Here is a 71,719-nt window from a genome sequence, read left to right as displayed (position 1 = left end):
CAAACAAAAAGCAAGCGGACAAAAAGGGGCAAATAGAGAAAGAGAGGGAGGATAGAGAGAGAGAGGGCAAATAAAACGGCAAGGGTGAAGTGGGGGAGAGGAAAACGAGAGGCAAATGGCAAATAATGTAATGCGGGAGATAAGGGTATGTGATGGGTACTTGGTATGTTGACTTTTGCGTAGACCTCCCCGGCAACAGCGCCAGAAATCCTTCTTGCTACCTCTTTTAGCACTGCGTTGGTTTTCCTCGAAGAGGAAGGGATGATGCAGCAAAGTAGCATAAGTATTTCCCTCAGTTTTTGAGAACCAAGGTATCAATCCAGTAGGAGGCTATGCGCGAGTCCCTCGTACCTGCACAAAACAAATGAATCCTCGCAACCAATGCAAATAGGGGTTGTCAATCCCTATAGGGCCACTTACGAGAGTGAGATCTGATAGATATGATAAAGATAATATTTTTGGTATTTTTATGATAAAGATGCAAAGTAAAATAAAGGCAAAGTAAATAACTAAGTAGTAGGAGATTGATATGATAAAGATAAACCCAGGGGCCATAGGTTTCACTAGTGGCTTCTCTCGAGAGCATAAGTATTCTATGGTGGGTGAACAAATTACTGTTGAGCAATTGACAGAATTGAGCATAGTTATGAGAATATCTAGGTATGATCATGTATATAGGCATCACGTACGAGACAAGTAGACCGACTCCTGCCTGCATCTACTACTATTACTCCACTCATCGACCGCTATCCAGCATGCATCTAGAGTATTAAGTTAAAAACAGAGTAACGCCTTAAGCAAGATGACATGATGTAGAGGGATAGACTCATGCAATATGAAGAAAACCCCATCGTGTTATCCTCGATGACAACAATACAATATGTGCCTTGCTGCCCTTACTATCACCAGGAAAGGACACCGCAAGATTGAACCCAGAGCTAAGCACTTCTCCCATTGCAAGAAAGATCAATCTAGTAGGCCAAACCAAACTGATAATTCGAAGAGACTTGCAAAGATAACCAATCATACATAAAAGAATTCAGAGAAGATTCAAATATTATTCATAGATAGACTTGATCATAAACCCACAATTCATCGGTCTCAACAAACACACCACAAAAAGAAGATTACATCGAATAGATCTCCACAAGAGAGGGGGGAGAACATTGTATTGAGATCCAAAAAGAGATAAGAAGCCATCTAGCTACTAACTATGGACCCGTAGGTCTGAAGTAAACTACTCACACTTCATCGGAGAGGCTATGGTGTTGATGTAGAAGCCCTCCGTGATCGATGCCCCCTCCGGCGGAGCTCCGGAACAGGCCCCAAGATGGGATCTCGTGGATACAGAAAGTTACAGCGGTGGAATTAGGGTTTTGGCTCATGTTCTGATCGTTTGGGGGTACGTGGATATATATAGGAGGAAGAAGTACGTCGGTGGAGCAACAGGGGGCCCACGAGGGTGGAGGACGTGCCTGGGGGGGCAGGCGCGCCCCCCTACCTCGTGCCCCCCAGGCGCGCCCCCCTACCTCGTGGCCTCCTGTTAATTGGCTTGACGTAGGGTCCAAGTCTCCTGAGTTGTATTCACTGAGAAAATCACGTTCCCGAAGGTTTCATTCCGTTTGGACTCCGTTTGATATTCCTTTTCTTCGAAACCCTAAAACAGGCAAAAAACAGCAATTCTGGGTTGGGCCTCCGGTTAATAGGTTAGTCCCAAAAATAATATAAAAGTGGATAATAAAGCCCAATAATGTTCAAAACAGTAGATAATATAGCATGGAGCAATCAAAAATTATAGATACGTTGGAGACGTATCAGGTGCCCCCCTCCACCATAATCCACCTCGGTCATATTGTTGCAGTGCTTAGGCGAAGCCCTGTTCCGGTAGCTTCATCATCATCGTCATCACGCCGGCATGCTAACAAAACTCTCCCTTGACACTCAGCTGGATCTAGACTTCGTGGGATGTCACCGAGCTGAACGTGTGCAGATCGCAGAGGTGTCATACCTTCGGTGCTAGCATCGGTCGGATCGTGAATACGTACGACTACATCAACCGTGTTGACATAACGCTTCCGCTTACGGTCTACGAGGGTACGTAGACAACACTCTTCCCCGCTCGTTGCTATGCATTACCTAGATGGATCTTGCGTGTGCGTAGGAATTTTTTTGAAATTACTGCGTTCCCCAACACATGTTTCATATATATTGTGAAGTACTCAAGAGTTTGTGAGGTCTCAATGATTTCCTACTTCATGAGGATGTACCCCTTCGTGTGGCTTCTTGATGCACTCCACGGTACAATAGGTATCTTGTCCTTGGTAGGCCTCTTTGGTGGGCAACATAGCTAGGATCCTTGTGATCCTAGAATCATTTGGTTCAAAGCTAGCCTCCATCAATGTCGAGTAGGATAGCGCCAACTATTCAAACCACGGGGAAAACAAGCCAAGCCATTTGCGTTTGCATTCCGTAAACTTAACTCTTACTTTCTGGCAAGTTACCTTATTCTTCCACAATGCTCTTTCTAGCTTTGTTGTTAAAGTGCTCTAGGACCAACATAGAAGCTTGTTGCTTAAAACAACCAACTTTTAAAATAAGTGTGGTTTTATTTGTATATGACTATTCACCCTGCTTCCAATCCTTAAATATTCGATCCTAACAACCTTAAACCATGTCAAAGCCACACATGGAGATGGCCAGTGTAACCAAATCCACGTAGGGACAACTAGACTTGTCAAATCGAGTAACAGGTGGTGAGCACGGTCGGATGTGTGGTGGGCGGTGGGAAGAGGGTGTTGCCACCACAATAGCGACAGAAAGAGGAGGGTAGAAGGAGTGGGTTAGAGCTCAAAGAGTATACTTATATGGATGGACTTGGTGGGACTTTTGGGTGTGGTATTATTACAGCTGGTTGGAATGTCAGAACTGCTTAAGAATTGTTGGAAATATGCCCTAGAGGCAATAATAAAATGGTTATTATTATATTTCCTTGTTCATGACAATTGTCTATTGTTCATGCTATAATTGTATTAACCGGAAACCGTAATACATGTGTGAATACATAGATCACAACATGTCCCTAGTGAGCCTCTAGTTGACTAGCTCGTTGATCAATAGATGGTTGCGGTTTCCTGATCATGGACATTGGATGTCGTTGATAACGGGATCACATCATTAGGAGAATGATGTGATGGACAAGACCCAATCCTAAGAATAGCACAAGATCGTGTAGTTCGTTTGCTAGAGCTTCTCTAATGTCAAGTATCATTTCCTTAGACCATGAGATTGTGCAACTCCCGGATACCGTAGGAATGCTTTGGGTGTATCAAACGTCACAACGTAACTGGGTTACTATAAAGGTGCACTATAGGTATCTCCGAAAGTGTCTGTTGGGTTGGCATGAATTGAGACTGGGATTTGTCACTCTGTATGATGGAGAGGTATCTCTGGGCCCACTCGGTAATGCATCATCATAATGAGCTCAATGTAACTAAAGGAGTTAGCCACGGGATCATGTGTTACGGAACGAGTAAAGAGACTTGCCGGTAACGAGATTGAACGAGGTATGGGGATAGCGACGATCGAATCTTGGGCAAGTAACATACCGATGGACAAAGGGAATTGTATACGGGATTGATTGAATCCCCGACATCGTGGTTCATCCGATGAGATCATCGTGGAACATGTGGTAGCCAATATGGGTATCCAGATCCCGCTATTGGTTATTGGCCGGAGAGGTGTCTCGGTCATGTCTGCATGGTTCCCTAACCCGTAGGGTCTACACACTTAAGGTTCGGTGACGCTAGAGTTGTAATGGGAAATTGTATGTGGTTACCTAAAGTTGTTCGGAGTCCCAGATGAGATCCCGGACGTCACGAGGAGTTCCGGAATGGTCCGAAGGTGAAGATTTATATATGGGAAGTCCAGTTTCAGTCGCCACAAAGTTTCGGGGGTTATCGGTATTGTACCGGGACCACCGAAAGGTGTCCGGGGGTCCACCGGGTAGGGCCACCTGCCCCATAGGGCTTAGTGGGCTGGTGCCCCCCCCCCAAGGGCCCAAGGCGCCTAGGGTTGGAAACCCTAGGGGGTGCGGGCGCCTCCCACCTGCTTGGGGGCAAGTCTCCCCCCTTGGTCGTCCCCCCCCTCTAGATGCATCTAAGGGGACCGGGCCCCTCTCCCCTTCCCCCTATATATAGTGAGGGGGTGGGAGGGCAGCCGCACCCTTCCCCTGGCGCAGCCCTCCCCCCTCCAACTCCTCCTCCTCCGTAGTGCTTAGCGAAGCTCTGCCGGAGAACCACGAGCTCCACCACCACGTCGACGTGCTGCCGGAGTTCTCCATCAACTTCTCCTCTCCCCCTGCTGGATCAAGAAGGAGGAGACGTCCCTGGGCTATACGTCTGTTGAACGCGGAGGCGTCATCCGTTCGGCGCTTGGATTGGATCTTCCCCGATTTGAATCGCCGCGAGTACGACTCCATCAACCGCGTTCTTGTAACGCTTACGCTTAGCGATCTTCAAGGGTATAAAGATGCACTCCCTCTCTCTCGTTGCTACCATCTCCTAGATTGATCTTGGTGACACGTAGGAAATTTTTTGAATTATCACTACGTTCCCCAACAGGAATGACTATGGTCGGTTGCCACAAAGCAACCGACTATAGAAAACTTATCCTAGTTGGTTTGAAATTTTGACCGGCTCAATGAATTCTCTGAGGCGGTTTTGATTTTTCAACCGACTACAATAATTTATTGTTGGATCAGGTTATTTCAATATAGTTCCCTAAACTTGTCGCTGGTGGACATTACTTATATACTCCCTCCGTTTTTATTTACTCCACATATTAGCTTTAGTCAAAGTCAAAGTTTATAGACAAAGATATTAACATATACAATAACAAATCAATACCATTAGCTTCATTATTGAATACACTTCACATCATACAGATTTGCTATTGTATATGTTCATATTTTTTCTATAAACTTAGTCAAACTTTATGAAGTTTGACTTCAATCATACCTAATATGCAGAGTAAATAAAAATGGAGGGAGTACTATTTTTCCTTCATGAATCATCTCTGTGGCCCGACTTACAAGCTAGGATTTGCACTTCTGAGGTATTGGCACATGTGGAGGCAACCACCTTGTTGCTCGGTTTTTGAAAGACAAGGGACCATATGATGAGATTATAAATAATCATCTTGAGAGTGAGGGAGTGGCGCTGGTGTTCATTGCGAAAACCTTCGCGTTGCTAGCATCCCAAAATTTCCAAAGAAAATGAATAGAATCAAATGGTATACTAGGTCATATAGATGAGGGACTGAGATAAGTCCTAGAGAGTGTCGAGATAGATATCCCTGGAGAATGTCTATTAATTTCCAAATACCTGCGGAGAGTAGACAATGGAGGAAGATGTGGTCACGGTCTTCCACATGGTGATCACAAGGCATGCAAATATTTTTGGGAGCAATGTAACTTTGTTAGGGACTCTGCTGCCCGAGACTAGCCTATCAATGGGGTTTCATCTTCTTTGTGGAGGATGATTTTGTATGTGCTCTTAGTGGGCAACGATAAGCCACGGATGAAGAACCAATCAGAGAATAAGAAATACTACAACAAAGACATCAATGCAAACAACTCTGCATAAGAAACTACGATATAAAGGGGTCAAATAGGGAAAGCAAATTTAAAAGTGTTAAATAAGGAATTCTTTCTATAAGTTTTATCATTTGAGTTGAAAGCTATATAATGGTGGTGTTGGGCGTGATATATGTTCAATTATTTTTTTAACGTTAAGTTGCCTGTGTATGTATTTGGTTCAGATGTTTGTTTTACTGCAAGTATTATACCAGCATTGCTGGTTTTACTTGCGGAGATGCATTTCAGGCTTCACTAGGAAATGTTCTCTAGGCTTTGGCCATCCAGAATCACAATCCGACCTTAGCTCAGTTGGTAGAGCGGAGGACTGTAGTATGTGCAGATAAATCCTTAGGTCACTGGTTCGAATCCGGTAGGTCGGATATTTCTTTTTTTATTCGTTACAACTCCTTTTTTTTTACACAAAGAGATGTTACTTAATGGAGAGGGGATCCCGCCGAGGCATTGAGAATCTACATGGGTGATAAACACAAAGTTAAAGAAGATAGACTTCAGAATCACCAGTCCTGTGAAATCACACCCTTTGGCTGCAATAGGCACTTATCTGGTTCCCGTACAATATAGATATGATCTCCCACATTGTGTTCTCCATATGTATCCCGGTTCTGGTGCCATGTCCACAAGGCATATGTGGAATTCACAACCTGTATGATCTCTTGTGTGAAAAACATACACGTAACACATTCCCTTCCAGGTCACACACATCGGGCGAGGAGGAGGAGAAGGTGAAGTGATTTAATTGCATCTAAAATGCCGTGCCCGAAACTGCTTCCCCTGAATGCCCTCCATTCCGGCTGTCGTTCCCAGCAAAATCTCCCCTTGGCAGGACCAGGACCAGAAGTGAAGTTCAGATGGCAGACTCCACCAAATTCAGGGTGGTTGTCACCTGGCGAGGGACACTTTCCAAGGTCATCTGCATGATCAGTGCCAATTTTCTCAATGCTACCGCCGTCCCCGATCGTAATGTAAACCGGCCCTCACGGATCCAACATGCAGTTGAACACCTGATTCATCCTTTCCTATGCGCGTACCTTGAGCAATCAAATGTAGAATCTGACCTCTCAGACTACACGTCCCGTTGCAAGTTGCTTTTGGTCTGCATCGCTGCCCCGTGCAGAATTTTGGATGATGGGAGATCTTGATCTGGCTTTTGCTCAATCTTTATGCTTTTCCATGTATGTGTATAATGCCCAAAGTTGGGCTAAATCTTCCTGGTGCAGATTGTAGGTGGTGGGGGGCTAAAAGCAAGGTGATTCATTATCCTCGGTGTATTTTGACCTGCCAATGGTGCTCCATCTGGTGATGATGTCAAGAAAAGGTGGGAACTGTGTTTTTTAGCTAATAATTTACATCCTCAGGTTTACATGGAGCTATTTCCCTTGAAACTTCAGAATTCTGTATACACCATTTTTATTTCCCTGTAGATTCTTCGATGCTGGAGAAAAGGACATGCCTGATTACTTATATACAGCTCAGTATCGGATGAGGGGGATACTCACGTGTCATTAGGTCAGGGACTTGTGTCTAAACTATTGACAGAGAATTCATCAAGTTATGAACTGCACTTTGATTTGTTGGCAAACATGTGTCTCTTGGATTCAGGCCACATAAAGCTAGATGCAGGCCACAGCAGATCAAGATAGAAGGTGCACCTTCTATCTTGATCTGCTTGGCAGCTTATTATTTCTATCTTGATCTGCTTGGCAGCTTATTATTTGCAGAGGCATTCCCCTGCATAGTTTGTCCTTGGTCTGAAAGAACAATTCCTGATGATATATATGGACAATATATACTGTCGCTGCCATTATCCGTTTACCATCAAATAACTCTTCACTACATTTTGTTTTGGTTCCATTTCAGAATCCCTAAACCATATAGATTGCAGAGCAAAGGTAGACGATGGACATCTTCACTGATCACCCGGCTGATTACCACATTTCTCCTGTTTTCTACAGGTGATGACTTCAAATTATTCAAGGGGAGCACGGCGTACAAGGATGTCAGGTTTCTGCACTTGCATCCATAGAAATTTGGGTGTTGGTAAATTCTGTTTTGGATGGTTTTTGAAGGGGAACTTTTGTTTTTATCGAGACAATACCAAGAGACTAACAAGAGTACAGTAAATTACTAGATCATCCATAGTTCCATACCCTAGAACCTTCTGTCGTAACTTTCCTGGGGCTCTGAAAATAATTCCTCTGAAACTGAATCATTCAGTCGTACCTTCAGTTTAGTAAATAATGGCTTGGAAACTGGGATCTCTCATCTTGGTTATCTTTACCTACTGCATTGCAAAACCAGAAGCTCAAGCTAGGCTAGGCTCACAGAACGATGATGATGATGATGATTACTTAGCTAAAAGCCTAAAATCTGGAACTCTCTACCCACTTGCGCTAGTTGACAGCAAGAATAATGAACAGCAAGCACTATGCCGGCTTGCGTCGTGAATGCCGAATCAAGTTCCATCTGAATATAATTCCATTGTGTTTGCCTTGTGAAATCGATGCAGATGTGGGCATCGAAGTTCGATCCGGTCGCAGACAGATGTGTCGAGCTGCATTTCCTTGTCGACCCCGTCCGTGGGCAACCAACTGATGTAGATTCTGGACCTTGTGCTCTGAAGTCTGAACCTGAACCCGGACTGTTTGGTTCTGTAGATTTTTGAGCTGCTCCAAGGAAGGGATGCATGCTTGGCCCGTGACTGCTATCTTTTTGTGGGTGTGTGTGTAGTCAATGTTCTTCGCCTGTCCACTGCTGGGGTTATCTTCTGCTCTGTGTCAAAATTTGGCCCATTGAGGCAGTCTAAGTATCTAGCTCGCCGACTGACTTTTCTTTTCTTTTTCTGATGAGCCAAAGTTTGCAAGGTGTCTCTTCTCGTTCAGTACGAATGGATGTGTACAGTATTATAAGAGAAATGGAGGTGTGTGTGATGGGAAGCAGACTGATAGTGCTACTAATTAGTGTTAGAATACAACTTGTATTAGGATTATGACTCCTACTCGGTTTGTAATAAGGCTAGGTCAGGTGCGGCTTAGCTCTTATATATACTTCTTGTACCGGCACAATATTGCATCAACAATTATTCAATACAATTCCACATGGTATCAGACTTTCGATCCTAAGGTATGGCTAACCCGCCACCGCTGCCGTCGCCCGGCTACTTCGAGCGGCGTGCCGCCATCGTCGCCGCCAAGGTCACCACGGCCTCCTCCGCCTGTACCTCTACTCGAGCTCTACCTCCACTAATACCCCCTTCCATCTCTTTCACCGACACAATTTCCGATATTAGACCATACATCCCCGTAACCGTAGACCTCGCTGCTCACAACTACTACCATTGGCATCACCTCTTCGACGTCCACCTTGGACGATGCAATCTCCGCTCTCACGTTGCCGACAACTCTCTTCCTCAATTTCATGATCCGCAATGGGTCAAGGATGATCTCGCCATTATTCAATGGATCTACATGCGAGGCTCCACAGAGATCTTTAATCTCGTCCACTGTAACGGTGCCTCCGCCGCCGATCTATGGGCGGCCCTTCGTCAGCTCTTCCAGGACAACGTCGACGCTCACGCCAACAATCTCCACACCGAGCTTCGGAATACGGTGCAAGGTGATTCACCAGTCGGCATCTACTGCCAACGCCTCAAGGCGATCGCGGATGAACTCCGCGAACTTGGTGATTCGATCGATGATCGCCATCTCATCAACGTCCTCCTCGTCGGCCTCAGCGAGCGGTTCGAGAAGTAGGCCTCCTTCATCCCTATGATGCGTCTGCGTCCCTCCTTCACCGAGGTTCGCTTGATGCTTCAATGGGCCGATCGTGCCCTAACTATGAAGGACTCCCATCCTCAGGTCTTCACTGCTTCTCCTCGACTGCCTGCGTCGATGCCGCCACCACCATCTCCACCAACAACACCTCCTCAACCATCCGGCTTGCGTCCAAGTCCCAACTACCGGGGCAAAAACCCTAGGCCGTCGCAGTTTCGCACGGCGCCCGCTCTTGCTCCACCCCGGCTCCACCAACTGCACCACCACCGCCCCCGGTTTCATCAACTGCACCACCACCGCCGCCCGGAAGGCGCCCATCTCCTGATCCATGGACAGGGCTAGTCCAGGCGTGGCCTATGCCCTGGTCCGCCCCTATGCCATATGGTGCCCCGTCTGCCTATACCGGTGGCTAGCAGCCCGGTGCTTGCCCTCACACTGGCGCGCCAGTCCTCGTGCCTCGACAGCCGACGGCCGCGTACCACGTTGCTCCCTCCTACGCGCCACCGATCTACAACACCAGTCCTTATGCATCCTATGGCGCTCCATCGTCCCCCTACATGCAGCAGTACAATGATGGTGTCTCTCTCTTTACGCTGATGCCGACCCTATTGCCGACGCCACCACACCCGCAAACTCCCATGACTACACCGGCCTCTACTTCGACTCCGAGCTGGGACCAAGCTGCTTTTCTACAAGCCATGAACAACTTTGCTGCACAAGGGAACTCAGGTACAAATTGGATTTTCGATTCTGGTGCTTCTCGTCATATGTCTGCATCGAGCAATTTGCTTTCTTCTTGCACACCTTCGTCTTTTCCCTCTATTACTCTCGGTGATGGATCTTCTATTCCTATTTACTGTGTCGGTCAGGCTCAAATCCAATCCCCAATTAAGCCTTTGCTTCTTCGTGATGTTCTTGTAGCTCCTGCTCTTATTAAAAAAAATCTGATTTCTGTTCGCCAAATCACCACCGATAATCATGTTTCTGTTGAGTTTGACCCCTTTGGTTTGTCTGTGAAGGACTACCCGACCAAAGCCGAGATCGCTCGATTCAATAGCTCTGGTGATTTATATTCTATCCATGGTGCTCCGGTCGCTGGTCCTCCAACATCTATGGTGGCCTCGGTTGATCTGTGGCACCAACGTCTCGGCCATCCCAATAAAAATATGTTATCCATACTTCTTAGTGAATTTTCAATACCTTGTAATAGAGACTCTTATAATTCTTCTATGTGTCAGTCATGTCAATTGGGCAAACGTGTTCGCCTTCCCTTTAGTTCCTCTCAATCCTCTAGTACTTTTCCTTTTAAATTACTTCATTGTGATCTCTGGACATCACCCATAGAAAGTGTATCTGGTTTTAAGTATTATCTCATGATCCTTGATGATTTTACTCATTATGTTTGGACTTTTTCTTTACACAACAAATCCGACGTTCATAATATATTCCTTAACTTTCAGCACTATGTCTCGATCCACTTTTTCCTTCCTAAAAGATTCATCCAATGTGATAATGGTCGTGAATTTGACAACTTTAAAAATCAAAATTTCTTTCTGCAATATGGAATTCTCTTGCGCTTCTCCTGTCCTTATACCTTCCCTCAAAACGGCAAAGCCGAGCATTCTCTTCGTACTCGTAATGACATCATTCGCACTCTGCTTGTTCAATCTTCTATGCCTCCGAAGTTCTGGGCTGAGGCCCTCCACACGGCCACATATTTACTCAATATTCGTCCATCCAAAGTTAACCCACAAATTACTCCTTACTTCTCTTTATTTCTCTCTCATCCAAATTACTCCGATGTTCGCGTCTTTGGTTGTCTTTGTTTCCCAAACTCCTACTCCACTTCTCCTAACAAACTTTCCCCGCGCTCTACCCCGTGTGTCCATCTAGGTTTTTCTGACGAGCACAAGGGTTATCGTTGTCTAGATCTTGTTAGTGGTCGTGTTCATGTGTCTCATCATGTAACATTCGCTGAAAACATTTTTCCCTTTTCCGGGCGTCAACAGTTAGATCCCAACTCACCCACGCCGTCCACTAGTCCCTCTCATCGCAATCATCTTCCCTTCTTTCACCCGCCGACCTATCCAGCGAAACCAGCTGAATCCTCTACCACGGTAGCGGATCCTACCGCGACCACTTCTGTCATCACCTCTGTTTCGGCAGAGGAAAACCCATTACACTCTGTCGCGGCAGACCTCTTGCCGCCGCAGTCTTCACCGCCATCTCTCGCGTCCGCTTCCTCCGTTGCGCCGGACGCGTCCACCACATCTTCCTCCACCCCTCCTGCTCATGCTATTCCCGTTCCAACTCCAATTAACGATCATACCATGTGCACACGTGCCAAGTCCGGGTTTCGTTTACGTGCAAAATATCGTCTCAATCTTCATGCATCTCTATCTCCTTCCTCTCTACCCAAATCTTACAAATCAGCTCTCCTAGATCCTAATTGGGCCGCAGCTATGAAAGATGAATATGATGCCCTTCTGCAGAATAACACGTGGCAGTTAGTTCCTCGGCCTTCCAATACAAATATCATTTCGGGCAGATGGGTTTTTCGCCACAAATTTAATTCTAATGGGAGTCTTGCATGTTATAAGGCTCGATGGGTATGCCTGTGGATACTCTCAGCAACACGGCATCGATTATGATGAGACTTTCTCCCCAGTTGTCAAGCCCAGCACTATTTGCACTGTCCTTAGCATCGTCGTCTCTTCTTCCTGGCCAATTCATCAACTAGATGTCAAAAATGCTTTTCTTCATGGCTCTCTTCAAGAAACAGTCTATTGTCAACAACCTCTTGGCTTTGAACATTCCTCCTATCCTAATCATGTTTGTCTTCTTCAAAAATCTCTTTATGGTCTTAAACAAGCACCACATGTCTGGTTCCAACGCTTTTCTACTTATGCTCAAACCATCGGTTTTACCCCTTCCCGTTTTGACACTTCACTCGTCACCTTTCATCACAACAACAACATTGCTTACCTTCTGATAACCCACAAGTATAGGGGATCGCAACAGTTTTCGAGGGTAGAGTATTCAACCCAAATTTATTGATTCGGCACAAGGGGAGCCAAAGAATACTCTCAAGTATTAGCAGTTGAGTTGTCAATTCAACCACACCTGGAAACTTAATATCTGCAGCAAAGTATTTAGTAGCAAAGTAATATGATAGTAGTGGTAAAGGTAGCAAAAGGTAACAGTAGCAAAAGTAATGTTTTGGTATTTTGTAGTGATGATAGCAATAGCAACGGAAAAGTAAATAAGCGAAGAACAATATATGGAAAGCTCGTAGGCAATGGATCGGTGATGGAGAATTATGCCGGATGCGGTTCATCATGTAACAGTCATAACCTAGGGTGACACAGAACTAGCTCCAATTCATTGATATAATGTAGGCGTGTATTCCGAATATAGTCATACGTGCTTATGGAAAAGAACTTGCATGACATCTTTTGTCCTACCCTCCCGTGGCAGCGGGGTCCTTATGAAAACTAAGGGATATTAAGGCCTCCTTTAAATAGAGTACCAGAACAAAGCACTAACACATAGTGAATACATGAACTCCTCAAACTACGGTCATCACCGGTAAGTATCATGATTATTGTCACTTCGGGGTTAACGGATCATAACACATAATAGGTGACTATAGACTTGCAAGATAGGATCAAGAACACTCATATATTGATGAAAACATAATAGGTTCAGATCTGAAATCATGGCACTCGGGCCCTAGTGACAAGAATTAAGCATAGCAAAGTCATAGCAACATCAATCTCAGAACATAGTGGATACTAGGGATCAAACCCTAACAAAACTAACTCGATTACATGATAGATCTCATCCAACCCATCACCGTCCAGCAAGCCTACGATGGAATTACTCATGCACGGCGGTGATCATCATGAAATTGGTGATGGAGGATGGTTGATGATCACGATGAAGACGGATTCCCCTCTCCGAAACCCCGAACGGACTCCAGATCAGCCCTCCCGAGAGGTTTTAGGGCTTGACGGCGGCTCCGTATCGTAAAACGCGATGAATTCTTCTCTCTGATTTTTTTCTCCTCGAAACACAATATATGGAGTTGGAGTTGGAGTCGGAGAGGCATCAGGGGTCCCACGAGGTAGGGGGCGCGCCCCCCACCCTCGTGGACAGGTGGTAGGCCCCCTGGCCTTCATCTTTTGCACGTATTTTTCATATTTTCCAAAAAGTTGCTCTGTGAAGTTTTAGGTCATTCCAAGAACGTTTGTCTCTGCACATAAATAACACCATGGTAATTCTGCTGAAAACAGCGTCAGTCCGGGTTAGTTCCATTCAAATCATGCAAGTTAGAGTCCAAAACAAGGGCAAAAGTGTTTGGAAAAGTAGATACGACGGAGACGTATCAACTCCCCCAAGATTAAACCTTTGCTTGTCCTCAAGCAATTCAGTTGATAAACTGAAAGTGATAAAGAAAAACTTTTACAAACTCTGTTTGCTCTTGTTGTGGTAAATATGTAAAGCCAGCATTCAAGTTTTCAGCAAAGATTATAACTAACCACATACGCAATAACGCTTAGGTCTTAAGTTTACTCATATCAATGGCATAATCAACTAGCGAGCAATAATAATAAATCTCGGATGACAACACTTCCTCAAAACAATCATAATATGGTATAACAAGATGGTATCTCGCTAGCCCTTTCTGAGACTGCAAAACATAAATGCGGAGCACCTTTAAAGACCAAGGACTGACTAGACATTGTAATTCATGGTAAAAGAGATCCAGTCAAGTCATACTCAATGTAAACTAATAGTAATGAATGCAAATGACAGCGGTGCTCTCCAACTGGTGCTTTTTAATAAGAGGATGATGACTCAACATAAAAGTAAATAGATAGGCCCTTCGCAGAGGGAAGCAGGGATTTGTAGAGGTGCCAGAGCTCGGTTTTGAAACAGAGGTGAATAATATTTTGAGCGGTATACTTTCATTGCCAACATAACAACCAAGAGATGGCGATATCTTCCATGCTACACACATTATAGGCGGTTCCCAAACAGAATGGTAAAGTTTATACTCCCCCTTCCACCAACAAGCATCAATCCATGGCTTGCTCAAAACAACGAGTGCCTCCAACTAACAAGAGTCCCAGGGGGAGTTTTGTTTGCAATTATTTTGATTTAGTTTACATAAAGCATGGGACTGGGCATCCCGGTGACCAGCCATTTATCTCGTGAGTGAGGAGCGGAGTCCACTCCTATTGAGAATAACCCGCCTAACATGGAAGATACAGACAGCCCTAGTTGATACATGAGCTATTCGAGCATACAAAACAGGATATTTATTTGAAGGTTTAGAGTTTGGCACATACAAATTTACTTGGAACGGCAGGTAGATACCGTATATAGGTAGGTATAGTGGACTCATATGGAATAACTTTGGGGTTTAAGGGATTGGATGCACAAGCAGTATTCCCGCTTAGTACAGGTGAAGGCTAGCAAAAGACTGGGAAGCGACTAGCTAGAGAGTGACAACAGTCATGAACATGCATTAAAATTAATCAACATCGAATGCAAGCATGAGTAGGATATAATCCACCATGAACATAAATATCGTGAAGGCTATGTTGATTTTGTTTCAACTACATGCGTGAACATGTGCCAAGTCAAGTCACTTCAATCATTCAGAGGAGGATACCACCCTATCATACCACATCACAATCATTTTAATAGCATGTTGGCACGCAAGGTAAACCATTATAAGCTCCTAGCTAATCAAGCATGGCACAAGAAACTATGATCTCTAGTTGTCATTGCAAACATGTTTATTCATAATAGGCTGAATCAGGAACGATGAACTAATCATATTTACAAAAACAAAAGAGGTCGAGTTCATACCAGCTTTTCTCATCTCAGTCAGTCCATCATATATCATCATAATTGCCTTTCACTTGCATGACCGAACGATGTGAATAATAATAGTGCACGTGCATTGGACTAAGCTGGAATCTGCAAGCATTCAATAAACAGGAGAAGACAAGGCAATATGGGCTCTTTTGTCAGATCAACAAGTATGCATACAAGAGCCACTTCAACAATTTAATTATGGTCTTCTCCTATCGACCCCCAAAGAAAAGAAAAAAGAAACAAAACTATTTACACGGGAGAGCTCCCAACAAGCAAAAGAAGAACAGGAAATATTTTTGGGTTTTCTTTTTTTTAATTACTACTACAACCATGGAAGTAAACTAATTAAAAGCTACAACTAATTTTTTGGTTTTTCTTAAGGTTTATTAAACACACAAGAAGAAAGCATAAAAAGGAAATTAAACTAGCATGGATGATACAATGAAAAAATATGAGCACCGACATCTAGCAATGAGTGTGTGAACATAAATGTAATGTCGATGGAAAACATGTACTCCCTCAAGCTTAGGCTTTTGGTCTAAGTTGGTCTATGGCCACGGCTGGCCTGGCGGATATCCATAATAAAAGTTGGGGTCGTACTGAGAAGAAGAAGAGGAAGACTCCGATTGCCACTGGCTGATGCTACCTCTTGAGCTTGCGTTGGATTTCCCCGAAGAGGAAGGGATGAGCAGCAGAGTAGCGTAACTATTTCCCTCAGTTTTTGAGAACCAAGGTATCAATCCAGTAGGAGGCCACGCTCAAGTCCCTCGTACCTGCACAAAACGATAGCTACTCGCAACCAACGCGATTAGGGGTTGTCAATCCCTTCACGGTCACTTACGAGAGTGAGATCTGATAGATATAATATTTTTGGTATAGAGATGCCAAGTAAAAAGTAAAGGCAAAGTAAAAAAGCAAAGCAAGATTAAAGTGATGGAGATTGATATGATGAGAATAGACCCGAGGGCCATAGGTTTCACTAGTGGCTTCTCTCAAGAGCATAAGTATTCTACGATGGGTGAACAAATTACTGTTGAGCAATTGACAGAATTGAGCATAGTTATGAGAATATCTAGGCATGATCATGTATATAGGCATCACGTCCGTGACAAGTAGACCGAAACGATTCTGCATCTACTACTATTACTCCACTCATCGACCGCTATCCAGCATGCATCTAGAGTATTAAGTTAAAAACAGAGTAACGCCTTAAGCAAGATGACATGATGTAGAGAGATAAATTCATGCAATATGAAATAAACCCCATCTTGTTATCCTTGATGGAAACGATACAATACGTGCCTTGCTGCCCTTACTATCACCAGGAAAGGACACCGCAAGATCGAACCCAAAGCTAAGAACTTCTCCCATGGCAAGAACTACCAATCTAGTTGGCCAAACCAAACGGATAATTCGAAGAGACTTGCAAAGATAACCAATCATACATAAAAGAATTCAGAGAAGATTCAAATATTATTCATAGATAGACTTGATCATAAACCCACAATTCATCGGTCTCAACAAACACACCACAAAAAGAAGATTACATCGAATAGATCTCCACAAGAGAGGGGGAGAACTTTGTATTGAGATCCAAAAAGAGAGAAGAAGCCATCTAGCTACTAACTATGGACCCGAAGGTCTGAGGTAAACTACTCACACTTCATCGGAGAGGCTATGATGATGTAGAAGCCCTCCGTGATGACGGCCCTCTCCGGCGGAGCTCCGGAACAGGCCCCAAGATGGGATCTCGTGGATACAAAATGTTGCGGTGGTGGAATTAGGTTTTTGGCTCCCCTCTGATCGTTTGGGGGTACGTGGGTATATATAGGAGGAAGGAGTACGTCGGTGGAGCACCGAGGGGCCCACGAGGCAGCGGGGCGTGCCCTAGGGGGGGCGCGCCCCCCACCCTCGTGACCGCCTCTCTGATGCCTTAGCGTAGGGTCCAAGTCTCCTAGATCACGTTCGGTGAGAAAATCATGTTCCCGAAGGTTTCATTCCGTTTGGACTTCGTTTGATATTCCGTTTCTTCGAAACACTGAAATAGGCAGAAAAACAGCAATTCTGGGCTGGGCCTCTGGTTAATAGGTTAGTCCCAAAAATAATATAAAAGTGGAAAATAAAGCCCAATATAGTCCAAAACAGTCGATAATATAGCATGGAGCAATCAAAAATTATAGATACGTTGGAGACGTATCAGCTGACAATCATCTCCGGATCCCACTGGTAATTAAATTGTCGTGAAGGATCAACTTGTGGTTCCGGCTCTGGCTCCATGGCTGGTGCAGGGTTCCGGTAGGCGTGAATAGCGTTCAACGGAACAAGGTACTGGCCTGCAGATAAATCAAACAAAGAAGGAGCAGTCAGGGTAATAGTCTCAGGATGATGTTTATTAAAGAACAATTGGTATTTAAGCTCTCCTTCCCTATTCTTAACAATAAAATCATGTGCCACCATAATTTTATAATCTGGATAAACACGAGGTAGCACTTTTTCTTCCTTCTCATAATGCCTAATAGGTATGTTAAAATGTGCAGCTAGGCGTGAAGCATAGATGCCTCCAAAGACGGGGCCCTTGGTACGGTTCAGACTTAGCCGTTTGGCAATAATGCCGCCCATACTAACAGAGTTATCACCGTATAAACCGTGGAGCAAAATAATAATATCAGGGATACTAAGATTTTCACAGTTTCCGCGACCAATTAAACAACGACTAGCAAATAATGCAAAATAACATAAAACAGGAAAATGTATGCTGGTGATTCGTGCATCGGAAACCTTCCATGTTTCCCCTACAGTGATAGTATCAATAAACCCGTCCACATCATCGCGATGTGGTTCTTCTGTCTTGCCCTCAAAAGGGACTAAACAAACCCGACAAAAATCATAAAGTGACATATCCTTATGATCATCATATAAATAAAACTCCACCGTAGGTGGTGAGCTCCTAGAATGGAAATGAAAGTTTTGCACAAAGATATTTGTGAGTAAGAGATACTGATCGCATTGGTCGTGGAGGAAAGCAGTGAGGCCTGCATTCTTAGCCAATTCATGAAAATCTTCATAAATCCCGGCTGCCCTCAAGAAATCATGGGAAGGCCATTCACATGCCCGAACCTCCGCGGTGCGAGGCAGATTATACTTAGGCTTTGGTGCCTTTTCCTTCGAGCTTTGGCTTGATGAGCCCCTCAAAAATATCTTCATCATTTTCTGAAAAATTCTGAAATTTTTAGTAACTTCAAAATAAAAGTAAACCAAACTCAATAATATTGATAGCAACTACTCCTACAAGTGCCTAGAGCCTATATCATGCATCAAAACTACTTTTGACCAAATAAATTTGACATGCAAGCTCAAGAACAGGGTCACCTAAGCAGCAAAAATTTACAATGAATAAAGCACTAGAACAAAAACTAATTGGACCAACGGAGGAGTCACATACCAAGGAACAATCTCCCCAAGCAGTTTTGTGAGAGGTGCTTTGAGCAAGGAGATCAAAAATGGCAGCAAAACGAGCTTGGACTCGGGTTTGAGTTGGTTATTCGTGTTTGGGGAAGGAAGAAGAAGTGTGTGGGTGCAGGAATAAGTGGAGGAGGGCCACCGTGGGCCCACGAGGCAGGGGGACGCACCCAGGGGGATAGGGCGCGCCCTCCACCCTCGTGGGCAGGTGGTTGACCCCCTGCTGTGTTCTCAGTGCCAAATATTCTCAAATATTCTGGAAAAATTCATATTTAAATTTCAGGGCATTTGGAGAACTTTTATTTTCGGGGTATTTTTATATTGCACGGATAATCAGATAACAGTCAGAAAAATATTTAATTTTATTTTAACTAATATAAATAACAGAAAGTAAAAGTGGGGTACAGAAGGTTGTGCCTTCTAGTTTCATCCATCTCATGATCATCAAAAGGAATCCACTAACAAGGTTGATCAAGTCTTGTTAACGAACTCATTCCGAATAACATGGAACCGGAGAAATTTCGAATAACACTATGTTACCTCAACGGGGATATGCACATCCCCAATAATAAGAATATCATATTTCTTCTTGACAGTAGGAAGAGCAAATTCAAAACCTCCAAATATAATCGATGGAATTTTTCCAATAGAGTTGATACTATGAACTTGAGGTTGTTTCCTCGGAAAGTGTACCGTGTGCTCATTACCATTAACATGAAAAGTGGCATTGCCTTTAGTGCAATCAATAATAGCCCCTGCAGTATTCAAAAAGGGTCTTCCAAGAATAATAGACATACTATCATCCTCGGAAATATCAAGAATTACAAAGTCCGTTAAAATAGTAACGTTTGCAACTACAACAGGCACATCCTCACAAATACCGACAGGTATAGCAGTTGATTTATCAGCCATTTGCAAAGATATTTCAGTATGTGTCAACTTATTCAAATCAAGTCTACGATATAAAGAGAGAGGCATAACACTAACACTAGCTCCAAGATCACATAAAGCAGTTTTAACATAGTTTCTTTTAATGGAGCATGGTATAGTGGGTACTCCTGGATCTCCAAGTTTCTTTGGTATTCCACCCTTAAAAGTATAATTAGCAAGCATGGTGGAAATTTCAGCTTCAGGTATCTTTCTTTTATTTGTAACAATTTCTTTCATATACTTAGCATAAGGATTCATTTTGAGCATATCAGTTAATCGCATACGCAAAAAGATAGGTCTAATCATTTCAGCAAAGTGCTCAAAATCCTCATCATCCTTTTTCTTGGATGGTTTGGGAGGAAAAGGCATGGGTTTCTGAACCCATGGTTCTCTTTCTTTACCATGTTTCCTAGCAACAAAGTCTTTCTTATTATAACATTGATTCTTTGATTGTGGGTTATCAAGATCAACAGCAGGTTCAATTTATATATCAATATCATTACTAGGTTGAGCATCATCATGAACATTATTATTAGTTTCAGGTTCATTACCAGATTGTGTTTCAGCATCAGAAATAGAAATATCATTTGGATTCTCAGGTGTTCCAGTAATAGGATCACTAGAAGCATGCAAAGTCCTATCATTTTTCTTTTTCTTCTTTTTAGAAGGACTAGGTGCATCTATATTATTTCTCTGAGAATCTTGCTCAATTCTCTTAGGGTGGCCTTCAGGATACAAAGGTTCCTGAGTCATTTTACCACCTCTAGTCATAACTCTAATAGCGTTATCATTATCCTTACTATTCAATTCATTGAGCAAATCATTTTGAGCTGTAAGTACTTGTTCTACTTGAGTGGTAACCATAGAAGCATGTTTACTAATAAGTTTAAGTTCACCTTTGACATTAGCCATATAATCACCCAAGTGTTCAAGAATATTTGAATTATATTTCAATTGTCTACCAAAATAAGCGTTAAAGTCTTCTTGCTTAGCCATAAATTTATCAAACTCATCTAAGCATGGGCTAGCAAATTTAGTAAATGGGATTACAACTTTATCATATCTATAGAGAGAATTTACCTTTACTACCTGTGTCGGATTATCAAGATCACGAGTTTCTTCAATAGGTAAAGGATTAAGATCATATGTTTCTTCAACAGGCGGTAAATTAAGACCATGTATTTCTTCAATAGGAGGTAAATTCTTAACATCTTCATCTTTAATACCTTTTCCTTTCATAGATTTCTTTGCCTCTTGCATATCTTCAGGACTGAGAAATAGAATACCCCTTTTCTTCGGAGTTGGTTTAGGAATAGGCTCAGGAATTGGCTCCGGAGGTGTCCAATTATTTTCATTTGTCAACATATTATTCAGTAGAATTTCAGCTTCATCCGGTGTTCTTTCCCTGAAAACAGAACCAGCACAACTATCCAGGTAATCTCTGGAAGCATCAGTTAGTCCATTATAAAAGATATCAAGTATTTCATTTTTCTTAAGAGGATGATCAGGCAAAGCATGAAGTAATTGGAGAAACCTCCCCCAAGCTTGTAGGAGACTCTCTTCTTCAATTTGCACAAAATTATATATATATCCCTTAAAGCAGCTTGTTTCTTATGAGCAGGGAAATATTTAGCAGAGAAGTAATAAATCATATCCTGGGGACTACGCACACAACCAGGATCAAGAGAATTAAACCATATCTTAGCATCACCCTTTAATGAGAACGGAAATATTTTAAGGATATAAAAGTAATGAGTTCTCTCATCTTTAGTGAACAGGGTGGCTATATCATTCAGTTTAGTAAGATGTGCCACAACAGTTTCAGATTCATAACCATGAAAAGGATCAGATTCAACCAAAGTAATTATATCAGGATCAACAGAGAATTCATAATCCTTATCAGCAATACAGATAGGTGAAGTAGCAAAAGCAGGGTCAGGTTTCATTCTAGCATTTAGAGATTGCTTATTCCATTTAGCTAATAGCCTCTTTAGTTCGTTTCTATCTTTGCAAGCTAAAATAGCTAAAGAAGCTTCTTGATCAAAAACATAACCCTCAGGAATAACAAGTGATTCTTCATCATCACTTTCATCAGTATTATCAGATTCAATATTTTCAATCTCTCTAGCCCTAGCAACTTGTTCATCGAGAAATTTACCAAGTGGCACAGTAGTATCAAGCATAGAAGTAGTTTCATCATAAGTATCATGCATAGCAGAAGTAGCATCATCAATAACATGCGACATATCAGAACGGATAGCATAAGCAGGTATAGGTGTCGCAAGCTTACTCAAAACAGAAGGTGAATCAAGTGCAGAGCTAGATGGCAGTTCCTTACCTCCCCTTGTAGTTGAGGGATAAATCTTGGTTCTTGGATCTTTCAAGTTCTTCATAATGATAAGCAGATATAAATCCCAAGTGACTCAAAGAATAGAGCTATGCTCCCCGACAACGGCGCCGGAAAATGGTCTTGATAACCCACAAGTATAGGGGATCGCAAAAGTTTTCGAGGGTAGAGTATTCAACCCAAATTTATTGATTCGACACAAGGGGAGCCAAAGAATACTCTCAAGTATTAGCAGTTGAGTTGTCAATTCAACCACACCTGGAAACTTAATATCTGCAGCAAAGTATTTAGTAGCAAAGTAATATGATAGTAGTGGTAAAGGTAGCAAAAGGTAACCATAGTAAAAGTAATGTTTTTGGTATTTTGTAGTGATGATAGCAATAGCAGTGGAAAAGTAAATAAGCGAAGGACAATATATGGAAAGCTCGTAGGCAATGGATCGGTGATGGAGAATTATGCCAGATGCGGTTCATCATGTAACAGTCATAACCTAGGGTGACACATAACTAGCTCCAGTTCATTGATATAATGTAGGCATGTATTCCGAATATAGTCATATGTTCTTATGGAAAAGAACTTGCATGACATCTTTTGTCCTACCCTCCCGTGGCAGCGGGGTCCTTACGGAAACTAAGGGATATTAAGGCCTCCTTTTAATAGAGTACCGGAACAAAGCATTAACACATAGTGAATACATGAACTCCTCAAACTACGGTCATCACCGGTAAGTATCCCGATTATTGTCACTTCGGGGTTAACGGATCATAACACATAATAGGTGACTATAGACTTGCAAGATAGGATCAAGAACACTCATATATTGATGAAAGCATAATAGGTTCAGATTTGAAATCATGGCACTCGGGCCCTAGTGACAAGCATTAAGCATAGCAAAGTCATAGCAACATCAATCTCAGAACATAATGGATACTAGGGATCAAACCCTAACAAAACTAACTCGATTACATGATAGATCTCATCCAACCCATCACCGTCCAGCAAGCCTACGATGGAATTACTCACGCACGGCGGTGAGCATCATGAAATTGGTGATGGAGGATGGTTGATGATGACGATGGCGACGAATTCCCCTCTTCGGAGCCCCGAACGGACTCCAGATCAGCCCTCCGGAGGTTTTAGGGCTTGGCGGCGGCTCCATATCATAAAACGTGATGAATTCTTCTCTCTGATTTTTTTCTCCCCGAAACACAATATATGGAGTTGGAGTTGGAGTCGGAGAGGCATCACGGGGCCCACGTGGTAAGGGGCGCGCCCTAGGGGGGCAGGCGCTCCCCCCATCCTCGTGGACAGGTGGTGGGCCCATGGCCTTCATCTTTTGCAGGTATTTTTCATATTTTCCAAAAAGTTGCTCCGTGAAGTTTCAGGTCATTCCGAGAACGTTTGTTTCTGCACATAAATAACACCATGGTAATTCTGCTGAAAACAGCGTCAGTCTGGGTTAGTTCCATTCAAATCATGCAAGTTAGAGTCCAAAACAAGGGCAAAAGTGTTTGGAAAAGTAGATACCACGGAGACATATCACCTTCTTTTATATGTTGATGATATTATCCTCACCGCTTCCTCACAACAATTTTTAGATCATATTATCTCTCTTCTTCGCCACGAATTCTCTATGACAGATTTAGGTCTTTTTCACCACTTCTTAGGTATTGTTGTTATCCGTGAACCCTCTGGTCTTTTCTTGTCTCAACGTCAGTACACTCTGGATCTTCTTTCTCGTGCTGGTATGCTTGATTGTCAAACTTCCCGTACCCCGGTTATACAGGTTCCAAACTATCTGCCGACGATGATCCTTTCTCTGATCCTTCTCTTTATCGTAGTCTTGCCGGTGCACTTCAGTATCTCACTCTCACTCGTCCTAAAATTTCTTTTGTTGTCCAACAAGCTTGTTTATACATGGATGATCCTCGTATTCCACACTACAATCATGTCAAACGTATTCTTCGGTATCTCAAAGGCACACTAGACTTAGGTCTTCATATCAACAAATCCTCTCCCACCTCCTTGACAGCTTACTCTGATGCAGACTGGGTTGGTTGTCCAGATACTATAGGTCCACATCCGGATTTTGTGTTTTTCTTGGTAACAATTTGGTTTCTTGGTCTTCAAAAAGGCAGGTTACGGTCTCCCGCTCATCTGCTGAAGCTGAGTACCATGTTGTGGCTCATGCGGTTGCTGATACGGTTTGGTTGCGCCAGTTGCTGTCGGAGCTGCACCGTCCTATTGAGCAAGCTACCATTGTTTACTGTGATAATATTTCAGCTGTCTACATGTCAAGGAATCCGGTTCAACACCGTCGCACCAATCATATTGAGATCGACATTCGTTTTGTTCGAGAGAAGATGGCTCTCGGTCAAGTTCGCATTCTCCACGTGCCTACTTCTGCTCAGTTTGCTGAAATCTTTACTAAAGGCCTGGCGACTACTCCGTTTCAAGACATTCATTCCAGTCTCAACGTCGTCGAGCCTACCATTGACACTTCGGGGGAATGTTAGAATACAACTTGTATTAGGATTATGACACCTACTCGGTTATTAATAAGGCTAGGTCAGGTGCGGCTTAGCTCTTATATATACTTCTTGTACCGGCATAATATTGCATCAACAATTATTCAATACAATTCTACAATTAGGGTGAGATTATACATTGTTACAAGTTGTTTAGTTGATACAGTGTGTGTGGCATGTCGACCGGGGACGGCAACCATTGACGATGGTCCTGAAGAAATCTTCACAAACTCCACCACGGCGCCGATTACCCTACACTCGCCACCCAAGAGGAAAAACGGAAGATAAACCTAACAAACTCCTCTCGCACCTGAGGTGGGACTTATTATGCCCGATGATGTCGTTGGCACTAAGGCACCACTATCTACGACGACAAAGGAGAGGATCGGGTTCCTAAAGAGAGGGGATCAACAACATCACTAGGAGGAGAGGAGTCGCCACCCACATGGCATTGCTCGCACATGGGAGAAGGGGGTGAGGGGGGGCAAATGGGCTGGACATGTCACAATAATAGTTGGCCAAACAGGTCGGCCATGCCTGGGAATCAAGGCGAGGCACGCGTGCCAGCCCGGCATGGCCCGCTTATATACGGGCATGGCGCGTCGTGCCAAGCTTGACCCTTTTAAGGGTGGGCCATGCCGGCCCATTGGCCAGGTCGGGTCAAAATGAATCAAGGGTAAATCAGTCAACTTGAGGTGGCAAGAGAGATAGAATAGGAAGATATGGTAAGAGAAACTCTAGCAGATCCACTAAAACCGTTCATCTACTATAATAATTGTCGATATAAGGGACCAGGACGATTTTTTGCCCCACGCCGATCCGCTCTATTCGGCCGTCCGCTAATTCTTTCTACAGGATCCTGTAAATTCCGGCCCACGTCCGCCATATCTATAGCCCCCCCTCTTTTTGCTAGTTCCTCTCACTACTAGGAAAAGGGCTATAGATGAAATGGATACTAATGGCGCACCTGACATGTGGTGCGCCACTACAATATAGCAGTGGCGCAATAATGGCGCACCAGATACACGGTGCACCACTAGTAACAATTTTTTTTTCATTTTTCCAAACATACTAATGGCGCATCATGTAGACAGTTTAACTAGTAATGGCGCACTGTCCACAGGTGCGCCATTACTAAGTTTTCCCCCTAGCTAATGGCGCACCGTCAGGGGGTGCGCCATTAGTAATCTTCCCCCTAGCTAATTCGCCCGATCCCTTCGTCCCTCCCTCCACTTCCCCCCTCGCTCCACACCCGGCCGCTCCGACGACCCCCGCGCCCCGCCTCGTCGTATCGGGCCTCGCTGCCCCACCCACTGCGCCGCCGCCCGGTCTCCTTCGCCCGTCCATCGCCTTCGGCCTCGTGCCCCACCCGCCGCCGCCCCACCCGCCGCCGCCCCCACCAGACCGCCGCCGCCCCCAAATCTCTCTATCGCTCCCCGCCGCCGCCTTCCTCCTCCCCCACCCCCCAATCCAGCCACGCCGCCGACGACTCTGCCCGCCGCTGGCTCCCCGCACTATCTCCTCCTCCACCGACAACCCCGAGTTCAAGGCCGTGCCCACCATCTCCTCTGCCTCCGGACGCCGCCCCCTCCCCCGTCGTGCAGAGCATCCAGGCGAGACGCCGACGCCCCCCTCTTCACCGCCCTCCTTGACGACGCCCCCCTCTTCAACGTCGGCCGCTGCCAACCTGCCTCTGCCTTGTCACGGGACGGTGAGCTCCTCTACTATGCAAATTTGTCAACTGAAGCACTTGAATGATGTTAGCTTAGCATTTGATGATAAATGTGATGTTCTTTCTGTCAGTGTGAAACTCGATGGATAGGGTGTAAGATTTAATCAGTATGTCTAGTCTATTAGGCAGGGGGTGCAAATTTGCAAGCTCAGGAGTTTGAAAAATGAGCCTAATTGGTCAGTGGCATAGCTTAAAAGTTATCTGCCTTGGCTCAAATGAAGGTTGTTCGATATCTTGAAATAAGCAAACATGCCTTGTGTCAAACCATATTTTAAATCTGCAAGCTTGATTTTTCTTCTATCTGTTGTTTTCTCATGCTTTGGCTTGTAAAACTAAATTGGGACTTAGGGCCAGAGTAGATAGAAGGTGCAATCTTGGCCATTTTTTCACATGCTTCCATTTAGACTCTTGAGAGCTAGAGATATTTTATCAATATTTTCCTTTACCACACCAACATATGTATGAAATGAACTCTTATGTTTTCAGAACATTGAGACTAAGCTTAACTAATTCTGGTTGGTCATTTTTTTATATGATGATGAGGAGGAGTATCTTATTTGGCATGACTAGTAATTAACTGGTAGTAACTGATAGTGTGATACCCATCATGCAGACATGCTTTAGGCAGGCTTGGTAGATTTGTCAAGGCAGGCTTGATATGCATGCATGCATTCTTTGCTTGTTTATATTCATTCTTGTAAACTGAACATGCTCATCTATCTAACTATCTATCTACCTGCTTTAGTATGTATGTATGCATTGTATTTTTATTTCCTTTGGAAAGTAAAGTTAATGTGAAAGGAAGAGAGAAAAAGAAAGGGAGGAAGACAGATGCTTCAGTCAGTCTAAGCCCAGCTTAATTTGAGTGACAATCACCTGCCTGGCTGGCTGGCATGATCATTTTTTACATAAAACAATTTTCAGCAAAGGTCATGTCTCCGACCATCGTGCCGTGATGATTTTGCAGGTACCCCGAGAGGCCCTTGAGTTTGCTGGAATGTCGATTAACTTCCGTTCCGGCAAATTCGGGTACTCCATATGTCCTATTTTCAGCAAAGGTCCTGCTGAAATTTTTCGTGAATTTTAGCATGACTTTGCTAAAAATAGGACATATGGGGTACTTGCGACTAATGCATGGGCTTGGGTATCTTAGTACTTAATTAAGTAGGATCAACTGCCTCTTGTGTTATACATATAGAAGTGTGATATCAACTCATAGTTATTACTAATGTCAAGAGATGATGTAGTTTTGAATTATGAACATAGGAAATGTCATCATCGGACGAGGAAAGTCTCCCGGGGGAGTGCGGCTGGTGCCACGACGATCGAGGTCTGTGCGACAGGCCTCACCTGGACGATGATCGGCGCTTCAGCATTAAGCTCAAGGAGACCTTCGAAGTTGAAACGGTACACAACGACGGCAATTGTTTTTTTCATAATTAAGCATGACTTCAACTATTTCAACGTGTAATTTTCATCTTTTACAATTCGATTATAGCTTATCCCATGCCATGCAAGACGCTATGTCTTGGAGAGGATGGATTTTGAAGACCATGAAATTTCTGAAACAAAGAAAATTCACCTAAGGACTCATCACGATGTGGACTTTGAAGTAAATCTGTATAATTCTGAGAGCGTAACCCATTTTGGTTGCAAAAATTGGGAAGCATTTTGCAAGATGTATGGTTTTGATGAGGGTATGCTTATCACCATGGATCTTGGTAATCCTGACATCGACCAAGACAATATGGACATTTGGGTCCTTGTTGATACGCCTCTAGTTCTACCGCTATGTGAGTTTCTCAAACATAGTTATTAGCTAATTTATATTGTTTATTTCAAAATAGTTGACAGCTTATTTCCATTGACAGCTTATTTTTATTGTTCAAAGAATGTGTGGGAGATGGTAGACAAAACCCACTACACCGATGGCTCCGAATTAACAACTTACAAGGAGAAAAATCATCTGGTCGGATTTTGTACTGACATTGAGAATTACAATATCCACAATCAAACTCCTCAACATTATGGTCAATACGATGCCACTAGTGCATGTGTTCAACTACGGTAACTACCATGGAGATATCCTGGTAAGATATTTACTATTACGACATCCGTGCATCTTTTGCATACTTCTAAAACTAGTACATCATTGCTAACTATGAAGTTATTGCTATGTTTTTCAACAGATAATCCCAGAGAATTGTGTGCCTCATTTGATGTATCAGAAAGGTAGTCTTAATGTTTTGAACATACAGCCAGGTCATCCTACGAATCTCAACTGTCCATACGAGATTTCTAAAAGAAGTGGAGACATGAAAATCAAAGGATGGAAAAAATGTATGGACAGTCGTAAGGAGGTTCTTGGAAGCAAAAGGAAGCGAAGCGCAAGAATTGGAGACATGATGTTCTCCATTCTCCATAATGGAGAGTCAGAGTCTATATTGTTTTATGCTATTTTACCTTAAATAGGGTATTTAGGTCCTGCCTAATACTGATGATCATGTGCTAAGAACAATTAAGTAGGGTTGGTTCGATGACTATCAAGATGATGATCGTATGACTTGTTATTAATAACGAGTAGAAGTTGTATGATGATGATTAGTAGGACTTGTTACGATTAGTATTACTTCCGACAAACTCGCTACTCGCGGTCTCGAGACTTGTAGCGTTCTATCTTTGTTTGGTCTTTTGAATTCGGAGACTAATATGATAAATTGTATTCGGAGACTAATCTTTTATTGTATTCGATGAATCTGCTCTTGCTGTGGGGTGTTGTCTATATTCTGTCCAATAATATATTTTGTAACCTGTGCAAAATTCAGAAAAGTAAAAAAAACCTAATATTCATACTAATGGCGCATCACCTGTAACACCCTCGATGCGACTATATCTCCCACGTGTCGAGGCACGACTTAGAGGCATAATCGCATTGAAGGCATATGTCGCAAGTCAGGCAATCTTCACAACATCCCATGTAATATAGCTAATAAAAGGGGAGATAACATAGTTGGCTTACACTCGCCACGTCAATCAAGTACATAAATAACATTACATCATTCAAACACTCATGGCCCGACTACGGCGCCAAAATAAAAGATAACCCAACATGCGACACGGTCCCGATCACCCCCAACAGGGCACCACTACTGATCATCAGGAAAAGAAACATAGTATCGTTGAGAGTCTTCGTCGAACTCCCACTTGAGCTCGAGCGCGTCACCTGGAGCGGAATCATCAGGCCCTGCATCTGGTTTGGAAGTAATCTGTGAGCCACAGGGACTTAGCAATCTCGCACCCTCATGATCAAGACTATTTAATCTTAATAGGTATGGCAAGGTAAAAAATATGTGGAACTGCGGCAAGCGACTAGCATATATGGTGGCTATCCTGTTCGCAAAAGAGAGCGAGAAGAGAAGGCAAAGCGCGAACGCATAACTAAAGAGGGCAAACCTGCGGCAAGCATTACTCCAACACCGTGTCCACTTCCCGGACTCCGCCGAGAAGAGGCCATCACGGTAACTCACGCTGTTGATTCATTTTAATTAAGTTAAGGTTCAAGTTATCTACAACCGGACATTAACAAATTCCCATCTGCCCATAACCGCGGGCACGGCTTTCGAAAGTTCAAATCCCTGCAGGGGAGTCCCAACTTAGCCCATGACAAGCTCTCACGGTCAACGAAGGAATAGACCTCCTCCCGAGACGTTCCGATCAGACTTGGTATCTCGGTTCTTCAAGACACTTCGACAGGTTAAAACAAGACCAGCAACACCGCCTGAATGTGCCGAAAAATCCTGATAGGAGCTGCACATATCTCGTTCTCAGGGCACACTCAGATTAGACATCCTACGAGTAAAACCAACCCTCAAGTTGCCCCGAGGTGGCCCCGCAGTCTACTCGGTTCGAACCAACACTCAGAGGAGCACTGGCCCGGGGGGTTAAAATAAGATGACCCTCGGGCTCCGGAAACCCAAGGGAAAAAGAGGCTAGGTGGCAAATGGTAAAACCAAGGTTGGGCATTGCTGGAAAAGCTTTAATCAAGGCGAACTATCAAGGGGTTCCCATTATAACCCAACCGCGTAAGGAACGCAAAATCCGGGAACATAACACCGACATGACGGAAACTAGGGCGGCAAGAGTGGAACAAAACACTAGGCGAGAGGCCGAGCCTTCCACCCTTTACCAAGTATATAGATGCATTAAGATAACATGGCAATATAATGATATCCCAACAAGTAAATAGATGTTCCAACAAGGAACTGCCTCCAATCTTCACCTGCAACTAGCAACGCTATAAGAGGGGCTGAGCAAAGCGGTAACATAGGCAATCAACGGTTTGCTAGGACATGGTGGGTTAGAGGTTTGACATGGCAATTTGGGAGGCTTGAAAGCAAGTGGTAGGCATCGTAGCATGGCATAGCAAAAGAGCGAGCAATCTAGCATAGCAAAGATAGTAGTGATTTCGAGGGTATGATCATCTTGCCTGCAAAGTTGTCAGAGTTGACTGGATCCTCGAAAGCAAACTCAATGGGCTCCTCGTTAGCGAACTCGTCTCCCGGATCTACCCAAACAAGACAAACAAGCAAACGGAACACAATCAACCACGTGCAAAGCTCAAACAATATGATGCAATGATGGTATGCTATGCGGGATGCGATGTGGGATGCATATGCAAGATTTGACAAGGGAGGCATGAACCTGGCCCCAACTTGGAAATCCAAGTGTGCCTCTGGAAAGATGATATGAAATCGCTTGAAAACGATATAAAGAACGCCGGAATCGGAGTTACGGTTTGGAAATGGCAAGCGATTCAATTATGACACCGGTCTGCGATTTACAGCAAGTAGCCATCTAAATGCAACGAGATGAACATGCTACAGCACTCAAACATGACAACAAAATACATGGCAAGAATGCATTTAAGATGCTTAACAAAAGTCTAGCACTGAGCTACGGCCAATTCATCCATTAACAGGTTCAAACAAGCATGGCAAAAATGCATATGGTAAACAGATTTCAGACTTGGTGAAATTAACACTTGTCTGGAATCTCAGATCAGATAGCACTCTACGGAGCAACAAAACTATATGCTACAGGACCTGAACATGGCAAAGTAAAGCATGGCATGGAGCTACTCAAAAAGCTTAACAAAAGTCCCTTAGTGACCTTGAGCCAAAAGGGATCAGAAAACACATTTGCAAGCATGTGAACAAGGCAAAAACATAATCAGATCTCAGACTTAGTGAAAACTGAAACATACTGAAACAGATATCAAGTAGGCATGTTTACGAGCTCGATGCACTCACTACGGAGCAAGTCATGACAAGCTAAGCATACATCCATCAAGAATACATAAAATGCAAGCTATACATGGAAAGAACAATAGCATAGCATGCACGGATCAACTACAACATCATCGGCAAAATCGCTAACAAGTAGACAATCTGCCCAGATTCACGAAGTAGCGAAAGTAGAGCTCGATTGACTCAAGCTAGGGTGCTCCATAATTGCAAACAAAGGCATGGATGGATAGAGCACTACAAGATTAACAAAACATCCTTACTGATCATCCTCAAAAGAGGCACGGATCACTAGGAAACAACATGGACATATGGCCATATGAGATAAACAGCTCAAGGACTTAGTGGAAATGCTAAGTCCCTGAAATCAGCATTACCAAGTGCCTCACTTTGCAAGCTTGTGCTAGTCACCACACACATCACAAAAATACATGGGTTGCACCTCTGGAAAGATGGCAAAACCCTTAACAAAACATATGTAGAGCTCATAGGCATATCATGCACACAGTAATCATGGCAAAAATGACAAATATCTAAATGAAGTAGCAGATCTGACAATTAACTCAAGTAGCACTCTTCTAACAGCATTTCGGGCATCAAGATGAACTCAAATGAAAATGATGCAATGAAATGAAATGATGTACTCTCTGAGACGAACATTTTGATATGCTATATGCGCGAAACGGAGCTACGGATGCAAAGTTATAGCACGATGAACAGGAGCATATGAACTAGGGTTTCGGGCAAAAAGTCAACCCTCGAGATTTTAGATCTCAGATCTGGCACGCTCTACGAGGTTCGTCGGCCGAAGCTTCGAGGTCGCAGGAGGGTCGCCGGACTTGGAGAGGAGACCGGAGCCGGGGCCGGCGAGCTCCGGGCGGCGCGTTGCCGGCGGGGCCGGGTCGGAGGGCGGAGCGGCGCCCCGGGCGGCGGACGCGGCGGTCGCCGGCGAGGCAGGAGCAGGGTGGCGGGGCCGGCGCCGGCGAGGAGGAGGCGGGCGGTGCGGCGAGGGAGAGGGCTCGGGCGGCCTCAGGCGAGCGGCGGCGGAGGCGATGGGCTCGCGGGGGCCGGTCTCGGGCCCGAGCGGGCCGGCGGCGGGAAGAGATGGCGGCGACACGTGGCGGGCGCTGAGTGGCGGCGGTTGCCGGCGGACGTTGTCCGGCGCGGGCCGGACACGTCCGGTGCGGCGGATCTGGGGATTTTTTTAGGGTTTCGGGGAGGGGATCCGAGATTTGGAATGGGGGGTCTTTAAATAGAGGTGGAGGGAGCTAGGAGAGTCCAAATGAAGTGCGGTTTTCGGCCACGCGATCGTGATCGAACGCTCTAGATGATGGAGAAGGTTTTGGTGGGTTTTGGGCCAAATTGGAGGGGTGTTGGGCTGCAACACACACGAGGCCTTTTCGGTCCCTCGGTTAACCGTTGGAGTATCAAACGAAGTCCAAATGGTACGGAACTTGACAGGCGGTCTATCGGTAGTAAACCAAGGCCGCTTGGCAAGTCTCGGTCCAATCCGGAAATGTTTAATCCCCACACACGAAAGAAAGGTAGAAATGACCACCGGAGGAGAACGAAGCGCCGGAATGCAAAACGGACAACGGGGAAAATGCTCGAATGCATGAGATGAACACGTATGCAAATGCAATGCACATGATGACATGATATGAGATGCATGACAACGACAACAACACACGGAGACAAAAACCCGAACCCGAGAAAATAAAATAACTTAAAGCCGGAAACGGCAAGAGTTGGAGTACATATTGGGTAAAACATATCTGGGGTGTTACATCACCCCACAGTGAGCCATTAGTATGCCAGATACTAATGGCGCATGGCGTGGTACTAGTGGCGCACCAGTAGTGCGCCATTAGTAGGCAAAACTGGTGCGCCACTAGTAGGCCTTTTCCTAGTAGTGTCTATCTCACCCCCTCGTTGTCGCGAAGGAAACTTTCTCCCCTTCCATTCCCGCTTCCACTCCCCGCCGCTGCTGATCTCGCCGACCCCTCGCCGTCTCGCCACTCCACACCACCAATCGCCGCTATGGGATACCCACAGCCACCGGGACCCAACGGTGCCGCTCTGGCCTTCCGCGCCTCCCGCGGTCATGCATGCCGCCGCTGTGCCAACACCTTCCGTCGTCGGCTTCAAGCGAAAGCAGCAGGGGGATCGCTCGTGCAAGGAGGCATGCCCGCCGCCGCGCCGACTTCTTCCAATGTCGTTATGCTCCCTCCCTTCGCAGTCGCTGGCTCGAGGAAGAGCGCCTCCTCCGGCCCCTCCGGTGCACGGGCGAAGTCGCAATCAAAGGGCCCTAGGTAGAAGGCGGCTACTGTTCGAGGCTGGACTCCTCCTCCACCCCTCCTGCCGGCCATGTCCTCCCCGATCTTGTCCACCCCATCGCCCACACGTACAATGTGTTTGATGAAATGTCCGAGAGGTAAAATAATTCCTTTGCTCTAGTGATCTTCGATTAGATTTTGCATCATTTCCTTATGTTTCGGCCATTGATTTTCATAGCCAAAACATTCACTTAACATATGCCGAAATTTTGGAGGAGAATGCGGTGGACTTGAGTGCTCCGCCTGACGAATTTGATTCGGCGAATCATGCAGAGGTCGAAACCGAGGTGGAACAAGGGAATAGCGGTGGTGATGAAGTATAGGAGCTCGAGGAGATTGGGTTCGATGCTAGCCAAGACAAAATAGGGAAAAGGACCGACAACTACACAATGGTAGAGGATGTTTGTTTGATTCAACCATGGGAGAGTGTGCCACTTGACGCGGTGACCGACAAAGATCAAAGCACAATGAAGTATTGGCAACAGATCGAGGAAGATGGAGCTTAAAACTCTTATGGCTAGTCGTGGTGGTTTCAGCAATATTGGTGAGGTGTTGGAGGTGGTGGTGGCTTCTGCAATGGAGATGGGGGGGAGGGGGTTGTTTTTGCTTTCGGCAATGGTGGGGGGGGAGGTGGTGTTGGCTTCAGCAATGGTGATTGTGGGGTTGGAGGTGGTGTTGGCTTCGACATTGGTGGCGGTGGTGGTTAGGTTTTTGGAGGTAGTGAAGCTTTCGACAATTGATGTGGAGGTGGAGGTGGTGAAGCTTTTGGCAATGGTGGTGGTGGTCCTTCGACAAATGAAGTTCATGTTGTTGCTTCGGCCAGTGAAGATGATGGTGCTCATTCTTTAGTCAATGTGGATGATGATGATGATCGAGTTGCTATGGCTGGTGATGGTGATGATGATCTTCACAACAATAATGATGTTGCTTGATTTGTGCATTCTTCGTGCCACAATATTTTTTTTACGGGCCGAGAAAAATATAGCGCATTTGTTCCAGCCCTCCAAAAAAATCCGAAAACGTGCCCCTCAAAAAAAAAAACAATCTGAAAACGTTAAAATGGACGCAAACATACGGGCCGGCGGCGGCGGCTGGATATAGAGAGCCGAATCAGTCAAAGAGGTTTCTTCCCCACCCTTCCGCTTCGTTCCACCCCCAAACCCCAACACTCCCCCACTCCACGCACCAGTAACCCTCTGTCGCTCCTGCCGCCATGGACGGATGACGAGCTTGCTTGTCTCAGAGAGAAACCCAAATCCCCTCCTCGCCCGTACCACACCGTCGGATTCCCCACTCCGCGAGCTCCCCGTCGACCCCAGTCTCGTCCACACGCATTGATCTGCTCTGCTCTCGCTCCAGGGTCACTGCCACCACACGAAAGCGAGGGGGGAAAAGACCATCCGTCGTCTCCATGAGCGGCGGCGGTCCGGGGGCGGCGCCGCTTGAGTTCCCCTCCGCGGAGTGGCGCCGCGTCTACGACCGGCTCATGGGGTTGCTGCCGCAGGTCGAGGAGCTGGCCGCCGACCGCGCGCGCCTGGAGGAAATCAACAGGCTGTCGGAAGCCCGCGAGAAGAGCCTCCGTGCCCGCCTCCTCCAGGTGATTCGCTGGACCGCGGGTTCCCTCTAGGGTTTCTGTCAATTTGGGGGTTTCGTAAATAATCATGGCTTGTTCTCGCCTGATGCTGGCTCCTGTGCTTGCGATTGAAGGCGGAGGCCAGCAGGGAGAGGTGGAAGGCGGCCTACGCGGAGCTGCCTCCAGGCGCTAATCCCAAGCTCGCCGGTAATCTCTCCTCTTCATGTTTCCACCACAAAAAGTTGCTTGTTTTGAATGATTTGGGTGGGAAAATGAGCATCATTTCCCCCTTTTGGCTCGACCCCTTTGGGTCAGGGAGTTATCTATGTAGCTTTATGATGTGCTCAATAGCTATTTGGTTGTCCATTAGGAGATTATAACTTATAGAACAAAGCGCCCAGTTCTGGCGAATTATGCTGCCACTGATATCATTCCTTTTGTGTTCAATGTAGAACTTCAAAAGAGGGACTTGGTGGATTCCGAAGCCTGTGAAGCTCTCTCTGACCCCGATAACTCTCGACGCAAGGTACTTGCTGAAACATCAGTCCACATCTGAAAAGCAATCTGTCCAGCTTGTGTATGTCATGATTTTCTTAATCATTGATCTCTATCCATGTATTTTTTGTTAATTAATAATGCATGATACAACCTAAAGAAGGTTCCTGGAAACAAAAACTATTAATTAGGGGTTCGGTTCGATTTCCATGATATCTGATGTCTATATAGGATAATCCTCTTCTGGGGAGTGCTAATAGACCAGGGTCTGTTTTGTAGCAGGTGACTAGTGAGGATACTAATGAGATGGATCTTGAACAGTGCACGGTGAGTCTCTCTTTCAATCTCCTTTTCTCACGTACTGCTCCATCTTTGCCTGATCCATCCCAGATTCAGCATGTGTGATGCTTATCTCCTTGAGATCTAGATGATTTTGCTGGTTCATTTGCTGTAAACAATTTTGCAGTGTCATCTTCTCTAGAAATCGAGTGGATTGAAGTGTTCATATTCCTTATAAGATAGCTGTTTCTTTCACTTTTGTCATCCGAGTGGATCCAATATTGCTGACAGACTCCCTGATGAATTAACCTTGCACGAGAACTGTGGTCGTGATCAGCCTTATATGATCATATAGCAACTTGAAGGTCTTCCTGCTCCTGTTCAGCACTTAACAAGTTAACATTGCCCCATACTTGTTTCTGGCCAGTCAATCATTTAATTTACAAATTGTGACATTTTGCTGGCCAAAGATATAAAGGTCAATATCCTGAATCATATACAGCTGTTGGTCTGGTCTCAGTCTCTAGTAGGGTCTACCTGCATATAACATGTGATCTTGAATGTATTTGTCTGGTAGTAGTTTTTTTGTATTTACAATCCATGGATTAAGTTGAAGGGTAATGCATCATATATGGGGTTGATCTCATAAGACTTGTCAGATCTTATGACTGGTTAGATGGAGAATATCAAACTTGCTCTCGTTTGATTTATATTTAATAGAAGGAAAAGGACTAATCTGTAGGATTCTCGAGTATTATCTATACCAATATAAAAAGACCCAAAGGGGCAGATCCAACTGATCTCGGCCATCAAACTAAGTCGATCCAACGACCTAGACTGCTTCAATGGCGAGCGTTCAACGTGTTTAACGTGCAATTAATATCATACCAAATATTACACTAATCACAGAATTAACACACAAATAATATCATACCAAATATCCGCGTGCAATTAGTATATTGCCTAAATATTAACGTGCGTTGCACGTGTGCATTTACTAGTGTATTATAGTATCACAATATCTGTCAACTTTGTGTAAGATACTTGATTTTCTCAAAACATTGTTGCACATCTATGAATGACTGACAACATAGCCCAAAACAGTCGTGATGTTTATATTTATCAATAATTTGCTAGTCCTTCTGATCTTAGCAAGATGTATTACCCCGTGCAACACCAACTATCATCATCGTGGAACTTGATGGTTTGTTGCGGTTGATGTGCAGATTTCTGTTTTTAGTTCTACTATCTGTTGGAATTGCTACTATTCTTTTCATTTACAGTTTGGTGTCTTTAATGAAAGCCTTGTGTCTAAGATGCTAATGTTTTGTGCGCTTGTTCAACAGATGCAGATCTTTGTCAAAATAAACTGTTCAAATTTTCGCAAAACAAGAAAGATCCACTGTTTAAAGACTATCACTCTTGAGGTCATGGGATCAGATACGATCTATGATGTCAAGGATAAGATTCGAGACAAGGAGGGCATCCCTGAAGGCCAGCAGAGACTCATGTTTGGCAGTGAGCTGCTGATGGACAGCGGCACCCTGGAGTACTACAACATCGAGGAAGAGTCCACGCTCACCCTTGACCTTGTCCCCCGAGGGATGCATATCTTTGTCAAGACACTGGCTAACAAGATCATGACTATTGAGGTTGGGGGAGAAGATAGCATATATATTGTGAAGGCAAAGGTTTACGATGAAACCGGCATTTGCCCAGGCAGACAGCGTCTCATCTTTGCTGGGAACGAGCTGGAGGATGGCTGCACCTTGGCTGACTACAACGTGCAAAATGAATCTACACTTCATATTGTGTTCCGCTTGGCGTGTCAGAGAGATGGGATGCACATTTTTGTCAAGACACTGACTGGCAAGATCATGGCTATTGATGTTGAGGGAGAAGATAGTCTATACAGTGTGAAGGCAAAGATTTTTGATGAAACCGGCATTCCCCCAGGCAGACAGCGGCTCATCTTTGCTGGGAAGCAGCTGGAGGATGGGCGCACCTTGGCTGACTACAATGTGCACAACGAATGTACCATTCATCTTGTGGTGTTTCACGGCCTCACGTGTCAGAGAAGTGGGATGCACATGCACATCATTATCAGGGGACTGACTGACAAGATCATGACTGCTGTGGCTGAGGGAGAAGATACCATATATAGTGTGAAGGTAAAGGTTTCCGCTGAAACCGGCGTTCCCCCAGACAGACAGACTCTCATCTTTGCTGGGAATGTGCTGGAGGATGGCCGCACCTTGGCTGACTACGACGTGCAACATGCATCTACCCTTCATGTTGTGTTGCGCGGCGTCACGAGGCAGAGAGGTGGGATGCGCATATTTGTCAGGACGGTGAACGGGAAGGAGGTCATTGATCGTGCGTTTAAGCCCAGACAGACCATCGACGATATCAAAGCGTGGATCTACTCTGAGTTGTGCATTCTCCCGGACCATCAGCAGCTCTCTGACCAGGGCGGCGCCCCCCTGGCTGAAGAGATCTCTTGTTCGTGCACCCTTGTTCTGCAGATCCGTCCTCCTGGTGGTCAATGAGATGGATGTAAATCAGTCCTTGGCTGGTGGTGGTGTTAGTGAGAAGTCAGACTCGGTAGAGGTTGAGTTTGAAGTGCTAATTTAGCATGCGTGGGGTCATTTTGGTACAATGCAGGGTGTAAAATGAATGGACAGTTGTAGTTTCTGGGCTGGTAACAAGACTCACTCGCAACCCTGTGTACGTAGGTGGGGTTTCTGTGAAGGTGTAAGCACTTGATGTCACCGTGAAGCTTATGGTGTCGTTAGCCTAACATGTTACTATGTTGAGTTTGGTATTAAGGAGAGAAGGATATATGTTCCCTTGATGCCCAGAAATTAACTGTTGATGAGCATTGTGCTGCTCTGTTTTGCCTAAATTTTCTTTTTGTTTCTTTTCAGAATCCCTAAACCATATACTAGATGCAGAGCAAAGATAGACAATGGAGATCTTCACCAATCACCAGGGCTGATCACTACAACTTTTGCTTGTCTCCTGCATCAAATTACTCAAGGAGAGCACATCGCACAAATTTTGGATGTAAGACTTCTGAGCTTGCACCCGTATAAATTTCGGAGTCGGTAAATTCTGCCTTCAATGGGGAATAAGAGGTATCAGCCAAAGTAACTAATTGCTCTGAAACCGGCTTCGTTTTTGTGTAACTGAAGCTCATTAAACTGCTAGGTCATTCATACACACCTAGGCCTAGAGCCTGTGGTGGTTACTTTCCTTTCCTGGTACTCTGAAAACAATTGGTCTGAAATTTGATCATTCGGTCGTACCTTGAGTTCAGTTAATAATAGCTCCGGAAGCTGGGATCTTTCATCTTAGTTACCTTTACACCTAGTGCATTTCAAACCAGAAACTCCAGGCAGGCTCACGGGATGATGATGATTCCTTGACTGAAATCAGGAGACGCCGAATTCAACGACCTTGAAACTGAAACTCTACCCATCGCTGCTGTAGCTGGCAGCAAGAACACAATGTAGAGCAAGCAATATGCTCGACTTTGTCGCGATTGTCCAACCAAGTTCCATATTAGTAAGATTTCGTTGTGTTTGCCTTGTGAAACTGATGCAGATGTCAGCATCAAGTTTCGTTCGGCCGCGGAGAGATGCCTGAACCTGAATGACCTGGACTGGATCGGCCTGTAGGTTTTTGAGCTGTTCAAAGGAGGGATGGTAAGTAATTACCTCTTCGGGTTATGTGTAGTCAGTGTTCTTTGCCTGTCCAGTGCTGGAGTGCTGGGGTTATCTTCTGCTCGTGTCCAAATTGATTGGGCCCCACAGGCAGTCTCACTCGCCGGCTGGCTGTTTTTTTTTTTTTGAAAGATCCAGCGTTGCTGGCTTTTCATTGGCTTAGCAGAAGAGAGAGTCGCCGGCTGGCTGTTGAATAAACGGTTGGAAATGCCTCTCTTCTTGTTCCAGTAGGAATGGATGTGTATAACGTTAGAAGAAAAAAGATGCGTAATGAAAAATAAAAGTACTGACAGGCGGAATGAGACGGTCCGCAGTAGTACTAAGCAGAGTGATATTATTATGCTTCAAGTCGAAACTATTAGTTGCTACTCCCTCTGTCCTATAATATAAGAATGTTTTCAAACTGTTTTAGCTTAAAAAACATTTTTATATTACGGGATAGAGTAGTACAAAATAATAGTTGTACACCTAGTAGTACTATTTTGTGGAAAATAATGCTCCAAAAATTTAAGCAGTGACATAAAATCGATGATAGTGCATCACGTGAAGTGATTGAAGATGACCATCAATAACATGTGTTGAAAGTTTGTAGAAACCACCCAAGAAAAAGAAAAAGAAACAACCAAGTCCATGGATGACCATCAATAACGTGAAGTAACGCTTTGATCGGGATTGTAGTCGGCCCCGCTCTGACCTTGTCCAAGGAATGTGCTTGATTCACCTTCCATTGCTGCTTGCACAGTTTCGGCATAACGAACATCTCCACCTTCAAACACCATTGTCAACCAAGACAACAACCCTCGAAAATACCCCTGAAGCAATCTTCACAAACTTCACCACAATGTCGACAACCCTAGATCCATCGCCCAAGAAGAACAACAAAAGATAAACTCACCAAACTCCTCTCACGACTGCGGTGGGTCTAGCGCCAAGGCATCGTCGTTGAAATTGAAATGCTGCCACAGGACACGTTGCAAACGGTGGGAGAGGGGGGCAACAGCCTCGCTAGGAGGAGTGGCGTTACAACCCAGAACATGTTATAGCGATCAGCATAGTTAAAGAAACGAACGGGACCGACAGTCGGACTGAAAAAACCGAAACAGGCGGCCCTGACGGTTTTTCAAGCTCATAAGACCATTCTGCAATTGGAGCAGAGAAGACCGATAAAATCAACCTATTTTCTGGAAAAAAAATGGTGAATAAATCGAAGAAAAACAGAAAAATGATTAATGCCGAATTTGGAAGAAGTGGGGTTCAATCCTAGGACGCGTGTGAGCAGGAATTACGTGCTCATGGCCCAATAACCAACTCGACCATGCTACTTTGTTTTCAAATATGAGTAAGTAATTTTATTTGACCATCATTTAACACTATATTGGCATATATAAATATTACTAAACTTATAGTATTATTTTAGGTAAAAAAAACCTGCCGATGAACTGGTGAACCGATGGTCGATCAACCGGTAAACTTGAACCGATAGGCTTACCGGTTCAATCTTCGGTTCGGTTTTTTAAGCTATGGAATCAAGGGCAAATCAATCAATTTGGCGTGACAAGAGGGAAAGACCTTGATACCCTTGTCGAAGAAATGTGCTTGATCCGCCTTCCATTGCCGCCTGCACAGTTTCGGCATAACCAACATCTCCACTTTCCAACACTGCCGTCAACCAAGACATCAACCGTCGACAATCCTCCTGAAGCAATCTTCACAAACTTCACCACGATGCCTACAACCCTAGACCCATCGCCAAGAGCAACAAAAGAGCGACTGAGGTGGGTCTAGCGCCAGGGCGTCGTCGTCACCATTGAAATGCCGCCGCCACAGGACACGTTGCAATCGATGGGAGAGGGGAGCAACAACCTCGCTAGGAGGAGCGAAGTCACCACCCGTAACATGTTATAGTGAATCAAGTATTCATCGTCACCATTGAAGTGCCGCCACCACAGGACACGTTGCAAATCAATGGGAGAGGGGAGCAACAACCTCGCTAGGAGGAGCGGAGTCACCACCCATAACATGTTATAGTGAATCAAGTATAGTCTAAAAAACCAGACGGACCGGCGGTCGAACTGGAAAAAAAAGGGAACCGGCGGCCTTGGTGCCTTTTTAAGCTAATATAAGACTGTTCTGCAATTGGACTATCGGTCGGTTTTCTGAAAAACTGGTGAATAAACCTGAGAAGAACAGGAAAATGACTAGTGCAAAATTTGTAAGAAGTGGGGTTCAATCCCAGTAGGGAGCAGGAATTACATGCTCATGTGCCAATAACCAACTCGACCATGCTACTTTGTTTTTAATTATGAGGAATTAATTTTATTTGATCATTACTTAACACTATATTGCTGAACATATAGTATTATTTTATGTAAACAACCGGGCGATGAACCGGGGAACCGGCGGTCCAACCAGTAAAAACCTGAAACGACAGGCTCACTGGTTCGATCTCCGGTTCGGTTTTTTAAACTATTGAATCAAGGGCATAGGGCAAATCAGTCAATTTGTGGTGGCAAGAGGGAAAGACGCGGTCTCTTCTCCACCCACCCCTTTTGCCACGGGGGCCTTTTTGATATTCAGAACTAACCAAATAGACCAGGATTTGTCCAAATTACCCCCATCCATACTGAATCGACCCAGCCACGGTGGATTGACAGATTTGAGATAGACTAGAGAAACAGAGAGGAGGCCGCGCAGCCGCCGCGCCGCGCCGTGCTCCTCCCCGGCCGCCGCTCCCGGCGCTCTCCCACGCCGCGACCGACCGCCAGATGCTTCGCAGCCACCGCCTCCTCCTCCCCGGCGGCGGCATCCCACCCGTATCGCCGGTCTCGTGCGGCCATCTCCCTCTCGCGCATTTCCTCAAACACCTGCTGGGCGGCCATGCCGGCGTCTCCCACGCCGCGGCGGACCCGTGCTCCCTCACGCTCCACTTCCTCCGCAGCTCCTGCGGCCTCTCGGAGCCCGCCGTCGCCAAGATCGCCGGGCGCGTCCACCTGCGCTCCACCAAGAGGGCGCACGCCGTCCTCGCCCTCTTCCGCGGCCTCGGCCTGGCGGGCGCCGACCTCGCCCGCGTCGTGGCCGCCGCCCCCGAGATGCTCAACTACCGCGCCGACGCCGTCCTCGCGCCCAAGCTCGACTTCTTCCGCCGGGACCTGGGCCTCACCGACGACCACATCCGCAAGACCATCCTCGCCAACCCGTACCGCTCCCTCTGCTACAGCCTCGAGGGCCGCCTCCGCCCCAACTACCTCCTCCTCCGGGAGCTCCTCGGCACCGACCAGAACGTGCGCTCCGCCGTCAAGCAGTCCTTTGAGCTCATCCACGGCAACGTCCGCTCCGACCTGCTCCCCAAGGTCAAGGTCCTCCGTGACCATGGCGCCACGGACGCTGTCATCGTCAAGCTGGTCACCACGCACCCCAGGTCGCTCATTCACAGGTCCTCCTTCTTCAACGAGAGCCTGGCTGCCATGAAAGAGCTCGGGGTCAGCCCGTCCTCCGGCATCTTCCCTTACGCCTTTGGGCTGTTTGCCAGACTGAGCCCGGTGACCTGGAAGCGCAGGATCGACAATTATCTCAGCTTGGGGTGGACAGAGGAGCTGGTGAAGCTGGCCTTTGTCAGGCACCCCTACTGCATGTCTGTATCGGACGACAAAGTGAGGCGTATCTCGCACTTCTTTGCCGATAAGCTTGGCTGGAGCCCGGAGTATGTTTCGGCTAGCCCGATGCTTATCTCGCTCAGCTACGAGAAGCGGCTCCTACCAAGGTACCAGGTGCTGGACATATTGGTGTCAAGGGGTGTCATCCGGCGAATCCGAATAAGCCACTTGATACTGGGGGAGAAGAAGTTCATGGAGAAGTATGTCACTGGTTACCAGCAAACTATTCCTGAAGTTCTGGAAGCTTATAGAGGAGCTGGGACAGACAGTGCTGTGACTGTAAAGTAGCTGGAAGATTCTGCGGCGCTCTACCCTGCACAAAGGCACTGTTTTTCCCCTGGCCTCTACTGTTAATTTTGTTAAACTTAACTGCACTTTTCTCTTTCTGAAATCATGCCATGCAATGCACGTGGGATCAAAGAACTTTAACTTATATCCTGTTTGTTATGACTATCCCTATTTTTCTGTGTAAATTCTGACTTTTGAAGTGGGAAGAAATGGCAGATGGATGAAACTGCCCGGAAATCGTAGGGATGCAAGCGGGCAGCCTGCGATGTTCCGTCTAGTGTAATGTTTCACTTGATCTTAGCATAATATGCGGGCTTTGTGGGTTGCCTGCTTGCATCCCTTTTAAGCATATATGAGTACGATAAAATATCGGACCTAAAGCTACTGTACTCTCAAAATATAAGATATTCTTACAAATAAGCTCTGTAAAATGGCATGTTTGAAGTTTGCACCATGAATTCTAGGAAGTTCAGGATATCGAGAAGGTTTATGCAATGCAGCATGTTATAGCTGAACGACTTGGCATGACAAGCACATGATAAAGTTACATCTCTGGTCTAGGAACACATCCTTGTTATGTTGGGCCACACTTATTATATTCCACTGCAAGAAACCTAGGGGTCCGGCACCATGATGTCCACCTGGAGATCGGTTCGAGTCGGGCCAGATCAGGAGAATCACCTGATTGCTAGTCCATAGAGTGTGCACCGAGTTAGGAGTGCACATAGGTGGTAGCATTGGTAGCTATCAGTTTATATTATAATCTAGTGTCATATCCAGTTTGTATTCAGCAAATAATCCCTAGTACATAAAGGAATTGAAGCTAATGGTTGCAACTTATGAAATCAAGCACCGCATATTTTTTTTTCTATTTCGTATATGGTTTATGTCTCCAACTCCATATCCTTGTATCTCAACTCACTCGTGAAGTGCAGTGAGTGCAGTCCCAGCCCTCTTCAATATTTACCCCAAAACACCAAATGTGTTCTGAACATATTTCTGTTTCCTTATTTGTACAAGCTGTCCAAAATCTTCTAACCGTTTAAACTAAAAAAATCAGGAAGATACATGTCATGTTGCTTTGGGGGTATACTAATAGGCACCATATGTGTCCAATTAAACTTAGTATTAAAAGGAAGAGGTGCACAAGCTTATCTGGGTGATGATCAAATTAGTATGTTTCAGTCTATGATGTGTGCTTAACTGCTTATCCTTGGTAGGTCAGAGTTATTATATGCAATGTACAGTTTCGGTCATATGCAGGATAGATGACATAAGAATAAAATGTACGCAGTTGGTCGAGAGGAGGTTCTGTAAAAACAAAAAAGTTGCCAATGTCTTCTGTATGTTCTACAAATGTTGAAATTTGACGTCACTATGAGTGTTTTTGTTCATATGATTCCATTGACCCATTTAATCACTTGTAATTACAGCAAACATCCCCACTGTTCATATTGGAAATGTTTGCATGTAAACAAAATGCACTATGGTGTCTAAGGTTGCAGCTCTGCGTCACTTGTATCTCAAACTTCAGAACCATTCTAACATGTCACCGAAGCTGTAAACTGATTCATATGAACCCATTTGCTTATTCATAGCTTGAAATGCGACACAAAACATTGCCTAGCCTCCTACTAGCCGACACACGTTTTTCTTTCTTTCTATTCCGCGCTTTTAAATCCTATACGAGTAGAAGTGTACCGATTCTTACACTTGCTTTTTGCTTTGTAAAATGCGCTTGTGTTTATTCGTATTGGACACACATCTTACTCTCCATTCCATTGTTCTCCGAAGCACTCTGTTTTTGCCACCTTTGAATTTCCCGGTGCTCGTGATGGTTGCACGGAACTGCAGGCCCTGTCAGAAAATAGCACGACGATCCATTTGTCCTAAGATTGTTGTAGCAGGTATGGTGGTCTAATCTAGTCAGCTGTTAGAATCGTATAATGTTTCCTCTTCCGAATGAGTTATGGAGTACTACTGTACTAGGCCGCACCAAGGTAAACACCATGTATAAAGTTATATCTGTACTACTTGATGCTTTGCAACGCCTTGATTCAGTACAAAGAGGCGATCGAGATCGCCTCAAGTGCATCCATCTGGCATAGGCTTGGCTGATGAAAAGTCCTTTCTTTGCTTTCTCTGTCAGCTCTGTAACCATTTTATACATGCGTTAGAACTTCTATCGTTTTTGTGCCTTGTTGTATGTAAACCTCCAGAAAGTGGTTGACAAATCACATTTTCTCGGCAAAATGTAAAAATATCAATATTGAAAATATCAGCATTGACAAAATGAAAATATATTCAATGATGAACCTAATGATATTGATTTGGTATTACAAATATTGATATTTTCTTTTTAGACTTGGTCAAACTTTAGAAAGTTTGACTTGTGACAATCTTCATATGTAAAGTAAAACAGAAATCCAATTCCGCTCTTGGGAGCATATGTATCTGCCCATCAAAAATGTTTTTTTTATAAATGTCACTTTTTTTAAAAAGAAAATAGATGTCATCGTCACACCAAAATGCTACTTGAATTTTTTTCGGTAAAAGCTTAAGCATTTTGACCTGTGCGAAAAAACAAATCGAACACTAAATATTACCTCCAAATGTTACCCTTAATTTTGTTTTTTCACCGACGAAGCATTGCTATCCCGTTTCGCATGAAAATTCTCAAGCACGCTTGTTCTAACATGAACGTTCACAATTTTTTTTTAGAATAATTGAAATTTATTTACTACTCCCTCCATCTCAAAATTCTTGTCTTAGATTTGTCTAGATATATCCTTATCAAGACAAATCTAAGACAAGAATTTTGGAACGAAGGGAGTATTTGTTTTGATTTTATTGTTCATCCCTGGAGCAAAAACGGCCTTCCAGTATACCGTAAAAAAGAACACAAATGGCACAAGGTAACACTACTTAACGTTTTTATAACTAAAATTGCCATCCGAAAGAAATAAACCCCCAAAAAACTGGAACTTGCTATCCAAACAAAAAGTTGCCATACTTCACAACTAAAGTTGCCATCATCGAGTAACTAAATTTGCCATCAGACGGAATTGCTTCATGCCACACGTGTGGCACTTATCAGGATTCAAAGAAATCTAAGTGCAAAGCCTAGAAGTTTCTTGCCCCTCCGCCGTCATTTTTTCCAACACTATGAGGGCCGGGGGTAGGGTGGGGGGTGAATTGAAATTTAAATTTCATTTGTAGAGAGAAAAATAATTGTCGACCAAATTCATGGTTACCAGCAGTTTGCTTGTATTGGTCAGTTTGGTTGTGTAGGTGAAGTTGAGATGGTTGTCCTAAAAATAACAGTCCCACTGTGGTCACACGATGTGTGTCTACCCGGGCGGATGCTGCGAAGATTCCAAGCCCAGATCAGACGGAGAACAGGGGCCAGGGGGACACACACGGTCGCCATCGCCGTGATCGCCGGCGCCCCCTCCCCCACACACCCGCCCCAGCCGCCGTCCCGACCTCTCGCCAGCGATAAGCAAATCCCGCCCGCCTCCACGTCGTCCACAAAAGCCCCGTTCTTTACCACCCCCATCCCGACCTCGCTCCTCCTCTCCACCCGCCCCTCCCTCCTGATCCCAGCCCCAGCCCCAATGGCGTCCACCGCTGCGCCGCCCGCCGCCCTCGTCGCCCGCCGCGCCGCGTCCGCGTCCGTCGCCGCGCCGCTCCGGGGCGCGGGGCTCGCGGCCGGGTGCCAGCCGGCGCGCTCGCTGGCGTTCGCGGCCGGCGCCGACCCGCGCCTCGCGGTCCACGTCGCCTCGCGCTGCCGGGCGGCGTCCGCCGCGCGCGGGACACGCGCCGTCGCCACCATGGCCAAGAAGAGCGTGGGCGACCTCACCGCCGCCGACCTCGAGGGCAAGCGCGTGCTCGTGCGGGCCGACCTCAACGTGCCGCTCGACGACAACCAGAACATCACCGACGACACCCGCATCCGCGCCGCCATCCCCACCATCAAGTACCTCCTCAGCAACGGCGCCAAGGTCATCCTCACCAGCCACCTGGTAAGCCTCCCCACCCCCACCTCTCTCGCCCCTTCCCCGCAAACTAATCAATGATCTCAGCCCCATATATGTATATACAATGTAGGAACACATCACTTGCAGAATGTGAGTGTTGTCATAATCTGTTCGGAAAGCCTGATATATGAACACGTAACACCCAAGCTCTATCTACTACAGTACTTGTCAGTTTGATTAAAGCCTTGTGCGATTGACTGATGGTTAGCCTGTCCTAAAACGACTGATCATAGTTTCCAAGGAATTACTGAATACAATCTTTGACTCATTTTAATTCATCATCTGTTTATGATGACTTTATGTGTTCTGTAGTCCCAAAAAACATTAGCTGACTACTGCCGAGCCAAATCGTTATGTGATCTCGCTATTGAATCATTACTTCTCTAGTTGTGAATTATCCTTTTGATTCTAATTGGTGATACTTTTGGATTCCCCATTTTATTTCCTAGCAAACCTTTATAAAGGATAATCCGATGCTAGTTTCACACAGAGTTGCTTATGATTGTTCATGTCATGGATATCAGATTCGTAACCCTTGTCTCCTATGGATTTGCAGGGTCGTCCTAAGGGTGTTACTCCTAAGTTTAGCTTGGCTCCCCTTGTGCCCCGATTATCCGAGCTTCTTGGCATTGAGGTATTCTTTTGTTCCACTTCCACACCATCGAGGCTTCTAATCAAGCATATGCCGAAGTGATTGTAGTCTACTTATTTAAACACATTTTTGTTCGCAAATTAGGTGAAAAAAGCAGAAGATGTTATCGGCCCAGAAGTTGAGAAATTGGTGGCTGACCTGGCAAATGGTGCTGTTTTGCTCCTGGAAAACGTAAGATTTTACAAGGAAGAGGAGAAGAATGACCCAGAGTTTGCAAAGAAGCTTGCGTCACTGGCAGATCTGTTTGTAAACGATGCATTCGGAACAGCCCACAGAGCACATGCCTCGACTGAGGGAGTTACCAAGTTCTTGAAGCCTTCTGTTGCTGGATTCCTTTTGCAGAAGGTTCATACTTTCTTTTATTTCTATTTCTGAAGTTTGATGCTTGAACTCAATTGATGCTATGCACCACAAAATATAAAAGGAAAAAGAATTTCGAGCAGAAGACTTAACGTCCATCCATTGGTTCCAGACAGAGTCTGAAGTGCTGTTCTTTAATTGCAGGAACTTGACTACCTGGATGGAGCTGTTTCAAACCCTAAGCGCCCATTTGCTGCCATTGTGGGTGGCTCAAAGGTGTCATCCAAGATTGGGGTTATCGAATCCCTGTTGGAGAAGTGTGACATCCTTCTTTTGGGTGGTGGTATGATCTTCACATTTTACAAGGCACAAGGACTCTCAGTTGGTTCTTCCTTGGTTGAGGAAGATAAACTTGAGCTGGCAACATCTCTCCTTGCAAAGGCAAAGGCAAAGGGTGTCTCCCTTCTGTTGCCATCTGACGTTATCATTGCTGATAAGTTTGCTCCTGATGCTAACAGTCAGGTATATTACATTTTTGTTTTCCTCATGCAAGCGTTGAAGATAATTATCAATAGATCTTTTTTAGTCAAGCTGAAGCAGCTCACAAATATGTGAAGGCTATATACCTGATCTACAATTTTTCTGTAGACCGTCCCTGCATCTGCAATTCCTGATGGTTGGATGGGGCTGGACATTGGCCCAGATTCAGTCAAAACATTTAATGATGCCCTGGACACAACACAGACAATCATTTGGAACGGACCAATGGGTGTCTTTGAATTTGACAAGTTTGCAGTAGGAACTGAGGTAATGCCATGTGTAATTCATTCATTCAGTTCTATTATGGAACAAATTTGCACAGAAAGAAACTTAACTGTGATCCCTCTCCTGTAGTCTATTGCAAAGAAGTTGGCCGAGCTTAGCAAAAAGGGTGTGACAACTATCATTGGAGGCGGAGACTCCGTTGCGGCTGTTGAGAAGGTGGGAGTGGCTGATGTTATGAGCCACATCTCAACTGGTGGTGGCGCCAGCTTGGAGTTGTTGGAAGGAAAGGAGCTTCCTGGAGTCGTTGCACTTGATGAAGGTGTCATGACGAGGTCGGTGACCGTATGAGGCTAAGCTTCATTTGTTGCATCTTAATTCCTTTCATGTACCGTTCCAAACCTGCCATGTTGTCCTCCCTCTTTTGCTCGTCTTCGACCACTCGAAATGTAAGAGGCCAATGTTTTATAGAGAAATACTGGGAACTGTTTGAATAACACCCCCAGCAATTTGTGCTCACTTGAGTTGCCCTTTCTTAGCTCACATAATTAGCACCAGCAAATGTTTTATTTATAAGGCAAAGATGGAATGATGTTGGTTGAGGATGTTTGATTTTTGTCTTGTTTTGTTTTCCTTTCCAAAGCAAACTTTAGAGGTGTCGAAGATGCACTTTGTGGATGCCTGTTGCGATCAGCAGTAAAAAATTTGGTTCATGTCGAAGTTCACCATGGAACAAGCAGACATGCTCACCTTCCATTTCCAATTTCAGCATAAATTTGACGGACCAACAGAGTGCTGAAGCTGACCATTGAAAGCATCAGCGCATTTTGTTTGTTGTAAGAATGTCTTATTGGTGGAAATTCTTCAGAAACATTTCATTTGGGGTTTGGCCATGTCAGGCTTTACACACAAACTTACTGCATATATGGATTTCGACGATCGACAGTTCAGCATCATGAAGAGCGATATCACAAAGGTGTTTCTTCATTGTGGGCACTTTCTGCCTCCATGCATGCCCAGTAATTCTCATATTTAACACCACACAAGAATGCAACCAACTCAGCGTGCAATTTTACCACCTGGCTCCATGATATCTCAAAATTTAGGTTTAGCTCATGAAAATATATCGCGAATGATAGACAATACAAGCTCAAAGGGTATGTCATACATCACCCTAGACCAAGGTACAAGATGGCCACAATGTGCATAAACAGTACCACAGATATCGCAGATCAAAATGTTTATATCTAGCCCAAAAGAAGCAGTCTTAGATGCAGGAGAAATAAATTAAAAGGTGATAAATATATGTATACTGAGGAACACCAGCAATCCTAATGGTACAAAAGTTTATGCTGAAAGGAGGCACTGACAAAAGAGCTCACGTCACGTCTCATTAGACTCGTTAGAAGCCTCGTTGAAAGACGAGGCAAGGTATTCTGCCAGACTCAATCCTGATGTTGGATTTGATATTGTTCGGCCTTGATTAGGTGTCTCCTTTTTGCGCAATGACTCTGGAAGCCAGGACTTCGCGCCATCGATGGGTTTCAGTATGTTGCCAACGATAGGCTGCAAGCCCTGCCAAGGATCATCAACCATGGACTTCCTGTAGAAGTTCCTCTGATCTTGCGATCCAGAATGGTTCTGGAAGCCACCCCTTCCCCCTCTTCCTCTCGAACCTGGGCTCTGGTAGTAGTTCTCACCCCTGCCACGTCCGGAAGACGAGTGCGGGCTACCTCTTGGTACATAACTCCTCGGGCTTCCTCTTGGTTCGTAACTCATTGGGCTACCTCCTGGTCCGTAATTCATCGGGTTACCTCTTGGTCCGTAATTCATTGGGCTACCTCCTGGTCCATAATTCATCGGGCTGCTCCCTCGGCCAACATTAGGGCCTCTGAACCCAAAGTTGGGTGGATGTGGATACGGATCTTGAGCTGGAGAAGCAGAATGTGGGTTCCAGTGAGGTGGAGGTCCAGGAGGTGTTCCTCGGTATCCAGACATAGGAGTCTGGAACTGCATAGGACCTCTCCATGGACTATTCCCTGGTGCACCTTCCATCGGAGATTGGGCCATATGGTGCTGGTGTGGAGGAGGATAATTGTTGCCAGAGTTCCCTGATCCAGATAAACAAGCAAAGTGAGACCAATGATCAGGGTGAAACTTTGTAGTGTTAGTTATTTATATGGCATCCTGCATGTAAACTGCAAATCTCAAACAGATGCATGGCTTAAAACTGTAATAATTACTTAACTTGCTATCCTGACTAACCCAGTTCTCTGTAGGGCAATTTAGCTAAGATCAACGCAAAGAGTAAACAATACGTTAAGACAGTTATGTTTGGCTAGAAACATGATTGTAGTTTTCACATTTTGCAGGATGTGCAGAAGGCCAAAACAGTAGCTGGATTTCTTGCAGCACAGTACAGCTACAAGTAATCACTAAGCAGTCAAAATTTTGTACTAGCCAGTTTTTAAACCGGTATTTATTTAGAGTGTCAAAAGTGTTCTCTTAATCAACCTTCGCTGCCATGGTAGGTGATGTAAAATGTTCAAAATTACTCTCTTCAACCTAAAAGGACCACCAAAGATTCTTCAATCGACCAATACTCACATCATCCAGTTAGAAGTTACTAGCATCTACATACTTGTAACAGGGTGCTTTTGTTGAAGGTTAGCTTAAGCCCAGGAAAACTCTACTGTCTGGATCAATGGAACTGCTATGAATTATTCCAACAATAATATAAATCCTACAAATATGAATCTTACAAAGGGAATTAACCTAGAAGCACAGGAGCGGAGTATACAATAAACATCAGGAAGGGAAGAAGAGGGCCAATACCCTAGCAGGGTAAGGTACGGACCGTGAGGCGGGGCCGGGGCGGGATTGGGGCCCGGGGGGTCGGCGATCTTGCGCTTCTGCGGGACGGCGGCGGCGGAGGAGGAGAAGGCGGCGCCGGGGTTGGTGTAGAAGTCGAACCGCGAGCGCGGACGCGGGGCGGAGGAGGTGGGCGCCAGGTCGGGCTCCGGGAGATCCCACGCGGGCGGCGGCGGCGCGGCAGATGGCGAGGAGGAGGAGGAGGTGGAGGAAGCGGCGGCGGCGGCGGAGGAGCGGAGCGCGAGGAGGCGCTCCCGGCGGTTCGCCGACGACTCCTCCCCGGCTTGCTCGCCGGTGTCCATCTGGGATTGCTGCTTGCCTGCGACGGGGCCTCGGCCGCTTGGGTTCAGAGAAGAGTAACCCTTGCGTTTGTACTATTTGTCATCGCACAATACGCAGGAGCAGGAAAACATGTAGCTTCAGAAAGTTCAGAAAAAGAGGAGTTCTCTTTTAACGGCCATGAAATCCTCTCACGACCTCTTTTTTTTTTGTTTGACGCGAAACTTAGGACTTTATTGCATCAGAGAGGTACGGTTACAATCAGCCAAGAGGCTGCTTACAAGGAAGGAAGGAAGGAAGGAAGGACAGCTGTCCAACCAGCATTCTGACACTGCTAAAGTAGTAGCTCGTTTAGCACAAGGATCCGCACGGCCATTAGCATCCCTGGAACTACGCTGAACCGTAAAAGAAGCGAAACTTAAAGCTTTGTCCCTAATTTCATCAAAGATAGGCGCCAACAATGATCTAGTGTTGTGACGCGAGAACCAAGTGTTGACAACCTCTAAACAATCAACCTCCATAACAACATGCGAGTACCCTCTGAGTTGGGCAAAAATCACACCCTCTCGCATTGCTTGCACTTCAGCGATAAAAAGATCTGTAACCCCAGGTAAGGGTTTGCTCCATGCACCCATGAAAGAAAGATGGGAGCGAGCCATACCTCCCGCTCCTTCCACTTGTGCCTGAGTGTCAATAGCTTCATCGGTGTTGATTTTCACCCAGCCAGGATCAGGTGGACGCCAACACTGATTAACTCGGCCAACATGATGAGTTTTAGGTAGTTCTAACAAGATCAGATCATCTCCCGCTTGCTTGATTGCATGTGCAGGATTGTACCCTTCCTCGTCATGGGTCCATCAGCTTCGTGAACTCCGGATTGTATGCATAATAGTTACTATCTTGCATCTATCTGATTCGTTGAACATACTGTCAACAATAAGATCTTGTGTCCAAGTCTCCGCATGCAAACGGGGTAGTTTCAAATCCAAGATTTCCTTTGCCGCGTTTCAGAAACTTTTTGCATGGAAAAAATGGACAAGAGCATGCATCAAATGCTCCTCTGTAGCTTTGCAAAGGTCACAAAGAGAATTTGTTCTGATATGTCAATATCGCATGGTAGCGTAGTCAGGGAGAATTCCCCTTAGTGCTCGCGACCAGAAGACCCGAACTTTCGGGATAACTTTGAGCTTCCAGAGAGCTATCCATACTTGTTTCTGTACCGATGAAGTTTCCGCTATCGTCTCTTCCTCTAGAGCATGTCGACCTCTTTGATTTCCAGGAAGTTCAAGACACATGATTTTTTGTACAAAACACGCGCAACATACGAAAAATTCAAAGGATTATAATCCTACGAAATTTCTGTGGAAATCCTTTAATCAAATGAGCCCCAACATGTTATCTCACGGCCCTCGGCACCGCAATATCGGATCATTGTCCTCTCCTACTCGACTTGAATGCGGAATTATGCATAGGGCGCAGATTTAAATTTGAATCTTTCTGGCCAAAAGCGGGAGGATTTCTAGACACGGTGGAGAGAGTGTGGGCCTCGGTCCCCAATGAGGTGCTGCTGGACAAGAAGTTGAGAGCCCACGACCAAAAGTTTGAGAAAATGGAGTGACTGGTGGATTGGAAATATAAAACTCTATATTGCAATCGCCCTTGAGGTCATATCGCAGCTTGATGCTGCAATGGACATCAGGGCCCTATCACAGCCAGAGGGAGAGCTACGCAAAATGCTGAAGATGAAGTTGCATAGGCTTTGTTCTCTGGAACAAACAATAGCGTGTCAAAGACAGAGACTGCTAAGACTTAAGGAAGGAGACGACGACACCGGTTTCTTCCACCAATACGCGCGCCACTGCCAGCGTCATAACATGATCACATCACTACGACATGCTAACACCATTGCTACGGCACATGAGGAGCTTGCCAATATGGTGGACTCCTACTATGGCAGACTCCTCGTTGTGGCGCCATCGAGAGATCACACCATTGACCTAGACAAGCTCGATCTGCCATCCTTGGACATGGTACATCCGGAAGCACCCTTCTCGAAGGCGAAAGTGGAAAAGGTGGTCAAGGACATGCCCTCGAACAAAGCTCAGGGCCCCGACGGGTTCACCGGTCGTTTCTTCGCCACTTGTTGGCACATCATAAAGGAAGACCTCATGCGAGCTTTTGACTTATTCCACCGAGGGGATATGCGTGGACTACTGGCGATCAACAAGGCAATCATCTCTCTACTGCCAAAGATTGATGGAGCGGTGGAAGTGAAAGATTTCAGGCTTGTGAGCGTCATCCATGGGGTTTTAATTTTTTGACAAAGTATTGGCAAACAACCTCGTGGCCGTGCTCCCCAAGCTAGTGGGCTCCCATCAATGTGCTTTCATCAAGGGGAGATCTACTCACAACAACTTCATGTTGGTTCAAAGTACGACACATCGCTTGCATGCTCTTAAAGAGCCAACAATGATGCTCAAGCTAGATATTTCAAAGGATTTCAATACCGTACAATGGCCTTTTCTACTCGAGGTTCTTAGGAGAACGAGCTCTGGTGCAAAGTGGATTGCTTGGATTTGTGGCCTCCTGGCAAATTCTTCTACGAGAGCAATGGTGAATGGATGCCCAGGAAAACCGATCTTCATCTGAAGAGGCATGAGACAAGGAGGTCCTTTGTCTCCTATGCTTTCCATACTCATCATGTAACCACTACACAAGACGATGGATTTTGCGGCAAGAAATGGACTACTTGCACCACTTTCTCGCACTGGCTTCCAACAGAGAGTGTCAACGTCTGATGACGATGTCATGCTATTCATAAGACCGAGAGAGCTCGATCTACAATGCAAGTCTCCTCTACAATCCTCCAACTATATGGCGAAGCCTCCAGCCTTCGTGTCAACTTGATGAAGAGTGCTGCCCTGCCAATATGATGCAGTGAGGAGATGATGGAAAGGGTTAGCCAAGTTCTTGGATGTCCAGTGGGTATGTTCCATGTAAGTATCTTGGGCTGCCTCTAACCATCAGGAAGCAAAGCGCGACTCAGCTTATGGGGCTCATGGACCAACTTGCTAGCTGCTTGCCAAGATGGAAATCACCATCTATGCCCAAGAGTGGAGGAATGATCCTTGTACAGTCTGTGCTATGTGCGATTCCAATCCATGCAATGCTTGCTTTGGACATCCCTCAGAAGATCATCAAGGCCATGAACAAGATATGCAGATGTTTCCTTTGGTGTGCAAAAGATCAGGCTAACGGTGGGCAGTGTATGGTAGCTTGGGAGATAGTATGCTCTCCAAAATGGGCGGGTGGCCTCGATATTCCTAATCTCAGGTGGAGGAACATCGCGGTGCATGCTAGGTGGCCATGGCTTCAACGAACTGATCAACAACGACCATGGGCAGATTTCGAGATCCCGGTGCCACAAGAGGTGACACAACTTTTCCAGGAGGCGACACGAGCGAATGTGGGTGATGGCACTTCAACCCTATTCTAGGAGGACAAATGGTTCAATGGATTCCGGATACAGGAGGTTGCACCGGCCCTATACGACAGAGTCAACAATGGTGTCAAGAGATTGTGCATAGTGCACCGGGCGGTGATTGGTGGCAACTGGATCATGGACATCGGGCCGAAGATGTCGGCCCTTGAGATTTAGGAGTACCTTAACCTATGGACTACAATGGAGTAAGTAGAGCTCAACCGAGACATCCTAGATTCCATAGTTTGGGCTTGGGGAAAGGATGGTGTCTTCTCAGCTCGATCGGCCTATGCAGCCAAGTTTTGGGGAAGAGAGGTTATCCCCATGGCTGATTTCACTTGGAAGTCTAAGGCACCACTACAATGCCGTTTTTTGCATGGCTAGCACTTCAAAAAAGGTGTTGGACATCGGACAGGCTTGCGGGGCATGGACTAGAGCATCAGGAGGCTTTCCCTTTCTGCGGGCAAGAGCAAGAAACCATTGACAACATCCTCCTCACTCGCGTTTTTGCGAGACAAATTTGGACCATTGTATGCACCGGCCTAAATAGATGAGACTGGATCCCTCATCATCAGTCCAGCTTGTCACAATGGTGTGCCAACAGGCATGGTGCTACGACATGCACGAAGGATGTGCGAGCAATGTTGCTATTGGTCCTATGGAGCTTTGTAAGCATCGAAACTCCATCGTGTTTGACGCGGATTCTCCCTCTATGCACCAGTTAGTTATGAAGATCGAACAAGAAGCCACAAGATGGAAGCAAGCGGGGATCTTCAAGGGAGACGTGGAGCCGATGTTGCATGCATTAGCTACATGGGAAAACGCGAGAAGTTAGATATGTATTAGGTGGATTCCGAGTAGAGTTGGTGTATGTGTAATATGTAATATCCAACGTGGAGGGGCTTCTTCTCCCCATCCTCTCTTTAATACATAGTACGCACACTCGTGCATATTCGAGAAAAAAAGCCCCTAGGCAACCACATGGACTTCGATCAAAGAACACTGTTCTCATTCGAATTTAATTAGACCATCATGTTGCTCCTTCACCACTGTTATGTTATGTTCTTCTCTACATAGAGTATTGATTAGAGTATAAAGGCAAATAACTACATTATGTGTGATGTACTTCCTATGTAAAGAAATATAGTGATCTAAACGCTCTTATATTTCTTTATGGAGGGAGTAACTAATTTAATGACAACTTCTTGTGAAAGTGGGTGTCAACTACATACACTCACTAGTTGCGTGTGAGACATGCAAACCACTTTCATCAACCTATTTTCTCTTCTCACCTCTCGTAAATTTCAAAACTATAGGCTAGGAAAAACTCAAATGAAAAACATAAATTTTGTGTAGGATAAATTAAAGTAAAACAAATTGAAAACCTAAAGCAGGTTTTTCTCTTGGAACTGTGTTGAACATGTGTATAAGTTGAGTTACAACTAGACCTCTAATTAACGGAGGTTCATAAATTCACCTAGATTACACATAGCACAACACTAGACTTCTAGTTATCTGGAACAAAATTAATTCTTTAGGATTGCTGGCACCAATACAAGTCGTACACATGGAGTTATGGCTATTGAGGCGGTAAAATCAACAACACCCGGCCCATAAATGTAGTGTTGAATAGCTACTTTGCACCTATCTGCATGGTCCCGACGAGTATATAGTTGAACACTCAAGATTGCACAACCAAAGTGTAAGCTCGCCCATCAAGTTTATAGCTATCACATTGCCATTGGGCGAACACATAAAAAGTGCTAGTTTGGTCTTCGAGGATGATGAACAAAGCTTGGCCTGGGAGGCACCAGGAAATTTCTCCAAGTTTCCCTTGGTTGATTCAACTGTGCAAACTACAAATCAAACACATAAGAATCAATCAATTAGATGGGATAAAACCGCTGAAAAAGGACTTTTATCACTTGATCACCCCTTCGTGCTGATCTCTGCCCCATAAATCTCTGGTGTTCCCCTCTTTTTTGAGTGTGTTGCACCGATTCCGTGGGTGTACTTGATGTACCAGTCCTTGATGCGGTGCACTCTCTCCTATGGGAGTCTGATAAGCCACTACTGTATATATATGTATATGTTGGCTTTTTCTAGCCTTTTGAGATGAAATTCTGGTGGGCCGCCGCCCACCATTGTTCTAGCTACAAAAAACCCGGAAAAAGGCCGTGGTGTAACGGATTAAGCATAGATTAAAAGAAACAAGTAAAGGTTGTACCCATTGCCAATGAAGAAATGAAGTGCAGAAGATTCAAGAACTCACTTCTTCTCGCTTATCCAGGCAATAAAGCAAATCCTTATTTTCTTCTGTCTGTTAATCTAAACCCATGTGTGGCTTTGTGATGTTGCCAGGGAAATATATGGTTCACTAGGGCATTTGGTGATATCCACGCACCCGATTTACATAACTGTTTTATGAATGTTAAACATTCTGAAAAATATTATGCTGTAGTAGCCAAAAAAATCATCATGCTACCGAATTTCAGATCCAAATTCAAAACATGGTATGAGAAAAAATAAAGAAAATTCATTGTCGATGAATAAATGGTTCAAATTCAAGGGCTAGTTTACATTAGCTACTATCCACACCATGGTTTGTCATTTTCTAGTTTTGAACTTTGAACTTAGATCTAAAATTAATACCATGGTTGATATGTATTATACTTACATCCTCACAAAATTTCACAACTTTTTTTATGTTTCCGAAGGAAGTTGTGGTGACCGGGACACCAGTAGCACCAAATGCTCAAGTGCACCAGATATGTTCCCTGCTGATGCCGTCGGTTGGATCACCATGTGTTCATCGAAAGAGAGGCAATGTGGCATTGCGCTGCTTCTTTTGAGGAGGAGGATGCGGCAGAGCGAAGGGCGAGAAGGTGCTCCCAATGATTGGCCAGTGACTCCTCCTGGGCTTGTTGGGATTATGGCCCCCGTTGACCAAGTCGGCTACAACTTTACTACTTTGGAGGCCATGGGACCCCAACCGCTTGGCTATTGTTTAGACTTCAAAGAAGAGAGAACCCATGTGTTTGTATATGTCATTGCAGAAAATACATGAAGAAGTCGTTCCAGCGAAAAAAGAAATTTTACTCTCAATAAAATATAGAGGATTTTTGTTTATGATTGTACAGGAAATTCTCTCAAGCGGGGTACTTCCATACTACCACTCAACCGAAGAGTTTATCCACTTTTAGAGATTTTATAGTCTTTCAATGGGTTTCTTGTGTCTACAACATTTATTTCATTGTTTGTCCAAAAATATCTATTTGCTCTTAATTATTTATTTTTAGAGTAGTGTTTTCAAATTTGGGAGTACCATGAAGCTTGCAAGTATTGTGAGCATCCTCATCGACTATTCTCTACTATCTTTAAATGAAATTCATGGTGGTGGTGAGTTCAATCACCCCTCCCCACTGAAAGGACATGCGGTGCCCCCATGTGTGGTTTTGGTAATTGATGACATTCTCTATGGACTAATGGTTGCATTGAGTTATATTTGAAGGATTTTTCCATAGGAATTTCTTGAAGTCCATGTGTTGGTTTCAAGGAGTTTACGGGTTGACCAAGGTGCTATTAAGGAATTATCCAAAGATTGGTCATGTGAGTGATGATCTTATTGCAAGCATGTCTTGAAGAAGAAGATTATGTGATCATTCATGTTTACCTTCAAGACATCATCCAAACGAAGAGAGTTGGAAAGATTCAAGGTTGATCAAGACTAAGTCAAGAGTGAATCAAGTCGATCAACTCACAAAGAGTAGAAGATGTACCGAGAGGGATCAAGTGATCCCATGGTATGGTAAGCATTGTCCATTGCACTTTGTGTACTAACCCATGGTATATGTGAGAGTCTATGTGGGGTTAGGTACGTTTCCATGGGCTTGCGTCAAGAGGATGATATCATACAACCCATGGGAAGGATGACATCAAGTGGTGATCGTCATCAAGATTGCCGTGTGCAAGTTCAAGTGGAGAATCACGAAGAGATCAAGTGCTTGAAGCTTGCCATCCATTGTGGTGTCAATGGACTTGTGAAGATGTGCCGAAGAGTGGCTCACCCATAGTGGAGTATGGGGGAGCAATCATCTAGTCTCCATCGACCCAATGCAATCAAGAAAGGTGGTCCATCTTCAGGAGGACAAGATCGTCATCATCTAGCTCAAGTGGATCATCTGCAAGGCAAAGGTTTACCCTTGATAGGTTTTCTATTTTACCGGTCTCATGGTGATAGTTGGGAGACCGGGTTATAGGATCGATAGCCGTACTATCAAGGGGGGCTCTCAAGTGAGTAGCTTGATCGTATCGTTCGTCAAGAGCTCAAACCATTGCATACTTGCATCATGTTTCTTGATTCTTGTTTGGTTCTCTTTGTGAGTCTTAGAGCTTATGGTCATCTTGATGACAAGCTTGAGTTCATCGAAAACGGAGTTTGCATGCGTCTTCTATGATGTTTTCGGTGTTGGAGGTTTTACCGGTCTTATCCGAGGAAGGGTTCTCACCATTTTCTTTTGGGAATTTTCTCATTTGCTTCTTATTGGAATTTCTATCAAGATTGTGTTAGCCCTTGTCGCTAGCTTTCCAACAAACTTGGTTTCGTCGAATTCGGAGTCCGTTTGCAGAAGTTGTGTCAGTTTTGGTGTTCTGAAAAGGCTGCAGCGGTACTACCACGGACAGGAGTGGATGTAATTTTTTACTACCGCTCTTGGGAGCGGTACTACCGCTTGGAGCAGTACTACCGCGGCTACTTCCGTGGCTACTTTCGCTCGGGACCAAAAACTCGTCACAAGTCCAGCGGTGGTAGGCACGGATGTAATTTTTTAGTACCGCTCGCAAGCAGTAGTGCCGCTACCCTTAGCAGTAGTACCGCTACTCCTAGCGGTAGTACCGTGAGGTCAAGCGGTACTACCGCTCCGACGGTTCTTCTGGCTTTTTTGCCTCCTCACTGTTGTGTTTCAAAGGGCTACTACCGCCCTAGCGGTAGTACCGCTCCTTGGAGCGGTAGTACCGCTCGGTGCGGGCTGTGAGCATAACGGTTGGATTTTTCCCCACCTATAAAAGGGGGTCTTCTTCCCCAATGAACCTTATCCTTTGAGCTCGTGTTCTTCCCCCATTGTTGACCTTCTTCGAGCTTGCTAACTCTCAATCCCTCCATGGATTCTTGCTAGTGTTTGAGGGAAAAGAGAGAGGAGATCTAGATCCACGTTTCCACCAATCACTTTCTCCTCTAGGTGAGGGGAACCCCTTGGATCTAGATCTTGGAGTTTTTGGTGTTCTCCTTGTTCTTCCTCTCATTTTCCTCCCTAGCATTAGTTGCTTCGGTGGGATTTGTGAGAGAAGGACTTGGGCACTCCGTGTGCCCTTGCCATTGCATTTGGTGCATCGATTTGAGTTCTCCACTTGATACGTGGAAGTTACAAGTTGAGAAGCTTATTACTCTTGGGTGCTTGGTACCTTTGAGCTTGTTCCTCTTGGGTGCTTGGGCTCCCTAGATGGTTGGTGGTGTTCGAAGCTCAATCATTGTGGTGTAAAGCTCCGAGCAAGCGTCGGGGTCTCCAATTAGGTTGTGGAGATCGCCTCGAGCAATTTGACGGGTATCGGTGACTGCCCCCAAGGGTTGCCAAAGTGTACGGGTTCGGTGACCGCCCCCAAGGGTTGCCATTTGTATGGGTTCGGTGACCGCCCTCAAGGGCCCCTTAGTGGAATCACGACATCTTGCATTGTGCGAGGGCGTGAGGAGATTACGGTGGCCCTAGTGGCTTCTTGGGGAGCATTGTACCTCCACACCGCTCCAAACGGAGATTAGCATCCGCAAGGGTGTGAACTTCGGGATACATCATCGTCTCCGTGTGCCTCGGTTATCTCTTACCCGAGCCCTTTACTTATGCACTTTACTTTGTGATAGCCATATTGTTTCTTGTCATATATCTTGCTATCACATAGTTGTTTATCTTGCTTAGTATAAGTTGTTGGTGCACATAGGTGAGCCTAGTTGTTGTAGGTTTTGTGTTTGACAAATTAACCGCTAGGTTTATTCCGCATTTGTTCAAGCCTAAACCGTAATTATTTTAAAGCGCCTATTCACCCCCCTCTAGGCCACATCCACGATCTTTCAATTGGTATCAGAGTCTCGTCTCTCTTTGTTAGGCTTAACCACCTAGAGAGTAAAGATGTCGACTAGGGGATTAGGATTCTCTGACACTCTTAGTTTCGATGGCACAAATTTTGATGTTTGGGTAATTCGCATGCTTAATCTCTTTAGGGTCATGGACCCAAATTTAGAGCGAATTGTAGATATGGGTTTTTCTCCTCCAAAGGATCCCCTAAGATTATCTTTAGAGGATGAGAAAAACTCTTATCTCAACGCTCAAGCTTCTAATGTGCTTTTCGATGCTTTGATCAATGTAGTTATATTTCAACTCATGCCGTTCCGGGATGCTCATGAGTTGTGGACAAAGCTTCAAGATAAATATGGCATGTCCAAGTTTTGTGGGGATGATTGTTCTCCCTCCACCTCCATCCGTGTTGTGTTCTCAACTTCTTCTACTTCACCTACGTGTGGTTTGCCACAAGGTAATGACATGGTGAGTAGTGGTGTTCATTGCAATGATGATAGTGGGCTCATTGTTGATAATCCTTCATCACTTTCTTATTGCAATGCTTCATCTTTGGACTTTAGCACTTCGAGCACTCCAAATGTTTCACATGCTTGTGTTGATAGTCCTTGCATATCATGTAGAAATTGCTTGACTAAATCTCATGATGATATGCTTGCTATATCTTGTTGCCATGATGAAAATGCATGTATTTCCTCGAGTTGTTGTGCTAACAATGTAGAGGAAACCCAACACTCCATGGAACAAGATGTGGTCTTGGATGGTGCTTCAAGGGATCCTAAATCATCATCTATTGCATTTTGCCTTATGGCCAAGGCTTCAAAGGTATCTCCCACTTTGAATCCCAATATATCTTGTGATGATATTGATGATGGCAAGAGTGATGATGATGTTGATTATGATGAAGAGAATGATGATGTTGCGTCCTTAAAAATTAAGGGGGAAATGATTTTTAAAACTCTTCTTCAGAATAAAATTGCTCGTTCCAACTTCATGGAAATCATGTCTATTGCTACTGAGGGCAAGAAATATATTGATGAGTTGGAATCTTGTCTTGAGGAGCATGAGGTCACCATTGATAAAATGGAAGGTCATGAGCGTGATTACGCTAATGAGATTGCGGACCTCTCTCAAGCTCTTGAACTTGAACAAACCACCAAGGAATCTCTTGAGGAGACTTTTGCTCTAGAATTATCTAGAGTGAGGGAATCTCGTGATAGAGCTCTTGTGGTGGCCAATGATTTTTAAACTAAAAATTCTAAGCTTGAAGTTGCTCATGCTAGACTCCTTGAGGATTTTGAGCACCTCGAAAATGGCTCAAGGGTCATTAAGGGTGAGCTCATCAAACTCACCGAGTCTCATGCTCAACTTGAAGCTTCTTATTTAAAAGATCTTTCCAAGTTGTCCTCTCCTCTTGTTGTTAATGATGATGCTTGTGCTACTAACTCTATTACTTGTGAAGCATCCATTTTGAAGGAGAATGTTGAGCTACGGGCTCAACTTAAGTTGCTATCTAGCAATTATGGGAAATTGGAAGAAAGTCATGAAAAGCTCTCAAGCTCTCATGATGATCTTCTAGTATCCCATAATGTGCTAAAGATAGCTCATGAGGCCATGATTGCTAAGGTAACATCTAGTGAGCCTCATGTGGATACTAGCACTACTAGTCAAAATGCTATGTTGCCATGTGCTAGTCCTTGTAATTCATCTACTCACATTGTTGGTACATCTTGTGATGAATTGCTTTCCTTGCCTTGTTGCTCTAACAATGAAACTTATACTTCCTCTAGTACTTGTGTTGAGACTAACCATGTAGAGGAAATCAAAGAGCTCAAGGCCCAAGTCACTTCTTTGAAGAAAGACTTGGAAAAGAGTCATGAAGGGAAATTCACACTCAACAATATCTTGACTGTGCAAAAATCCCCCAATGACAAAGGTGGATTTGGATTCAACTCCAAGAAGAAGAAGAAGTCCAAGATGAACAAAAATAAGGGCCAAGAACAAGTCAAGAATTCGGCCAAGATTGTTTGCTTCAAGTGCAAAGTAGAAGGGCATCATGTTAGATCTTGCCCATTGAAGAAGAAGGCCATTAGTGACAAGCAACAAGGGAAGCGGCCATAAGTTTGATCTCATGCTCAACCACAAGTTGAAGAAAGTCCTCTTCCCAAGAATCCTCAAGCTAATGCTTCTCAAGTTGAGAAATCAAGTGAGAAGAAGGTGAAGAGTAGACGTTGCTACTTATGTCATGAGAAAGGTCACCTCGCCTCTTCATGCACTAGTGGTAACTTATCCAACCCAATTATTATTGATGATATCTATTCTCTTGGGAAGGATAAGGTTGGCAATGTTTTTGCCAAAGTTGTTGGTACTCAAAGTGGTGTCAAGAAGAGAACCATTTGGGTAGCCAAGCCTATTGTGACTAACCTCTTAGGACCCAACTTGGTTGGGGACCAACAAGCTCAAACTTGATCAATAGGTGTTGTTGGAGGGCATTGGAGACTTGGCTACTTTATGAAGAATTAAGGGGACTTCATCATTCTAATTGTCTCAAGCCAAGTTACTCGAATTATCAAGTTTCTATCTTATATCCAATGTTTCTACATGCGATAACTCGTGCTTAAAGTGTTTATATTGATAGTTTCTTAACCCTTTGCATGTTTGGTTTTGTTCCTTGCATGTGTTTTTATATGTTGTGCTTCCAACTTGATTATCTTGAGCAATCAAGTATGTGTGTGTTGGTTTGCACATCATGTACATGTGTGTCATGCATTGAGCCTTTTGCATCTTGTTCTTTTCTTAGTTGGCTCTTGCGAGAGATTAATGGAATATCCCATTATGGGGGAGTGATGTGCTTTGTGCACCTCACAATCCTATATATGTGTGTACATGAGTAATACCATATAGTATTGATATTTCAAGATTATCTAGTCGCTATGTGGTATGTCTTCTCATGAGAAATTCAAATTCTATATTGTCCATTAATTATCTCGTGTTGGATCGTTATTTTGCCTCTTGTTTATCTTTAATTGGTATCACATTATGGGGGAGTAATATGCTATGTGTATATTACTAGCCTAGAAAATGTGTACATTTGAGATATTGTCACCTAGAATTGATATTGTAAATTATCTTATTCCTAGGTGGCATGTTAGCTCTACAAGTTGCAATTTGCTTTTTGTTTGGTGTGAAGATGATGTCGGATATCCTTGTTATCTACCACCGGGAATTATCTCCAAATACTTCTTGCCTTTTGACAATTGGTACTCACTTATGTGTGGTAGAAATTATTGATCATCTTTACATTGGCCTTTGCTTTTATTTGCTTTATCTCTTGCCTAGGATTGTGTCAACTCCCATTGTATTCCATACCACTTGTGGATCTTATTAATTTCTTGACCTTGTCTAGTGTTTTCTAGATATAGTGAAAGTAGTGATCCCACCTCGTGCATTTTGTATTCAAATGCAAATTCTCTATAATGCACTAGTCTTGGGGGAGCTATCCTATTCTCTATAAAACACTCATCTTGTGATCCTTATCAAGTGTGTGTTTGTGGAAGGCAAGCCGTTTCTTTTTGGCGCTTTGTGCCATCATGAAACTTTGTAGAGGGCTTGGTTTGTTTGGAACCATTCTCTATTTTGGGAGTTTGACATCTTTATTTTTGAGTGTATAAATGGATATCTCATTCCTTGATGTATCTTTTATGGATATCCTCCAAGTGATGATTTATTCATTTGGTATCTTTTCTTCGCTTGGTATTTCTTTGTCTTTTGGTCTCGGTTCTTGAAAGTCTTGAGCATGCATATTTACTTCTTGTAGTTTCTTTGGCATGTTTTCTTTCTTCGACCCAATATATAGGGGAACTCCACCAAGTCTCAAATTGGATGAGATGTGCATGAAATTCATTTTCATATCTATATGCACATATTTATGTGGAGTTTGTCCTAGGTGTTGTTGGTTCTCTAACTCTTTGGTCCCAATGAGTTTGGGTACTATTTTGTTTGTGTTGTTGTTCTAGGAACAAGTGGAGATGCATTGGATGCTCGGCTCACTCACAAGGAAGGTGTTGTCACCATGTGCTTATTAGAGTCAAGCTAGGATGATCAATGAACTACTTTGTACCTTCAATTGGTATCTACTACATCCTTCCAATGTTATCTCAGTAACAAGTATCTTCATATACTTCATGCACACATTTCTTGCATCAACCTTGTGTAGGTTGTATCATGGCATGTTATCCATTCTTTCTTGTGATACTTGTTTTCTTTCTCAAAGCATCCCAACAATGATGTCTTGTTGCTAGTTGTGATGTCTTTGATGTTCGTGTGGTTGGAATTCATTTATATACAATAAGACCATATCTAGCCATGTGCTATGCTCTCAAGAAAATATCTTATTGGTATATGTATGACTTCCTTTTGGATATCTTGTTCCTTCGTGTTGTAACTATTTCGGGTGTACATCCTTCTTTGTAGATATATATATATATATATATCATGATTTCGTCTACCTAGAATCTTATACACTTGAAGAAGTTGCATATCTAGATGATATCCTTTCTTTCACGTCCACCTTGTCTTTCTTATGTTATTTCTTTGGTGGCTCCGTGAAAGATTTTGCCTTGAGTGCGTGTCTTCTATCGTTGCATCTTGATGTGCTCTTGTGTGGTGAAGATTATTTTCCTCATGCTTATCTTTACGAGGTTTTTGCCATCTTAATTGGCATCCCTCGTCTTGATGCGCCTTTCATCTTCTATCTTCACCGCGGGTTGTCACAAGCATAGGTTCTCTATATGCTTATTAGTAAGCTTGTGAACCCATTTGCTAGTTGTGTGTGGAAATGATAGGCCTTGCACCGTGTGCCTCATTCTTTGAAGACTTTATTGATGCTTAATGCTCTTCTGTACATTAGTCTTCTCAAGTGCATTGCCTTGACTCACACACATCTTTTTGGTTGAGCCCAGTCTTAAGTTGCCTCTCTTACTTGTTGCTCAACCATGTCTTTGTTGCAAGTACTAGGCTTAGTTTCCTATATGCTCTCTTGCACTTGTTGTAAGTTTCTATTGATTTTGGGGGAGCTATGATCCTATTTTGTGCACTTTGTATCCAAATACAAAAATTCTTGATGTGCACAAATCATGGGGAGCTTCTCTAGTTTCTTTAGAACACTGCTCCGCTCTTATCATAATATCCTTTATTCATGTGGCTCGTAGGATCATTGGCCTAGTTGGTTCAATTGGTATATTTTGATAGCTTGCTTCAATTGGTATCTTTTGATTGCTTGATTGCTTGTTTCTCTCTTTGATTATGTCTTTATGGCATAGCTTCCTTTTGCAATCTTTGGGCCTCAATATAGTTTGTCTTCCTCCAAGTATTTATCGTTGGATATGTGTATTGCATTCCACTCTCTTGTTGAGAAATACACAATTTATGGAGGAACACATTTTATATTGGCCTTCTAAGCTTTTAGCCCATTTTGGCAATCGATGCCAATGGGGGAGAAGTTTCAGAGAGTTTTGTGGAGAAGTTTAGAGAGTTGTATCTTCTGGCTTTGGTTTGTTCCTAAGCATACGCATCTCCTACGCATGCATTATTGGTTGTTGCATTGCATGGTGATGCATAATTCCTTATATAAACTCTCTTGAAAGTGATTGTCATCAATTACCAAAATGGGGGAGATTGAAAGGACATGCGGTGCCCCCATGTGTGGTTTTGGTAATTGATGACATTCTCTATGGACCAATGGTTGCATTGAGTTATATTTGAAGGATTTTTCCATAGGCATTTCTTGAAGTCCATGTGTTGGTTTCAAGGAGTTTACAGGTTGACCAAGGTGCTATTAAGGAATTATCCAAAGATTGGTCATGTGAGTGTTGAGCTTATTGCAAGCATGTCTTGAAGAAGAAGATTGTGTGATCATTCATGTTTACCTTCAAGACATCATCCAAACGAAGAGAGTTGGAAAGATTCAAGGTTGATCAAGACTAAGTCAAGAGTGAATCAGGTTGATCAACTCACAAAGAGTAGAAGATGTACCGAGAGGGATCAAGTGATCCCATGGTATGGTAAGCATTGTCCATTGCACTTTGTGTACTAACCCATAGTATATGTGAGAGTCTATGTGGGGTTAGGTACGTGTCCATGGGCTTGCGTCAAGAGGATGATATCATACAACCCATGGGAAGGATGACATCAAGTGGTGATCGTCATCAAGATTGCCGTGTGCAAGTTCAAGTGGAGAATCATGAAGAGATCAAGTGCTTGAAGCTTGCCATCCATTGTGGTGTCAATGGACTTGTGAAGATGTGCCGAAGAGTGGCTCACCCATAGTGGAGTATGGGGGAGCAATCATCTAGTCTCCATCGACCCAACGTAATCAAGAAAGGTGGTCCATCTTGAGGAGGACAAGATCGTCATCATCTAGCTCAAGTGGATCATGTGCAAGGCAAAGGCCCTTGATAGGTTTTGTATTTTACTGGTCTCATGGTGGTAGTTGGGAGACCGGGTTATAGGATCGATAGACGTACTATCAAGGGGGCCTCTCAAGTGAGTAGCTTGATCGTATCGTTCGTCGAGATCTCAAACCATTGCATCCTTGCATCATGTTTCTTGGTTCTTGTTTGGTTCTCTTTGTGAGTCTTAGAGCTTATGGTCATCTTGATGACAAGCTTGAGTTCATCGAAAACGGAGTTTGCATGCGTCTTCTATGATGTTTTCGGTGTTGGAGGTTTTACCGGTCTTATCCGAGGAAGGGTTCTCACCATTTTCTTTTGGGACTTTTCTCATTTGCTTCTTATTGGAATTTCTATCAAGATTGTGTTAGCCCTTGTCGCTAGCTTTCCAACAAACTTGGTTTCGTCGAATTCGGAGTCCGTTTGCAGAAGTTGTCAGTTTTGGTGTTCTGAAAAGGCTGCAGCGGTACTACCGCGGACAGGAGCGGATGTAGTTTTTTACTACCGCTCTTGGGAGCGGTACTACCGCTTGGAGCAGTACTACCGTGGCTATTTCTGTGGCTACTTCTGCTCGGGACCAAAAACTCGTCACAAGTCCAGCGGTGGTAGGCACGGATGTAATTTTTTAGTACCGCTCGCAAGCAGTAGTACCGCTACCCTTAGCAGTAGTACCGCTACCCCTAGCGGTAGTACCGTGAGGTCAAGCGGTACTACCACTCCGACGGTTCTTCTGGCTTTTTTGCCTCCTCGCTGTTGTGTTTCAAAGGGCTACTACCGCCCTAGCGGTAGTACCGCTCCTTGGAGCGGTAGTACCGCTCGGTGCGGGCTGTGAGCATAACGGTTGGATTTTTCCCCACCTATAAAAGGGGGTCTTCTTCCCCAATGAACCTTATCCTTTGAGCTCATGTTCTTCCCCCATTGTTTACCTTCTTCGAGCTTGCTAACTCTCAATCCCTCCATGGATTCTTGCTAGTGTTTGAGGGAAAAGAGAGAGGAGATCTAGATCCACGTTTCCACCAATCACTTTCTCCTCTAGGTGAGGGGAACCCCTTGGATCTAGATCTTGGAGTTCTTGGTATTCCTCTCATTTTCCTCCCTAGCATTAGTTCCTTCGGTGGGATTTGAGAGAGAAGGACTTGGGCACTCCGTGTGCCCTTGCCATTGCATTTGGTGCATTGGTTTGAGTTCTCCACGTGATACGTGGAAGTTACAAGTTGAGAAGCTTATTACTCTTGGGTGCTTGGTACCTTTGAGCTTGTTCCTCTTGGGTCCTTTGGCGCCCTAGATGGTTGGTGCTGTTCGGAGCTCAATCATTGTGGTGTAAAGCTCCGGGCAAGCGTCAGGGTCTCCAATTATGTTGTGGAGATCGCCCCGAGCAATTTGACGGGTACCGGTGACCGCCCCCAAGGGTTGCCAAAGTGTACAGTTCGGTGACCGCCCCCGAGGGTTGCCATTTGTATGGGTTCGGTGACCGCCCTCAAGGGTCCCTTAGTGGAATCACGGCATCTTGCATTGTGCGAGGGCGTGAGGAGATTACGGTGGTCCTAGTGGCTTCTTGGGGAGCATTGTGCCTCCACACCGCTCCAAATGGAGATTAACATCCGCAAGGGTGTGAACTTCAGGATACATCATCGTCTCTGCGTGCCTCGGTTATCTCTTACCCGAGCCCTTTACTTATGCGCTTTACTTTGTGATAGCCATATTGTTTCTTGTCATATATCTTGCTATCACATAGTTGTTTATCTTGCTTAGTATAAGTTGTTGGTGCACATAGGTGAGCCTAGTTTTTGTAGGTTTTGTGTTTGACAAATTAACCGCTAGGTTTATTCCGCATTTTTTCAAGCCTAAACCGTAATTGTTTTAAAGCGCCTATTCACCCCCCTCTAGGCCACATCCACGATCTTTCACCCACCACTTAATTAGAATACCCATCGTCCATGCAAGACCCACCAGACCCTTTCCTAGGTTGAAAGTAAAACATGAACTAAGTAGTTAGAAATAAATGCAGTTGGGGAGTCACAAACCTCACACATTTCTCTACACACAACTCGATCAAACTAGCAAGCCACCACGTCACTCATGTTTTGCTTGGGGAAGTAGTGTACAAGTAAGTAGCACACAATCTATTTTACTACATGAACCAGCCAATCAACCACGCCGCTTCTCCCCAATCTCTCCGGATGCTACTCCTCCAGTCTCCATCATCCCAATTTATAAATTTCAAAATCTATACATGGCTCTTTCGCTTCAAATATCACAAAAGTTCTCCCATGCCGCTATAGTTGGCAAGTGGAGTGCTAGTTGCCTGCTTGCTTTCTTGAGTTTTTCTTCGCATTGAGGAGCATAGCAAGTGTTGGTATAGTTGCTTCAAGTATTGGTATCTCATAAAAAGAAGCCTTGCGATGCCTATGGCGACGTGAAGAATGTGGTGTTGTGTGATGCGGCATGGTCGTGTGAAGCGGCAAGGCATGTGAAGGATGGATCCAGACGGGCTAGACGATCAGTTTGTGCGAAGAGAGTCGGTGAGTTAGTAAGTTTGTTTGCATGTTTGCCGAGTCATGTGTTAGAGAGTCTTGTATTACTATGGTTGTTTCACACGACCTGAATGGGAGCATAGGAAATGGATCATGGTGTTAGTTGTTGTATATATGCATTGCGCTGAACAATAGAAAAGGTGCCGGAAGGAGAAACAATGTAGCCACAATGATCACCGAAGAAGCGTCTCTCGGCAAAGCCATTGTGTTCTTCTTCAGTACATCTGTTGGGGGGTTATTGAGGGGCATTACTGTGAGGAAGAAGG

General features: G+C 44.6%; 4 protein-coding genes and 1 non-coding gene across 6 annotated transcripts; 4 read left to right on the top strand and 1 right to left on the bottom strand.

Moving 5' to 3' along the window:
* The first annotated feature begins 5,929 nt into the window (after positions 1-5,929).
* On the top strand, positions 5,930-6,015 carry TRNAY-GUA. Its single transcript is given in 2 exon segments — positions 5,930-5,966; positions 5,980-6,015. It is a non-coding gene; the product is annotated as a tRNA-Tyr (tRNA).
* Positions 6,016-35,062: 29,047 nt separating this feature from the next.
* LOC125522802 (polyubiquitin-I-like) lies at positions 35,063-39,202 on the top strand. Of its 2 annotated transcripts, none has more exons than XM_048687840.1 (5): positions 35,063-35,547; positions 35,658-35,730; positions 35,976-36,049; positions 36,301-36,345; positions 37,644-39,202. In XM_048687840.1, exons 1-5 carry the CDS (start codon positions 35,362-35,364, stop codon positions 38,844-38,846), a joined length of 1,581 nt encoding a protein of 526 aa, XP_048543797.1. In that variant the 5' UTR covers positions 35,063-35,361; the 3' UTR covers positions 38,847-39,202. The 2 variants fall into 2 exon arrangements, with proteins under 2 accessions (XP_048543797.1, XP_048543791.1); XM_048687834.1 differs by having other exon boundaries at positions 36,298-36,345.
* Positions 39,203-42,623: 3,421 nt separating this feature from the next.
* LOC125522782 lies at positions 42,624-44,108 on the top strand. The gene has a single exon (XM_048687817.1). The coding sequence runs from the start codon at positions 42,788-42,790 to the stop codon at positions 43,961-43,963; it is 1,176 nt and encodes a 391-aa protein (XP_048543774.1). The 5' UTR covers positions 42,624-42,787; the 3' UTR covers positions 43,964-44,108.
* Positions 44,109-47,310: 3,202 nt separating this feature from the next.
* LOC125522773 (phosphoglycerate kinase, chloroplastic) lies at positions 47,311-50,236 on the top strand. Its single transcript, XM_048687808.1, has 6 exons — positions 47,311-47,988; positions 48,560-48,637; positions 48,740-49,000; positions 49,160-49,477; positions 49,604-49,762; positions 49,850-50,236. The coding sequence occupies exons 1-6, from the start codon at positions 47,326-47,328 to the stop codon at positions 50,066-50,068; spliced, it is 1,698 nt and encodes a 565-aa protein (XP_048543765.1). The 5' UTR covers positions 47,311-47,325; the 3' UTR covers positions 50,069-50,236.
* Positions 50,237-50,810: 574 nt separating this feature from the next.
* Positions 50,811-53,003, bottom strand: LOC125522791 (protein pygopus-like). The gene is made up of 2 exons (XM_048687825.1): positions 52,575-53,003; positions 50,811-51,828 (listed from the first exon to the last, which is right to left on the bottom strand). Exons 1-2 carry the CDS (start codon positions 52,888-52,890, stop codon positions 51,101-51,103), a joined length of 1,044 nt encoding a protein of 347 aa, XP_048543782.1. The 5' UTR covers positions 52,891-53,003; the 3' UTR covers positions 50,811-51,100.
* Between the last annotated feature and the right edge of the window lie 18,716 nt (positions 53,004-71,719).

Source organism: Triticum urartu, chromosome 1 (assembly GCF_003073215.2).
Source record: "Triticum urartu cultivar G1812 chromosome 1, Tu2.1, whole genome shotgun sequence".
In the NCBI taxonomy this organism is placed as follows: Eukaryota; Viridiplantae; Streptophyta; class Magnoliopsida; order Poales; family Poaceae; genus Triticum; species Triticum urartu.
This window is presented reverse-complemented; position numbering and strand designations above follow the sequence as displayed.

Coding starts and splice junctions, on each gene's coding strand:
- LOC125522791 (XM_048687825.1), bottom strand. CDS start 52,890: ATGGACACCGGCGAGCAAGCCGGGGAGGAGTCGTCGGCGAACCGCCGG. Junction 51,829..52,574: donor CGCCCCGGCCCCGCCTCACG/GTCCGTACCTTA, acceptor TATCTGGATCAG/GGAACTCTGGCAACAATTAT.
- LOC125522782 (XM_048687817.1), top strand. CDS start 42,788: ATGCTTCGCAGCCACCGCCTCCTCCTCCCCGGCGGCGGCATCCCACCC.
- LOC125522773 (XM_048687808.1), top strand. CDS start 47,326: ATGCTGCGAAGATTCCAAGCCCAGATCAGACGGAGAACAGGGGCCAGG. Junction 47,989..48,559: donor TCATCCTCACCAGCCACCTG/GTAAGCCTCCCC, acceptor ATGGATTTGCAG/GGTCGTCCTAAGGGTGTTAC. Junction 48,638..48,739: donor CCGAGCTTCTTGGCATTGAG/GTATTCTTTTGT, acceptor TTCGCAAATTAG/GTGAAAAAAGCAGAAGATGT.
- LOC125522802 (XM_048687834.1), top strand. CDS start 35,362: ATGAGCGGCGGCGGTCCGGGGGCGGCGCCGCTTGAGTTCCCCTCCGCG. Junction 35,731..35,975: donor CGCTAATCCCAAGCTCGCCG/GTAATCTCTCCT, acceptor TGTTCAATGTAG/AACTTCAAAAGAGGGACTTG. Junction 36,346..37,643: donor TGGATCTTGAACAGTGCACG/GTGAGTCTCTCT, acceptor CTTGTTCAACAG/ATGCAGATCTTTGTCAAAAT.